This window comes from Lutjanus erythropterus, chromosome 1 (assembly GCF_056507025.1).
Source record: "Lutjanus erythropterus isolate fLutEry1 chromosome 1, fLutEry1.hap2, whole genome shotgun sequence".
Taxonomy (NCBI): Eukaryota; Metazoa; Chordata; class Actinopteri; order Lutjaniformes; family Lutjanidae; genus Lutjanus; species Lutjanus erythropterus.
The window spans coordinates 33,749,399-33,810,346 of NC_139317.1; the positions used below are offsets into that span (position 1 = coordinate 33,749,399).

General features: G+C 38.1%; 3 protein-coding genes and 1 pseudogene across 4 annotated transcripts; 2 read left to right on the forward strand and 2 right to left on the reverse strand.

Moving 5' to 3' along the window:
* The first annotated feature begins 119 nt into the window (after positions 1-119).
* Positions 120-2,861, forward strand: LOC146333174 (UDP-glucuronosyltransferase 2B17 pseudogene; annotated as a pseudogene).
* Positions 2,862-7,184: 4,323 nt separating this feature from the next.
* On the reverse strand, positions 7,185-9,817 carry LOC146333175 (calcium homeostasis modulator protein 6). The gene is made up of 2 exons (XM_084724764.1): positions 9,007-9,817; positions 7,185-8,295 (listed from the first exon to the last, which is right to left on the reverse strand). The coding sequence occupies exons 1-2, from the start codon at positions 9,469-9,471 to the stop codon at positions 8,143-8,145; spliced, it is 618 nt and encodes a 205-aa protein (XP_084580890.1). The 5' UTR covers positions 9,472-9,817; the 3' UTR covers positions 7,185-8,142.
* A 1,863-nt stretch (positions 9,818-11,680) lies between these two features.
* Positions 11,681-49,954, forward strand: LOC146333176 (neuroplastin-like). Of its 2 annotated transcripts, XM_084720414.1 has the most exons (9): positions 11,681-12,313; positions 28,157-28,504; positions 35,322-35,496; positions 37,119-37,213; positions 41,062-41,195; positions 41,356-41,629; positions 48,467-48,488; positions 48,603-48,676; positions 48,769-49,954. In XM_084720414.1, exons 1-8 carry the CDS (start codon positions 12,238-12,240, stop codon positions 48,661-48,663), a joined length of 1,185 nt encoding a protein of 394 aa, XP_084576540.1. In that variant the 5' UTR covers positions 11,681-12,237; the 3' UTR covers positions 48,664-48,676; positions 48,769-49,954. The 2 variants fall into 2 exon arrangements, with proteins under 2 accessions (XP_084576540.1, XP_084576548.1); XM_084720422.1 differs by lacking the exon at positions 28,157-28,504 and having other exon boundaries at positions 11,688-12,313.
* Positions 49,415-60,569, reverse strand: rec114 (REC114 meiotic recombination protein). Its single transcript, XM_084720432.1, has 6 exons — positions 60,262-60,569; positions 56,454-56,543; positions 52,309-52,392; positions 51,743-51,907; positions 50,596-50,664; positions 49,415-50,353 (listed from the first exon to the last, which is right to left on the reverse strand). The coding sequence occupies exons 1-6, from the start codon at positions 60,343-60,345 to the stop codon at positions 50,192-50,194; spliced, it is 654 nt and encodes a 217-aa protein (XP_084576558.1). The 5' UTR covers positions 60,346-60,569; the 3' UTR covers positions 49,415-50,191.
* Between the last annotated feature and the right edge of the window lie 379 nt (positions 60,570-60,948).

Consider the following 60,948-nt stretch of genomic DNA (forward strand, 5'->3'; position numbering starts at 1 on the left):
TTACTATATGCTCATTCTGAATTTTATGCCTGAAACACAGTTGCAAATTTGGGACGGACATGTTTATCACTGTGATACATCACCTTTTCTTCTAATAATAAGCAGTAAGTGTAAGTAAGTGTTTGGGAACTGAGCACACTAATAGTTGAAGTTTTGAAAGTGAAATTCTTTCCCATTAACAGGTCCTTCACAGACGTGCGTTAGTCATGTCATGGGCACTACACACCCCATAACATCACAGATGATGGCTTCTGAACTTTGTGTTTGTAACAATCTAGATGGTCCTTCTCCTCTTTAGCCAAGAGGACACAACATCCATGATTTCCAGAGACAGTCTGAAAGGTGAACTTGTCAGATCACAGCAAACTTTTCCATATATTGATCTTAAACTGCTGGACAGAGAAGTGAACCTCACCCCATCCTTGCTTGCGGACAACTTCCAACTCAGTTTTGATACTGTGTTACCACATAGCCTGTTTACCTGTCAAATGTTCCAAACAGGTGGGTTTTTTTTTTTTTTGAGCATTCCTCAACTTTCCCAGTCATTTGTTGCCCCTGCTCTGACTTTTCTGAAACGTGCTGCTTGCAACAAATTCAGAATGAGTGTATATTTGCAAAACAAAAAGAAAGTTAATCACTTTGAACATTAAATGTCTTGTGTTTACTTCATTCAATTGAATACGGTTCAAAAAGGATTTGCAAACCATTGCATTCTGTTTTTAATTACACAGTGACCCCACTTTTTTGGAATTGAGGTTTGTGATAACTACCTATGAAAGAAGAAGTCTAACAGAAATAACAGCAAGCAGACAATGTAGTGTGCAATTATTATACATTATAAGATTCTATCTGGCATATAATGGCATCTAGTGGATAGATATCCTCAGTAGGTGGATAACAAAATGGGCATATATTCTGGGACATATAGTTTATGGACACCACACTTGCATAACTCAACGCTGAATTGTATAGTGCAAATTTTTATTCTTTGCGAGCACTACACATAAAATGAGGTGCCGGGCCAGATTCGGTCCACAGTCCTTGTGCTTAACATACCTGAATTGAGTGATAATAAATTTAGCCATTTGATAATAAATAATATGCTTTCTTTCCAACTTTAGAATCAAAATGCATTGGCCCTGGGTTTGGATCACTCTCTGCTTGCTCTGTCCAACTTTGGTTTGTGGTGGGAAGGTCCTTGTTTTTCCTGTCGACGGGAGCCACTGGGTGAACATGAAGATCATTATCGAGGGACTACATTCAAGGGGGCACCAGGTGTCTGTTGTGCGATCACCAGACAGCTGGTACATCAAGGAAACCTCCCCATTCTATACTTCAATTACACTCGACATGGATTCTGGATTTGATGAAGAATTTATGACTAAGTTTGTGGCCGAGTTGTTAGAAATACAGAGGGGAGGGAATTCTGCCTGGAACCGTTTTAAACTGGAAATGGAACAAGCAGAAAAGGCTGCTGAGCTGCATGTGAGCACATGCAAAATGCTTGAGCAGCTTTTTGAAAACAAAGATCTGATACAATCGCTGCACGATGCCAAATATGACCTTGTCCTTACAGACCCTGCTATACCAGGGGGTGTTATACTTGCCCACTACCTCAGGTTGCCTCTTGTTTTCAATGTCAGGTGGACTAGTCAAGGTGAAGGCCATTTTTCAATTGCGCCTTCACCACTTTCTTATGTTCCATTAACAGGGACCGAGCTCTCAGATAAAATGAGCTTCCTTGAGAGACTTCTTAATGTAATGATTTTTGGCTTCACTGAATATCAAATAGCACAGTATATCTTACCACATTATGCTGGCTTAATTGAAAGATATTTAGGTCCAGATGTTGACTACTTCTCCCTGTTTCAAGCTGCTGACCTGTGGCTCATGAGAGTGGACTTTGTGTTTGAGTTTCCTCGCCCCACCATGCCTAATGTGGTCTACATGGGAGGGTTCCAGTGTAAACCTGCAAAACCTCTTCCTCAACACTTGGAGGACTTTGTGCAAAGTTCTGGAGAGCATGGAGTCATCATCATGTCTCTGGGGTCGATGATCGCAGATCTACCTCATGACCTAGCTGACGAAATCGCTGCGGCTTTTGCTAAGTTACCTCAGAAGGTCATCTGGAGATATAAAGGTGACAGACCAGCAACTCTGGGTAATAACACTTTACTGGTCGACTGGATGCCACAGAGTGACCTTTTAGGACATCCCAAGATAAAACTATTTGTGGCTCATGGAGGAACAAATGGTGTTCAAGAAGCAATCTATCACGGAGTTCCTATCCTAGGACTTCCACTGATATTTGATCAACGTGATAATCTGATGAGAATTGAAGTGAGAGGAGCAGGGAAGAATATTGATATTTTTACTATGAATGAAGACATCTTCTGTCAGGGAATTCAGGAAGTCCTGAATGAGCCGTCCTACAGAATGAACATGCAGAGACTGTCCAGGCTGCACAGAGATAAACCAATGAAGCCGCTGGACAGCGCCCTCTTCTGGATAGAGTTTGTCATGAGACACAAAGGTGCAGCTCACCTGAGGACAGAGTCCTACAGGCTGCCCTGGTATTCCTACCACTCTGTGGATGTGATGCTCCTCTTAGCTGGAGTCATGCTGATTATTCTTGGCACCTTTGCTGCCTTAATACGGTGTTTATGCACAGTGTGTCTGAGAACAAAAAGTAAACGTGATTAAAAATCAACGTAGCAATCAAAATGAAATCGAAACCACAAATATGCTTAGAATACACACTTGAAATATCTAAACAACAAATATTTTTTTTCTACAGAGTTAGTATCCAGGCTACCTAAAATTCTGAAGTTGGCTAAATCTGAAAATACAATTTGAGGTAATTTAGTCAAATACACTTAATGTTGATTCAGTTGTACATGAGACAACATGTTCAATAAGCTTAAGATATGAAGGTGAACCACTTCAGTCACACTGATGAACAAGTATGATTTTCTTTTACATTTTCTCAGTTTGAAGTCAGTTCTCCAGGAGCTTAGAAACTTTGAAACAAATCATGCTGAGAAGTCTGCTAACATGCTGATCATGTTTCTTTAGAAGTTCAATTTAATGAGTTAATTAAACTCTGTGCAGTGCATTCATTTAAATTGTCATTTCAGGTCAGAACACTTCAAGATGGAACACATCTTTATACATTCTGAAGTGTTCTGAAACTAAATGCATAAAGTCCAAGTTTAATTACTTGAACAAATACAACTTGTGAATTTAGTTTAAATTGATGAGAAAAGATTAGTTGATTCCTCTAAATTTGTGCATGATTTTACACAGTGTTAGATATTTGTATTTTAATTTGATGAGTTTGATGTGGATAATATATATAAAAAAAACATTTCCATGAGATGCAAAACTTGGTCTGATTCTATTAAATATGTCAACAAACCAAATCATTGTGTGTTTTGTAATTCTTCATTTTACCAACCAGGAAGAACACAAGCTCAAGGAGGATTGTGTTTGATTCATTTTTGATTCAAAAACTTCCAAATTATGTCCTCTGTAATTGGTCATAATTGGAAATAACATTTTCATATGTATTTGCCCTTTTCTGTCCCCTGATTTTCAAGACTTTTTGAATTCACCCCATACCCTGTAGAACCGTATACCTTAGTGTTACATTTTTAAATGACTACATTTTTTCCGTAATGTTGTATAGTATTGAGGATTCATGTCCTTATCTCATCCAAGCAAAGTGTAGGCTTATATGGATTCCAACATATCCAATTTCACACACAAAGATTAGAGTGACACATCAGGGCTATACTGAGCCCTTATATGCTTAAATCCTGCATTTCACCTGTAGGATTTTGTATGATGGACTAAAAAATAGTCCACTGCTCAGTCTTGTTTTTTATATACCTCACATAAAATTACATTAATTTCAGTGTTGATAAGAGGTTTCTCATTTTTGTTTGATCTGACTTTTCATTCTTGAAGTCAAAGCTGAAGATTCTAAGAATTACTTTTTTCAAATGGATATAAGCATTTTAAAAATGAAAATGTTCACATGGTTTTGAATACTGTTCTCTAATACATTATTCCTAATTTCTTGTAGCTGTGGTCTAAAATGGCATGCACACTTTAGAGGATGAATGTTCTACTTTTGGTCTATTTCTCATGCCTCTGTGTTTCCTCTCATGATCTATGAAAAAGATTTAGGCAATGATTTTCACAAGTGAGGATGTTGGCTGCAACTTTTCACAAGATATGCAAAATAGCTATAACACATTTAGAGACAACTTAATTAATAGCGTAAAGGACTGTAAGCATGCCGATCAATACTAAACCAGTACAGGGTGTAGGTATAATATAATATATAAAATAATGTAATATTCCTTTAGTATATTATGTCTGAGGAAATGCAGCCTTCCGTAACAAAGGAAGAACTGGCTCACATTTTGCACTAAACTTCTTAAAAATGCTCTTGTGAAAGCTTAGGCTGAGCTCTTTGCCAAACAGTTGCGTGTTATCTGTGATGAATACTTTGGACCAGGAGCCTTGTAATATCCAGTAGTATCTGTGGCTGAACAGAGTTGCCATTGTGTCTCACTGTTCCATAGTCACTAAAGATGTCCGTTCACACTTGGATGAGGATATGTCTCTGGAGACTTTTGTAAGCAAAATCCCTGCTAAAAAAATAGCAGCATTTGCCAAATTGCTTCTGAAAGGTCATTCAAGATCATACATTTCATTGTTCATGAAGAAAGGAAAAAAAGAAAGTGACCTTAATGACTCTCAGTAACACACTCACTCAGGTGACCAAAAGGTGGGTAGATGAGTCACATGCCTCTGTAAATGTCTTCAAGAACTCTATTAAGTCCAGTACAACAACCTTTTCTATGAACAAAGAACATTTTTCCTTCCCACTGTGCCTACAGTGCTTGCTCTTGGTGGGAACTCATTGGTATTGGTAAGTAATATTATAAAGTATGTGGCCTAGAACTGTTCTATATTAAACATGCCCTGAGATAACTTCTGTTATGATTTGGCACTATATAAATGAAACTGACTTGACTTACAATAGTTTTAAGATTCCTTTGAGTCCCAGCAGTGGGTCTGCATTTGTTTGGCGATGAATATGACACCCTGCTGAGTCTAAAAGTAGGGGGAGCTGAATGGATAAAGACAACAACTTCCTCAGGGCCATCCAGGAAGTCCTGAATAAGCACTCCCACAGGATGAACATGCAGGGTCTGCCCCAATTTCTACACTTAATGGGTTTAACTGGCAATCGGGCAATGCTGCGAATAACAAGAAATAGAAGTCAGAATCACAGTACTGCTGTCACAGTTTTGGCAGACCTGCAGAGACTCTCTAGACTGCAGAGATCCAGCTAATAAACTCATCAAACCGCAGTCTTCTCTGGATAAATGCTGTCCTAACACACAAAGGTGCAGCTCACCTGAAATTCTACAGATTACACAGAAAATCTACAGGCAGTTTGTACGTATTACATGAAGGGCGCCTGTTTCAGCTGTGTGGCATTTAACATAAGCCTGCCAAACCTTGAAAGAATGTTCCCAATGTCACCCTGTGTGGCTGTGACTGACAAAGCAGCAGTGTTTGTAATTCAGATGATTATGTTTGGTCCAGCATTATATTGGTATTTTTTTATTTACTTGCTACAGAGATGTTACGGTGAAACCTTGTCTTACAACTGAATTGATAACACATTAAGACAAAGTCCCAAGACTGTCAGTTTGTGAGGATCAAGAAAACGTGTTATTGTGACATGACTGTACAAAAACCCTGAGGGTTTTACTTCAATAAATAAATTATTTTATTACAAAACAATTTAAAAAAACATGCTGTAAATACTGTTATAGAATTTTTGTCTACATCCTACTATTGGCTGGTTGCAGCCATGATACAAAATATTACATACATGGGTTTACATCTCTAGCTGTCAAACAGGTAAGTCGTTAGGAATGTCAGTTCAGTCTGTATCTTTGTTGTAGGGAAGATTTGACATCACTGTGGTCAAATCCAACATAAGTCTGGAGACTTTTGTAACCCAGGTGAGGAAGTGAAATTTCACTTTGATGGAACATTTTCATTTTTAGCACACACAACTCAAACAATAAGTCAACTAATATTAGTCAGATCAATATTAGCTGCCTAGTGGATTCCACTTGAGTCAATATACATAGCTAATACAAAAGACAAAAAACTTCCAGGTTAAAAAATGGAATAATATTTTCAAAGTAAAAAAAAAATGAGAGCAAGTATGAGAGCAGTTCTGAGTTTCTTAGAGCTGCTGGCTGACAATTCATGTCCACTAAAAATTCATGAAATGTGCCAAGGTAACATCGCATTAAAGAAAGAGTATGACATTTTGAGAAATATGCTTATTTGCCTTCTTGCTGAGAGTTAGATGAGAAGATCAATACTACCCTCATGTCTCTCCAGTGAATATGAAGATGGAGTCAGCAGCCAGTTAGCTGAACTTAGCATGAAGAGTGGAGAAATGGGGACTGACCATTTTTTGGAGAGGTATGTGCCAAACGTTATACATATATACGTAGACACTTCATTGGACTTTGGATTGTACATCAATGTTGCCATCGTTTTGACTGCCCTGTAAACACATACAAGTAAATGTAGAAGCTGCATTTTTTTCCAGTTAAAAAATAATGAAAACATTTACATTTCTCAATTGATTTCTATTGGGTGCCTTTATATTCTTTTTTTTTTTTTGCCTTTATTATGTTAAGAATCACCTGAAGATTGACAGGGAAGCGAGCAGAGGGAGCAGGTATGACATGCTGCAAAAGGCTGCAGGCTGGAATCAAACCCAGGCCTCTGCAGAAGACTAATAGCCTCAGTCTACTACGTGAGCTACTGGGGTGCCCAGTAAGTAAGTTTCTTTCTTACTGCATGTAGATCATAGAACCTTGAATATAAATTAATATGACTCAATGAAATTCAGTTGAGAAATGTAAACATTGTACTGCTTTCCATCCAGAAAAACAGCAGGGTGGCAGTGACGTTGACGTATCACAACAATGGGCCAAAGTGGTCAATGTGGGGTCTATGCATTATATGTCTATGTGCCGGACTACCTCTGGTACTAATTTCCTGGAGTCTTTCCCAGTTGGCTCACTACTGCTCCCATATATAACATAGTCTGGCACATAACTGTCTTTAACACACTTAATATAATAGATGAACTAGCAACCTTCAGAGGTGGTGGTAAACTGATTTTGTTACCTTTGGTGAGAGACAGGCAAGCTGTTTCCAACTGTTTCAAGTCTTTATGCTAAGCTCAGCTACCTGGCTACTGGCTGTAGCTTCATATTTACCAAACAGACACAAAAGTCATAATCCAGGGCTGAGTATTGTTAAAAATCATGATACCAGTGCCAATACCAATACTTTAAGCATCCCTTAGAGAATCTAAATGTATTTTATTCATTTCTGCATGTAATATAGCCACACGTTTGAACATCGTGGTGGCATTTTGCTGAACAGCCAACTACGTCAACTCTTGTCGTCTTAGTTTGCTGCAATAGTGAGCCAATCACATGTTGCATTAAAATCTGAGAACACTTGTCATGATTTGTCGCAAACAAACCTATACAAATAGTCATTTTTCTAGATCTGGGTACAAAGAGGAACAAATGCAGTTATTGTTTGACTGAAGAAGTTTCAATCCTACTTGGTACTGGGTTATTTCTTTTGATGCGTAAAAAGTATTGAGTACTGATACTCAGCCCTAGTGACATTGATGCTGTCATCCAACTCCTGGCAAAAAGTGAATAAACATATTTCCCAAATATCAAACTATTTCTTTAAATATTGGTAAAAACTAATAAGTCGGTGCGCTTAAGTATAAGATGAACACAGGCACAGCACCGGTTACATATTCACTGATAATAATACAGAAAAAAGAAACAAACACTGTTAACACACATAATATCCATATTTGTGGAAACTTCATACGGCAGCATTATTGACCATTCAAGACCTACGTCCAAATCGTATGAGGGGAAAATACTTCCAAACGGCACTTCTTGACAATAGCTATGAAAACTCATAGTTAAGTCTGTTCAAGGTATTTACAAAGTGTCCATGCCAGCAGGGCAGGTGTGGTGGGCGGTGTAAGTCCTCTCATGATGTCCTGGTCCGTAGAGAGCTCATCCTGAGCACCGTGAGCTCAGCTACATCTGAATCCTGCATCTCCACCTCTTGTTGGCAACTTTCTCTGATGACATACACTACGAGACCCACACAGATGAAAATGAGGAGGACTATGCCTATAACCTGGGGTGCAAAAGAGTAAAGCAATACTTTGTTTAGTGAACATCCACAGATATGGTATGCCTTTTCTCACTTTATTTAACAGTGCACTAATTAGACATAACAAGGACACTGTTGTATACTTTATTAGATTTTATTAGACGGTAATGAGGGCCACATCGGTAAAGTGTATTAAATCCCACTGTTGTACCCTTATTAGACATTATTTGAGGGTAATACGGGACACATTACACGAGTACCATACTGTACTCTACTGTAAACTAAAGTAAATAATTTACTGCTACTTCCACATTTAAAAACATACGTGAACCACATCTACCAAGTAAAGGCCAAAATCATAAAGGTAAAGGAATATTTTGTCCATCAGTGACAGTGTGAAACAACACACTTTAGTTTACATTACAGTTCTGTTGTAATGTGTCCCTAATTACCCTCTAACAAAGGTGTCTAAATAGGGTATAACTACTATCTAATAAAGAACTTATATCTAGTTTTTGTCTGATTTAATACAAACCTACAGCTTGTTAAGTCTTGTTAGTGAACTGTAAAATAAAGTCCAACCACAAAGTTTATCAACAAGAGATATGTTAATAGTTTCTAGGGTACTGGCATTACATTATGGATATATTCTCTACAGTGCATGCTCTGAAGGGGAGGTGTTCCACTCCGATCATTCTACATAATCTTCTGTAAACTAGAAAATATTCAACTCACCTGAGAAAAAACAAACAGCTGCTGCGAGCGGAGCATTAGTTCTTGTGGGGTGACATCTCCCTCACTTATTGGCTCGCACCACTTCTGCGGAGCTGCCTTGTCAACTAGTACAAATCTACCCTCCCAGTCTGTCATAGCACAAGCAAAGTATTGGCCATCGAGGAACAACAAAATGAGCCACACGATAGCAGGAACGAAACTGGAGAGGGAAACAGTTTTCCTGCACCACGTATCACATCTGCATCCTTGAATGATCAGCATCAAGGTGAAGGCCATGACAGCAGGAATGATGAAGAATGCTGATGAAAACACTCCGTTCCATGTAGGATTGCAAGGACACTCAAACTCCAGCTCCACCAGCTTCTCTAGTCCCATGAGGATAAAGCCAAAAGCCACATTTGATACCAGAGGACTGTTGCTAAGTTCATTTTTCAGCCTGGTAAGCCATTGTTGTCTACTTTCCATACTAGATTGACCGAAAAATGAAGACAATCGTTGTAAAAAGCCCAAAAGAGGGTCCACCGTTGTGAACACATTGGCAACAGCTAAGTGATGCGTAATTAACGCATCCAGGGGTAAGTTTTCCCCTCGGGCAAAATGCCACACTTCCACTCTGATTGGTTTTGAACAAAGGAGGGTGTGCCGTCTGCTCTGACATCGCTCTAGCTGATTGGTCTGTGCAAGGTTTCAGGTGGGGTTACATTTTAAATGTGGTCTCCCATGGACAAACTGGAGGGAGGGCTGTAAAGTGGAGGGAAGTTTGTTCTGCAGTTGAGCAAAGGCTGGCCATTTGCAATTGTCCGGCAGAAACATGCATGGACCTGTAGGCATATACCAAAGGGCAAGGCTTTGCATTGAGGAATCAGGTTACAGGCTCATATTATCACTGAAACTAAACAGAAGAGAGAAACAAGGCTGCAGGAAATCATCATATTACATTAAAAAAACACATACTGCCATTACTTTGACAGACATTGCAATTGGAATATGATTCACATCTGGGGAACAAGATTTGTAGGTCAGAGAGCATTACAGCACTTCATCATAATGCAGTTGTTGTTTGTTTCCTTTACCAAAAAAATGCAGGTTCTGCAATTTGGATATTGCACTATTTTGTTAATATTTTTGATTAAGCCCTTGAGAGAAATGTTACGCTTAACTAAACAAATGTCATTTATTTTACCTCATAAAAGTAGAAGCCTAGTTAAATCTATCAAGTGATCAGGTGCTTTTGGTTACTTTGTTGTCATTAAAAAATGAGATGCATGCTCACTCTTTTGGCTTTTCCTCAACTGGCCACATGAGGGCGCCCACGCAGCAGGACAGATTACGGATACAGAGGATTACAGGAAGCCATGTTGAACTTTCAAGGGGGGGATGTGGTACATACAGCTTGAGAACACCCAGGCCACTGATGTGATGACATAATTTATAAATGACCTCAGTGAGCTCAAGAGCATCACCATAATCTCCTCACATTAAAACCTGACATGGGAAAGTATTTAGGCGCTGTGAAATAGGCTTGGAGAGATGTGACTGCTGAAAACTGCCCTCAGTTCATCTGCACATTATTAACCACTGCAATTTTTTTTAATGTAACTAGCCAAATCTGGCCTGTAGCAATATCTGTCATTCGTTATGCATGCATAGTTTGTGACTAATTTGACTTGACGACTGGTGATAAACGAGCTGACCATTTATATTTACATTAATATTGTAAGAGCTTTTGGAAAGAGTAGGGAAATCATACAGGCCAGGCTATTACTGTAATCAGTTAATACTGTATGAGCAGGAACAACAGCCTCAAAATGATCTAAAAAAAAATGAGCACCTGTCACCTCATTAGAGCTGCAATGATGAATCGATTAAGGGATTATTAAAGCTATGATGAGGAACTTTCATATTTTGTTGATTTTGGAGCCCCCCGTGGAAAAAAGCAGTAACTTTTCCACTGTGATAACAACAAATAATAACGTCAAAAATAAAATTATCTAAATAAAAATCTAATGATTTTTAACTGGCTGATGTACCATTCACTGTAATTTTGCCTGGGAAAATGAAAACACAGGCTCGTTTCATTGTATTTTAAACAAATCCAACTAAGAATAACTAAATAGCTAATTGTCTCACTGATGGTCTTGTTTGCTTGTGTAAGTTATATTGAGATATCAGTATTAAATCGAGACTGTTCCATTATCAGTTATAAACTCCATATAGTAGCTTTAAATTTATTGCCAACTATTTTGAGAAACAATCAATTGGTTTTCACAATTTTTAAAGAAAAAAAAGTCAAAATTCGATCAAAGCTTCTTAAATGTGTATATTTTCTGATTGCTTCACTCCTCAATGACAGTGAGCTGAATATTTTTTTGCCTGTGGGCAAAACAAGACTTTTGAGGATGTCGTCTTGGGATTTAGGAAACACTTAATATTTTTTTTTCTCCGTTTTCATTCATTTTATAGACCAAACAAGTAAATTGATTGCTTGAGAAAATGACTGACAAATTAACTGAACTTTTATTGCAGCCCTATGCCTCATAAAATAATAAATAAATGAATAAAATTAAAGCGTATCCACGGACAAGGAAATGAAGACTGAGGGCGCACATAACAAGAGCCTGAGCTCACAAACAACATCAGTTACATACGTGTAATGTGTGCGAGTGTGTGTGCGCGCGTGTGTTTATCCACGGTCGTGAGCGCATAGGGCAGGCGCAGCTTGTCGTTGCTGCCGTTGGTGTCCTACCAGCATCTGTCCCTCTTTTTGGAGCAGACTTATGTTTCGGCTACATCACTTCCCGTCGGGAATCGTTTGTGCGCTACTTTCATTTTAATCACCGAACCGTGACCGTGCGGCAGCGCAAATGCGCATCGCTCTGCGCATCTTTGAATCTTCAGAACTACACTGTGGACAATCTCCCTGACATCCAGAGACCTCTCCTCCGCAATCCGACGAGGCTTCTTCGCCGCCTATGGCCGCACATCGGCATCCGTGAGCCGCTGGCCTCGTCCCGGACCTTTCACCCATCGCTGTCCTCGGAACGTCTTTGACTCAGGGGAGACGTCTGCACACATTTTTTTTTTTTTTAAATCATCGTCGGCTGACTGTTTCTTTTTTAAAGCACCCGGTGCTATGCTGGGCCCATCTCTCTAGATCTTGTGATTAATACACGATCTCTCCTCCCACATTCGTCCGACCGAGACCCTGGTACTCTCATCGAGCCCCAGACGATGCATCCTAACGCAGTGATGCTGGCGGTGGTCCTTTTGGGGAACTTGATGTTGCCTTTCATCTCGGCTCAGAACGGTAAGAAAGACAGCAGATGTGATCATGGCATAACTGTAAACACATCGCATCGAGAGGGAAATTAGTGACTTGACTTGTGTGAAGACGCCCGAGCCAAATGTTTCTACAGAGGATTCTGAGAATGACTGCGATAAAGCTACTAGAGTACTATAGTTTCATCTCGACAACAAGGCCAGAGTTAGACACTAACATATCTGATTCAACAACTGACCACACGATGTAACCTCTACGGAACTCCTTAACTCAGAAAACTGACGCTGTTGTGACAATTTTGCAAGGTTATTTACTGTAAGTAGTGTAGGTGTGTCTGTGAGGGGAATTAACTGCCACTGTCAGATTTCTTTAGCTGAGGTTTATAGCTTAATGGAATCAGCTCTGAATATTTACACATAGATGTAGCCTATGGGTAACCTTCTGCTGTCAGTGTGCAGCTGGTTAACAGAGTGTGTCAAACAGGACTAACCTGCACTGGATGCTGATCTGACATATTATCAACACCAAACACAGGCTAAAGGCTCGCCCACTGCGTGCTGTAAATACTGTAAACACAAGGCCCTTTCTGGAGCACAGTTGCCGACCTTATGCATGCATCTACTGGACAAAACTATTCCACCTTTACAGCATATTTCCTGTCCAGTTTAACTCGATCTCCCTGTCTTGTGCAACTTGTGCATGCACTAAAAACATATGCATATTTCCTTTTCTGATTATGTTTGGAATGTGAGAGCGCCAGCAGTTTCCTCTCCCCAAATATGCAAAGGAACAAGACATTTGACTGTTAGGGAGCTGCCAGGAATGTTCATTTGTGAGTTGAACTTCAAAAGTTAACTGTGCGATAATCATAACAAAAGTGACGTGACTTGGTTAAAATAAATGTCACTACTGTTGGGTGTTTCAGGCTGTCCTCTGATACAGCGTGTCCTCACTTCAAATTCTGTTGAATCACAGCACCCAGAGGGCCACGCAAATAAGCAGCCATTCACAAAACAAAAGGATGGAATCTTTTGAATCTTTATTTTTCAGTTTTTAAATGTCCCTAAGCAGCTCTGACATGATTGTGAAGATTTTGGTGCTTTACTATACACATTTAATCAATCTATTTCCGTTGTTGTTAGCACTATAATCACTGCCTGTATTCATATCATCTAAGACACTTCCATACCCACACATCAGGACCCCTGTGTTGACAAATCAATATCGCTGACATGATCTAATCCCCTTTCAGAGAGAAATAAGGCGGAGATTTACTCTGCATACTTATAATTTTAATGCTTAGTGTCCACCTCGTCTTTTCTGTGGGATAATCGGACACCCACTGAGCAAGACTTAATAAGACATGTTTTTTGATGATGGGATGAGAAGGTTGTGTAAAAGCTCACTCTAGCACTGTCCTACCATTTAAGGATTTACTTTTGCAGATTATTTGAAATGGAAAATGTTCAACATTAAAGAATAAGTGTAATGTGTTGGAGCACTTTGTAATATTTTGTGTTATTCAAGTAAAGCACAATATGTAAAATCTAAATCATTTTACAAGAAAGCACAGAAGCAACCTACGTCTTCAGCTTGTGAGGAGACAAAAAAACTAAAATACCACAGCATTATGTAACAAAATGTTATCCCTTGAATTCATTTCTTTCTTCTTTGTTAATTTCTCGAAGGTGCTTGAAGTATGTGCGTGCACAGTGAGGCCTCCTCTGATCTCACTATCTGGAAAATCAAATATCCAATAAGCCCTCTATTGTTTGATAAAGCTCAAGCAAAGGCATTCCAAACACTTCCTGTGGTCTTTGCCCAGCATTAGTGCCCACGCACAGAGGCCTAGTTCACACCAGAGAAACGCACAGACACACACAGACACACACAGACACACACAGACACACACAGACACACATAGACATACAGCCAGGGGTCAGTGGGAGACAGACTAGTGGCACCCAGACACTAAATTTGTCTGTGCTTAATGTTTTATGTAGAAATCCTAATTTTATAGCTAATCTACAGACCCCCTACATTCATGACAGGTTTGATCCCCGTTGTAATAAGCTACAGTTAGTGTTTAACACCGCTGGTAATATTCGAATGTTTGCTCCCATCGCATGCATCCAAAAGCCATTTCATTTCTCCCTCACAGTTCAGATTAAGGGCAATCGGTGCACGGCTTCTTACGCAATCCTAGATTTTCCTCTGATATTACAGAGTTCAGACAGCGGCGTGGGGAGAATAATAATTATAAGTGCATGAAATGTAATCACTGTATCTGGGAAGCAGAGGGAATTCATGCCATTATTTCCTCACATTCAGGGAGAAGTAGACCTACTATAGGTGGCCGGTTTCAGCGACAGATATTCGGCGGACTGTAAATAGCATCCGTCCATTCTGCCTCGTTTCTATTTTTACCACCGAGACACAGCACTGAGAACCGTGGCTTTAAGGTCCTTTTGTGAAAGTGAATTCATTAACTCTTAATGGACGGCCTCCTTGTGCACAGCTGCACAGCCTTCTAAAGACTTGCTAGGTGGCTGTGAACTATTTAAGCTGAAGGATGATGTGATCTTTATGCAAAGAAAAGAAAGGCTGTTGAGAAGGTGGCTGGGGCTGACCTGAGGAAGTGCATTTGTGTCTTACATAATGTAGCCCTATGAAGCATGCAGCCTGCGCCTGCTGCCAACTTTGTTGTTGTATTATCACTGCCTTTGTAAATAGAAACATGCAGATCATCTCAAGACAACCTTTAGAATAATGAGCTGACAGAATTGCTGCCATGTTAAATATTTACTATTTATATTTGCTTTCTTGCATTTAAAGGTCCAGTGTGTTAGATTAACAGAGAATTATTGGCAGAAATGTAATGTAATATTAGAGATGTTTCAATATAATTTATTCCTTCCTGATACTGATTCCGATACCCGAACTTTGTGTATTGGCTGATACCAAGCACCAATCCAATACAGTTCAGTCCAATCCAGCTCATGATCACTAAAGATAGACGACTCAAATTGTTCAGTCCAGGTTTTACCACGGATCCCCACAATACCAAACCGGTCAGGAAAAAGAGACTGAAATAACAGCATCTGCATTTGCAGTTTATTAACACAGGTTAAGTACAGTATATACATTGGGTACTTAGGTACCAGTGGTCAGTCAGTCAATCAGTTGGCCATAGCTCCATGAAAACACCAGCAAGCCAGACCGGGAAATACTCAGTCCACTATGTTATTCATCCTCCTCATACCAGATACCTTATGCTCACCATGAGTGCAGGCTTTAAAATATGATCTGTTGCCAAGGTAAAGCTGGCATTTCTATCCTCCACTGACCATAAAATATAGCGTACAGAAAATTGTTTGCAGTAGTAGCCGGGTCCCATTTCAAGGCTAATACAGTATGTATTATTGGATCGATGTGTAGACCCATATACTCACCAATACCAACTGATACATTTTAGGCAGTATACCAGTATCACAATCCTATATAACGTTCATAAGTATGTTGTTTTTAGTGTATAATCACCTCAAATAAGACTTGTTGTGTTGTCATTACCTTAAAATGAGCCATATATCTACAGGGGACACGGGTCCTCTTCCACAGAGTCCGCCATATTGTACTGCCATGTTTCTACAGTAGCCCAGAATGGACAAACCAAACATTGGCTGTAGGTACAGCGTTCTGCATTTTGCTCAAGTTTTGCGGCTATTGTAGGTTCTCTTACACGCTTGGAAGGGGAGATTTGGACGAGGTGTTTGCAATGTACAAGCTCACCCCATCTGGCACTAAATCTTACACACTGGTCACACAACAGTAAAGACTGGTTCTTGTTATGGTTACACGATCACAGTATATAGACAGGATGTAGGGAACAATATGTCCACATGCATTGCAGGGGTGCATATTGGCAGGAATATGGCGATACAGTATGTGTTACGATACTGAAGTTACAATTCAATATGTTGTGATATCTTGCAATACTATAAACAAGGTCATATATTGCTATTTTTTAACCTAATTTCAGGAAATTTATCATAGAACACAAAACTATATGCACAAAATCTGAGTGGAAAAAGTCACTCTTTGTGCAATCATAACAGTTAAATATCATGATATAGTGATACAGTGTTTTTGAGAATAAATACAGTTTCAGAAAACATAATATCATGATACTCAAGTGAATCAATATTTTCTTACACTCTTAATGTATTGCAATACATACTGAAATTACAATATGAAGTGTTCTGGCCTTTGAATTCTTTTTTATATTGCCTCCGCCCTATCATCAACACAGGCCAACACTGCAGTTGAAGATAAGAATTTTACATCTACATATCACTGAATCAATAAACCTACTGTATATGATGCGGGACCTTGTCCATTATCATGTTTCTGTCCAGGCTCTGGACAAAAGTACATTTGTGAGTCTGGAAAATATGCTGTAGGACTGAAGCCAGCACTTACACTGAGTCATGCTTGCCCACTGTGAAATCTGATATGGATTGCACTGATTAGGAGCAGCATAGCATCACACAGTAAAAAACACACTGCAGCTATATACTGATACACCACTGTAATGTGAGCAGTGTGTTTTTTTTAATAGTGATTTGTCCAGGGAAGGTTTTTGCTGAGCATGCATGCAGTTTCTTCAGCACAGCTCTGCTTCACATTCATACTGTTACACACATTCACAGCTGGAAGTTCCCCAGTTCCCCTCAGTCATGTCCTACTGGCTGTTCTGCTGGAACAACTCATGTTAACTCCTGCACAAGGGCAGCTCAGAGACGGAATACTCAAAGAGGTTACTTTCATTTATACCTGGCCCGATTTTTCTCAGCGGCCCGGGAATTTTAACTAGTGACCTAGCAGGTACAAGATTGCTTTTATTACCTAAAGCCTCTCCAGCAGTCTGCATATTCAGAATACCAGAGTCATTTAAGTCGACAAATAATAATACTTTGAAGTATGTAGGAGGCTGGGGAATAGGATTCGTCACCCCGGCAGAAAACAATTACTAGTGGAAGAGACTCTCCTGGAGGTGTGGTTGTTCTAATTTTAGAATTATTGTGTTATTTGGATGATGAGAATCAGTGTCCCGTGACGCATCTGTCTCCATGCTTCTGTGGTTTTACATCAAATCATTTGAATTCCCTTGTTTTGACCTCTGAAAGAGAACTAGGAAGTGCTCTCTGCTTGTGATTAGAGGATGGGATTAGAGCATTTCTACCCAGACAGGGGTTATTGGGATTTAAATCTCATTAAACTGTTGCCTCTCTTCTGTGATCTGAATGACAGACTCAAGTATTACCAGTAAAATGTAAATGGTTGGCGCAACGCATCCTTTTTCTGGAGGTTCAGTGTTGCAAATACCGGCAAAATTTTGCTCAATTGCAGTAGCATGAAATAAGGTACATGACTAAGGTGATAAGGTCAGTGAGGAAAACCACATCCTCTCTGCCATCAGCATGTTTGGGGCCATACATCATCACAGCTTCACTGACACAAATTCAGCTTCACACTACATATCACACCAACAAAGTATATTCCAAGTGAATTGTTATTATATCAATACTTATTATTACTTATAAAATATTTAATGAATTTGACATTTTTCTTGGTAAATAAGCAGTTTTTCTTTTAAGTATGAGTATATGAGCAGATTTAGTATTATATCTAAACTATAAACATATTACATGACTTATACACACTGAATATCATTTTTGGTGTATGATATGCAATAATAATATCACTTCGTTTACAGGAACAGAAAATGGCCTTATAGGTCAAACACTGGGTGTTTTGCATTTATTATCCTCTTTTCCAAAAGTCATGTACTTCACATTTCTGCTGACCATTTAGCAAGAACTGTAATTATATAGAATTGCATACAATGCTAAAGGGAAAATTCAGCATTATTCATGTAGATGTCCAGTCAGTGTTGATGGTAAATGTAGTCAGTTGAAGCACTAAGTTCCTCACTGCATGCTGTATAGACCAAAAAAGCTGAGTTCTCCTGTTCGGGGACCTGTGGCAGCAGTGACTTCATGTACCAGGATGCATTGTGCATGAGCTTCCCACACCCACATCCATGTTGGCACGTTGTAGCAACACCCTAGCCTATAGCTATTTGTTAGCCTAAACAAAGTGTTAGTTGACAAAACTACTTATCTAGCATGCCCCCTGGCTACCTGGAGGCCAAGACTATAAATCCAAGCTGCAATACCTGTAGTTCTTCCTTAACACCTACTACATCACTGTGACATCACTGGCTGCAAGAAGAACAGATTTTGCAGCAGGAAAACTCAGCTGTCTCAGTTAATAAAGCACGCACAGAGGAATTTATTGCTCACTACAGTTACAATCAACACTGACTGGACATCCACATGAGAAGTGCTGAATTTTCCCTTTAACATTAATTTTAGAGGAACTCAGATAACTCAGTCCTGTGCAGCGGCTGTGGGTCTGATTCCAGCCTGCTGGTCGGTGCTGCACAGTTTACCCATCCTTTCAGAATAAAACACTCGTTTTAGCATACATGAATATCGGCTTGCAGGGAACTGAAACTTGGTTGACTCCTGTAATTCATCATAGTAAACATTTAGAACAGTTTATTTATTTATTTATTCATTTCTCAGCCAAGTGGTTTTGGCAATTCAGTTGCAATCAGTGTATGTTTCTGCTGCCAAACAGCAACCAATTAATATAAGTGTCTCCCAGACTCAGTGTACAGAAGTATCCTTTGGCTTCTGGGGTTTATTTTCCAAAAACAAAACTTGTGAATGCCATGTTTTTTCAACAGCCAACTCTTAAACCTGTTCTGTGTGTGTACAAACAAAAACAACTGTAAAAAGACTATAAAAACAGGAGCACAGTTGAGTTTATCTACTATGTCAAACTTGGTACAATTTAAAGAAATGGTTGGCAGTAATGTGAAGCGTGTTGCTTTTAGCTTTATAACATGCAAATCCATCAATATAACCATTTAAAGATCCAGTGTGTAAGATTCTGGGGGATCTATAGGCAGAATTAGGGCTGTTTATTGGAAAGAATCTGGCAATGTGATGTACCACGATGCAGGGGTTACAATTCAATACATTACAATACTATAAGCATGGTGACAGTAAAGATAGATAACAACACTGCTATCAGCCATCATTTTAAACACAACGCAGAATGATCACAGCAGTGTTTTTGAGAATTGTACACTACAAAACATAATAACATAAAAACATAATATTGTGTTATTTAGTATGTATGTATCAATGTACTTATACCCCTGGGCAGAATATGGCAGAACTGGAATACAATATCCATAAGTATATGTTTTAGTGTGAAATCACCTGCAAATAAGAATTGTTGTGTTTTTGTTACCTTGGAATAAGCAGTTTATATCTACAGAGGAAGTGGTTCCTCTTCCATGGAAGTAGCCATGTTACACCACCATGTTTCTACAGTAGCCCAGAATGGACAAACCAATCATTGGCTTCCTGTTGTGTTTTGCGCCCACTTTAGGTTCTTCTACACATTTAGAGGGGTAGTTTGAAGTGAGTTGGTTGCTAGATGCCACTAAATTCTACACAGTAATGTTTACATTTTGATGCATGCATTTGATGATTGAAAAATTAGGAGAAAGGTAAAGGGAAACAAGCAAAAATATCTACAAGGCTCTATATACACATAATGTAACACAATATCAAGATTTTGTGGCTGATCTATCTAGACACCCATAGTACACTCAGATGGGTGCGCTGCCTAATTTGACCTTTTCTCAGATCTGTGCAGATCTGCACAGACTGTGCTTCGCTGACAGCTCCCTCACTCACCCTATTTGTTTTGTTGTGACTGTAGGATCGGACTGTAAAAATAAAACCAACTTGTATCACTAGTTTTGTCATTTACTCACATGTAGTCACTTTGTGCTTTTGCTATTCTATGTGATCCTGTGCCTTAAGAATGAGACGTTTTTATTCTTAGAGAATGTGCAGGATCCTGCAGAGGAGGCCTCCCTAACGTTTAGCAGAAACAGATGTTTAATGTTGAGAAAAACGAGCCTATCTCATGAGTTTTGGACATGTGAGACTGACCATCATATGTGTCCAAAGGATGATGTCTTTGTAAAAACAAGAACAAGCTACTTACATGGCTATAGTAGTGTATGTATATACATATGATAGTTCTTTTCCCTACTAGTACTATACAAACTGATGTCTCTTGCTTTGTCTTTGAGACATTTTACTGACTACTTATGATAAGGGTTGTGTGTCTCCTATTGTAATTAATATATAGTAATTGTGGTGTCTGAAGTTCTACTTTATATGATTTGTTTTGATAAGAGGGAAGAGACCTTTAGTTCAACTCTCAATGGAATGTTAAAGAGTGTCGTATCTCTTGGTTTTTGTGAGGCCCTCTATACGTTTTGCAGTCTTCCCTATGTCATAACTTATGTGGGAGGCTCCCTTGAGGGATACCATATGTGTGGGGTTGTTTTGTGGAACAAAGGACACCCAAATGTATATAAGCCACGTTACATGTCTTGTGGGCAGAGATTCATATTGGCTTCGAATCCTTTTTCGAAAAGTTTTTTGTAATAAACGTCTTATTATATAATCAAGTCGGTGTCAGCAGATGTTTTGTTTTTTGTGCTTATTTCAATGTGAATGTTGAGTGTTTCCAGCACAGACAAGTTACATCTTTGTTATTCTTTTAGGTATTTGGTGACCTTGACACACTCCAAGATTAGGTAAAAAACAACTGGAATAAATGAAAACACCTGTATTGTCATATGGACAGATTTTAAATGTGCCCCAAACGGGGCGCCCCTATGGCTCAGTTGGCAGGGTGTGCGCCCCATGTACTGAGGCTGTTAGTCCTCTGTAGCAGCTTCGACTCCCGCCTGCGGCCCAGTTGCTGCGTGTCATCCCCTCTCTCTTCACCCCCCTTTCCTGTCATGTCTTCAGCTGTCACTATGATTAAAGGCAAAAGCCCAAAAAATAATCTTAAAAAAAAAAAAAAAAAAAAAATCCCCCGAACACTAAGTTAAATCCTACAGCTCGCCTGTTTGACTAAAACAAACAAAACTTTATTCAGAGCGACAAACATGAGTTTTCTTTTAACCATTTGATTTACAATACTGTATATAGCAGGGGTCTTCAATGTTTTTCAGGCCATACACACTTAGCTGATAGAGAGATGGAGCAGGGGTCCCCAACTGCATATATTGCTTTAAATATTTTGGGGTTTCCTCTTGTTTGCCCTTACTAGTGGCTGTTAATTTAGCAGCAGTTGTAGCATGGCTAAATTTAAGCGCTTTAGCCACACACTGTATTTTTGCTGGTGGTTTCTGATGGTGGTATGTCAGAGTCTGTTGTGTGTTTGGCTACAAAATGATCCATTGCATGGACAGTATTAATGGTGCACAAAGTACACTGGTATGAATTTGCCCTATAGTATGAATTCTTTCTGGACTGTTATACCATGCTTACTGGTAGAGCCCTCACTTTGCTTGACCAAAATACAGTGGTTACAAGTGGTGATAATACTTGAGAAAAGGTTTTGTATTTTTTGCCTATTTTTTTTTATTTTGCATATTAAATGTTCTTTAAATACCTCTGTACTATGTTCTAGGAATAAGAGTACAGTAGTAGCTGCCATGCAGTTTCCATACTAGTGTTTTACCCCTTCAGAAGCACTTTTATTGTATATTTTAATATATATTTAGATTTAACAGTATATACTTTTATATATATACCATTATCATCCATTATAAATTGTGGCTCACAAGAGTGTCTGTACACTTTGGATAATAATAAAACTAATTGGCCAATATGTCTTTAATAATATGTAGCTAGCTAATTTGCTGTAATGAATTGGTGGTGCACAGTGATTTAGTAGGTTAGCTAGGTCACATGACTGCATGAAGGATAACCTTTGATCAGTGCTGTGCAAATTAAATGTTGTGTTACGGGTTTTTGTTTAGAATAGCCTGATTTATCTTTGTAATAATATGTTGGATCCATGCTAATGTGTATTTTCAGACATATTTAAGTTGTTGAAAAAAGAAACTTATCAAACAATAATTTGCGATTTCTGCTACAATAAACCACAGTGACTGATATATATTGAAATATAAACAATCATCAAAACCAGGTATTGAGTCAATGACCAGTAAAGGCACTCATATCAGTCACAGTACCATGCAGGTACAACAAAGATGCAACCACAAACTCAAACACTCTCACACCGCCTAGCACATAACCAGTTCAGTGGCCCCAGGGGGTTTCCTACTCGCTGCTTTCTCTGTCTGTGTTGTGGGATGCGGATGGGGATCCAGGTTGTAGGAAGGCAGCTGACTCACTCTCAGGCTGCATGGTGGTGGTGTGTGGCTTGCTGTCAGTCCTCAGGGGAGCTCTCTTCTCTACCTCCATCAGTGGAGTATGTAGGCTGTAATGACTGCGACTCCCATGCAGCCTTAGACAGAGCTTGTCACAGAAAACTGCAGGTTATTTGGTGATACTATTGTTCACATGTCATATGGGAGGAAATTGAGCTAAAGCGTGTAAGCAAGATGTGGCACTGTGAAGGACATCATTATTTTATGCTGAATAATTTCTATTAAACCATTTACTCATAAACGTTTGACCTCCTTGGTTCGATTACATACATGCCACCATAGCAACAACACCTCTGCATGCATTCAATTATATATTTTAGCCTTTTTGTGAATTGAAATAGAGACAAACACTGTGTCTCTTGTTGCTGTGAAGCTCTCATTTGTTTCAAATGTCCTATAATATTCTTTTGAGAATACTGCTTTTAGTGATGAAACACCCCTCAATTTACTGTGAGACTAACTAGCAATAAACTCCGCAGCTGGGTCAACTCGGCTAACATTTTGGTTTGGATTCATTTGTGTTGGTACAAGCATTATGTTGGTCTTACAGATGTGCAAAGACATGTAAAATATCACATATAACATTACATTTACAGCCAGTCAATTTTTTTTTGGTCAGCCGATATTATCGACCTGATATTGGTGTAGTGCAGCTACATCGGTTGATATTGGTATTGTTGTTGTTGTTTTTTACAAAACACAATGGAGATTTTTTTTAAATTTATTTTTAAGTTTAGTTTTATGGCAGCAGTTTATGTATATTTGATCTTATTTATTCATTTATGTTGTTATGGTGGCCATGAAACTCAGGCACTGAGGTTTGTCTGTTCCAGGCAGCTGTAGAAATGGCTGAGTCTGTGGAGAAGGACCCATGCCCTCTGTAACAAATGTCTCATTCTAAGGTAACAAAAACACAATAATTCATAAATTCAGGTGATTATGCACTAATGGAAACATATCATATTCCAATTCCAAATTCCATTTCTGCACTTCTGCCGTATTCTACTCATAAATCCCTGTAAAACCTGGACACACTAGACCTTTAAGGTGACGCAGGATATACAAGGCAGCCATGATGCAAACATGTAGTTAAAAGCATGTATATCTTCAGCCTTTTTGTCGGCTGCAGCCTTAAAAGCCTTTTGCTGATGTCCACATACAGTAAATGGACAGCAAGATGCCTGCAATTCATATGAATACACCATTCAATAGTAGAATTGTTAAAATCATAGCATCAGATGACAACATGCCTAAAGATGAACAGAGCTCGTCTTTCTTCTGTCATCAAGTTGCAGAGATCTGTCCACCATCCACTGCTCCTCTCTTTGTCACTTCTTGTCTCCCAGCATGCCTTTGAAATGAATCAGTACCGGCTGGCTGCTTTGTGTTTTGTTTTCACTGCCAGTATAAGCTCCTTGTTTAAACAACACAAAAATTGGTCTGCTCATTGGCCGAGTGTTGTCTGAAGTTTGTTCTGTGCGTATTTCTCCACAGAGCCACACTGAGCCTGAATTTAAATGAAGTCATCTGTTCCTTTTTCTGATTTAATTTGCCATCACCTTGGAGGACATTCATTATGTTTTTTTTTAAAGCAGATACTATACTGTGATTATGAGTACTTATGCATGGCTGACAATACTTATCTCTGCCATGTGCTAAGCCAATTTACTGTCATTCCCATAATCATAGTAAAGAATGCCATAGTAAATGTTCTGTCAAATTGAAATATTGCTTTAACAGTGTAGGCGGTTAGGCTTGGATTCACCCTCTGGGATTATGTGGTGAGCTTGATGGGCCCAGATGTTTCCAGAGAAAAGAAACAAATGCTAATTACTCTGCATATCTCTAGGCATCGCACAAAGAGACACAAGTTGTAAGCACCACATATCCTCAGACACATCTCCCCTTGCACGAAAACTTCCATTTTTATTTATTTATTTGCTAAACTCTCTTCACAGTTTCTCCTTGCCATCATCTAATTTATTTTCAAATATAGTTGTGAGTCATAAACTGGTGTTGAACAACACTTGTTACCATGGTACTAACTAAAATTCATGTATTGTTACATATGTAAATATTTTGGCCGTACTTTGACAGCCTGTTTGAGTCCAGTGCACAGAGAATAATGTTCTCAAGCTTTGCAAACACTGTGGCATGTATTATAGCGTTACAGAGAAAAGACTCTGTAAATCATGTAAACCTTGTGAATGGTATTTATTTACACCTAGCAGTTAAACTTTCAATACAATTATATGCAACGGGCTTCATTGTGGGGGAGAGCTGAATACTGTAGTTGTTTACACTCCTTCCTCAGGCTTCCACAGGCTTATCTGTTCATGTGCGTATGATACATTACTTTGAACAGGGCAGACAGATCTGGGAGGGCCTGTAAGCTGTTGTATTTAGACACAACACACAGTCTAACACTCAAGAGACCACAGGCTCTTTGTTCCCATTTCCTCTGCAACAATTCAGGGCAGAGTTAAGGCAGTGTTTTTTTTTGTTTTTTTTTCAGATTTATTCAAGCACATGTGGTTTACAGCTGACAGGCTGCAGGGGCGGCAGAGAACAGCGTCTGTGGTCCAGGTGATTTGTCATTAGATGGGGTTCATTAAGGCTGGCAGTGTATTGTTGGACTAACTACTGATGTGAAACAGGGTCATGAATCAGGTGGTACACTCACATCGTGGCAATAATGTGTATGGATCCCATTTTATTATGAATTCCTCTGCATTTCAGGTTTGGAATGTGTTTCCTATTCCACATGGCAGTAAGGTAGTTAGAAAAAATGGGTGCTGTTAGTCCAACTCCCTAAGATCAAAAGAGAAATCTGTAATATATTTACTGTAATAAATTGTAAAAGGGCCGTGATATGTCATGAGAGATTAAGTAAATGTGCCTAGTTGAAATACTCGCGTCTCTGACAACAATGCTAGAGCCGTGATGTCCTTTGAAATTGCTATTCCAGCTCATAACTTGTGTTTTTGTTTGCCCATTTCATGTTAATTAGAGTTCAAATTAAGGACAGATGTTCCAGGAATGATTTAGTGTCTGTTCATGAGTTGTAAGCAGTCATTAGATTTAGAAGGCGTAGATGTTCATATCTTTTAAATTGAGCTATATATTAATTGAAGGCAAAAGAGAGGCAGTCACTTAACTCAGTGGGCTTTTGTTTTCAGGATAACAGGCTTAACTAACATTGACAGACAACTGACAGCTATAAACAACTGATCAACTTACAGTGTAGGACTTGTCGTTGCTCGTTATTATCAAATTACAGTGTCTTGTACTCCTGCAGTTTTCCTGAAGCCTGCCTGAGGTATCTTGGGTCTCAGGAGCAGGGGGTGGAGCGAAACAATTTGCTTCAACCATAGACTGTATGTCAAATAGGATCTCAACCTATTTAATACACAGTCAATTGTTTCAACTTGCTGTTTGGACTGTAGTACTCATTTTTGGATGATCACAATTGCTACATATTGCTCCTTTAAATGCTGGTGGCAGGATGTATTGGGGATATGGGTGCATATTCAGGTTCCACATGTTACTTTAAATAAGTTCATTTTGCTTTAAAAGCATAAATCAGCTGTATGTGATTCCAAAATGTCAGTCATTCAGAGTTTAAGTCGCAGCAGTTTGAACTATCTTATTGCACTGCGGCCACATGCAAATTTTGAAAACCTGCTCTTAAAGTCCAGCTTATCCAAAATGAAAGCTGGCTGACCTAATTTCTGGCGTTACCAGCAGAAGCTGATATGGATGAAGAGATTAGGTTTATACATACATCCATACAGTTACATCTACTTGTGGCGACTTCCATGAATTGCTTTTAATAGGCTTTTCAAGCTTTGAGAAAAACGATAAATCATGACAACTGACATCACTTTTAAAAACATATTATTACTGTGCAAGTAAAATATTTATACGATGCAAACAAAGAATACAGATTTTTAAAACTCTCAGCATTTTCAGTTGGAATGATGAGGGTTATTTAACATGCTAGAATATCACCTATAGGAATCACAGAGAGATGGTAGCACCAGAAGGCCGCATGTTTTATATTTGTGTCTGCGTGGGTTTCCGCCAAGATCTCTGGTTTCCTCCCACAGTCCAATGACATGCAGGTTATGTGAACCGGTGACTCTAAATTGCCCGTAGGTGTGAATGTGAGTGTGAATTTGTTCATCCATCTGCATATGTTAGTTTTGTGACAGACTGGCGACATGTCCAGGGCGTGCCCGACCTCTTAACTCGTGTGCTGGGATAGGCTCCAGCATCCTGTGATCCTGAGCAGGATAAGCGGGTTTAGGAAATGGATTGATGGATAGTAGGAAACTGGTGTAGTATATCTGAAACTCAATGGCAAACCCATACAACTCAACTTCATATACAGTCCGGTAATGAACACAACATTTTAAAAACGTCTGCAAAGCTCTGCAAAAAAAGCGCTATTACTTTACATATGAAAACATTATAGCACTGTCAATACCAAAAACAAATTATTTGTTCCTTTGCCTGTGTCACAGCTTTCAAGCAGTTCTATTGATCACTCATTCTTCTAACTATCTATCAGTCTTCTAATATCTTTGGTGGTGGTAATGCCCTAATTGTACCCTGAAAGTTTTACAACTGACAACACTCACTATACCTGAACATTCACATTATTGTGCCTGTCTCTGAGACTAATGCTCAAGTGGAACATTTCCAAGCCAGTGAGTTTGACAAATTGCATGATTTTCAATGCAGTGTTCTTATTCAGGACTGACAAATGCATGCTACACTTTAAAGAAGTTTTCAGTTTTGCCAGTGGGGTCAAGAAGGAGTGGTGCCATGTTGTGACATGGTGCCATGTTGCGACACAGTGAGTGTAGAAACGGCATGTTTGATTGTTAACCTTCTTGGCAAGACTGGGCTGTGATAAACAAACCTTTATGGAGACCAGTGAAACTATAATGTAATTAGTTATAGTATTTAGTCATAGTGATTCCTTTTATTCTATTTTTAGCATTTTGTAACATTTTATGGTAAGGTTTGCTTTACATGTACTGCATTCAATATACTGTAACTAATGTGTGCACAAAAATCCCATTGCACTCAATCTTATAAGGTTAAATGTGAGGAAGAAACAGACATGAGAAAAACTACATTAGATACCAGCACTACTTGCTGGAATGGACTTGGGACTGTTGACTGTGACTTTGACAGTTGTATGGCCTTGGTGGGCCAGGGAACCCTGATGTTGACCAGACTGGATTTAGACAATCATTAACCTTTTTTCCCACCTATCAATGATTTGGTGCTTGCTTCATTTTCATTTGGCTTTAATCATCCTCTTTTTTCTTTGTATGTAATCTGATCCTATTTAATTTTCTTCTCCATCCCTTAACCTTTCCACACCTTCCTGCTGCTCTAACCCTCTTCTACCCTTTCCTTCCCTGCCATCCTGATACGCTTTTCCTCTCCAGCTGGGTTTGTGAAGTCGCCAATGTCTGAGACTAAGCTTACGGGGGACACCTTTGAGCTGTACTGCGATGTGGTCGGCAACCCCACTCCGGAGATCCAGTGGTGGTATGCCGAGGTCAACCGAGCTGACTCCTTCAAGCAGCTGTGGGACGGAGCCCGCAAGCGGCGGGTATCCATCAACACGGCCTACGGCACCAATGGGGTCAGTGTGCTCGGCATCACACGCCTCACACTGGAGGACTCTGGGACCTATGAGTGCCGGGCGAGCAACGACCCCCGGCGCAATGACCTCCGACAAAACCCTGCCATCACGTGGATCCGCGCCCAAGCCACCATTTCGGTGCTACAGAGTGAGTGGTCTATGTCCCGTAGTACCTAGATGGTGAACGAACCACCAATCCCCCTGTCCCAACCACTCCAACCCGTAAAAACCTCTCAAGAGCCCATCCTCACCACAGCGCTCACTGGCCAGGCAAACATAAAACCAACCAATTCTGTTATGTATTCATTGCATCTTTTAAAAGTTATTTTTAGTATTCATGGAAAAATATTCTAATTGTCTTTATGCCAGTGGTTGCATTTTGTTTTGTTTCTTAATTTGGTTTGAATATTTATGTTCTCTCCTACTGAACTCGGTAAACTCCCTGTCTCTTCCAAAATCCCTTGAGCATCTTGTTGTAAATGACCACAAACCCAGGAACTTTACCCAGTCTCTATCTACATTTCACTCTTTCCTGCCACACCAAACTTTTGTTCTTACTGTCGCATGTGTCCTTTTACAATATTCTGATCATTAGCTTTTTTCTCTGTATCCTGATTTCACCCATTTCCTATTCCTGGGTTTATTTGTGATACTTATTCCCTTAACATTTATGTTGTGTCCCTTGCGTTGCGTGGATTGTTTTATTTACTTCAAAGTCCTGCCTGCTAAATGCAGCAGAAAACCTAGTGGTGCTTTGAAGTAATGGTGCTTTTGATTCGGCTTTCTCACTCTGGGCACAGTGTAAATGGGACTGTAAGAAGACACAAGGAGGGATCCGATAAGGTGCAAAAGAGTGATTCCTGCTGTCAACTCTTTTCCTGATAAAAGCAAACATTTTCTGCTTTCAAATTCGTGTGTGGTAATCCAATAAAGGATGAGACCACGTGAGGGCCTTGAGTGTCTCATTTCTCGTGCAGATGAGACACAGATTTCACTTCTACAAAACAGTCTCTCTGGACTTGCCTGCGCACTGCGTAACCTTGTGCCTTCTCAGCCATTAAGCGTGTGAGTGTGAATCAGTAATGACATTATATCCTTTAACCCTCTGCTCTATGCACACAAACATTCAAACAAACTGAATTTCAACTGGACCTTTCTAATCTGTGCATGCTTCAGTGCTCTGACCACTGGAGCACGGGGAGATGTGGAATGTTGTTAGTCATAGTGAAGCTCTCGGAGGAGCGTAAAGGAGTTTGATCCTTGTCGGCTCTTGTGATTGGACTGACAAATTTTGATTTCTGTATGAGCACTATTTGATTAGGTGCAGGGCTGATGCACTTTAAACAATTACAAGAAGTGCAAAGGACAGCAGCAGTTTACTTCTCACATTTTACTTCTTTCCTACTTACCTGCCATAATGTATCAAATGTGCAATTCAAGTCCTAACTAAATATATTCTGTCATTACTGAGGAGTAAATGTTCTTTGAATATACATGTAATATCCATGGTATTACATGTATATAACAGGCTATACATAATAGCCAATTGATATGAATGTATAGTTTGTAGCTGGGGAGACATGCTGAAGTCTGATTGCCTTGTTTTGGCCTTTTGCTTAATTTAGTTTGTGAATGTGAATAGCTCTGAATCAATATACCCAGAGTCAGTATATTTACAGTATGTAGTAATTTATTCCCATTGGCATTTGGATTTTCAAGTATGCAATTTTAATGAGGATTACACCCATGCATGCATGCATAAAATCTACTGGAGATCTATCTTTTTAACATGTACTTTCTACATGTGCTATATTTGATACTCTGTCCAAATCTTTGAGTATGAAACTCTCCAAAACATTTTTGTTTTCTTATTAAAGGAAGAGTTTGACATTTTAAGAAATGTGCTCATTTGCTTTGCTTTTTTTAAAAAAAATGGGAACATCAATACCACTCTCATGTCTTTACGGGAAATATGAAGCTACTAGTGATGCACAGATGGACTTTGAGTTCATCTGAATCCACATGTATACATAAATTGTCCAGCCACCCACACAACAGTTCCTGTAGGTTTTATTGACCTTTAAATGATGTCAAGCAGCACAAGACTTCTAGGTGATTTCTTCATTATTTGCTGTGTTGATGTCAGAGTGTTTTCTTTAACATTTTACTTTAATGATTAGAGAGCCTTCTTTCAGTAATGTTAATTGTTTCCATGAGTGCAGTAATGTCCCTGCAGCAAATATCATGGGACATTTAAGCAGCAAAAAAAAAGCTGTTATAAAGTTGGCAGGACAGAGAAAATTCTCCAGAGGAAACTGAAGAAATAATCTATTAAGTTACACTGCTGTGCCTCATGTGTAAATGTGCACACAGCACCTCTCTTGATGGAGAAATGCAGCCTCTTTCCCGCCTGCAGTCCACCCACTGTTGATAAGAATTTTAATTTTTTATGACCCGGCCTGCCTGATCCACAGATTACCCACAGTGCCTGTGGTTGTACTGCAGCCCATGCATCACTAGAAGCTGTGACCTCTAAAGCTATTTAATCAACGTACTATGTCTTGTTTGTTAAATCCATACAAAAAAGTGTAAAAATACATGTTGTGGTTTTATTAGGGATTATGTGCCAGACTATGTCTTGGCTTGGACAAGTAACTTCCTAAAGCCAGGTTAGCTGTTTCCCTCTGTTTCGAGTCTTCATGCTAAGGTAAGCTGCTAGGCTGCTGGCTGTAGCTTCATATTTAGTGTACAGAAATAAGAGTGGTATTGATCTACTTTATCTCACTCCCAGCAAGAAAGTAAATAAGCATATTAACCAAAATGTCACACTTTTGCTTTGACAAAGAACAGCAGCTGTGGTTACTTTTAATTCATCTCAATTACAAGTGATTGCAGTGGTGACAAAATGTCTGTAGAAACTACCCTAACCACTCCTGCATCATTGCTGTTACACAATAATATGGCTAAATAAAGTGCTTCTGCTTTGTGCTTCCTTTTTACCACCCTGAAATTTTGATGTTTCCATGAAAGTAGTTTATTTAACTGTATTTTGGTGACATGTCTTTGGAATGTAACTGAACAAACAAATGGACATCTGAGAAGTGGATAATGTTGCAGGAGTGGTTTGCAGGACATCTGTGGATGATTTTTCTTTTTTTTTCCCCAACATGAAAAACTTTTCACCTTTGGAATTCATTGCAGCTCACATGAGTTCAAACTGAGCACAATTGGCTTCTCTGTAAAAAAGTAAAACCACAAAACTTTTTCAAGCCTTCAAGGGGTGTCTCATACTCAAATACATGCACATAGATTTTGCATGTAGTATCACTAGAACTAATTACATAGATCTCAATAGATTTTGAGCACTGGCAAACTGTACATGTATGTAAAGTATGCACTTTTGGTGATACTTGTGCTTTTTAAAACAGCCATTATGGTATGTGAAGTTCTACTGTTTGTGTTGCAAAGTCTCATGAATGTGTGTCGTTCTAAATTAGACATTACAAATGTTTTTAAAATGGCATATTCTTCTCAAGAATGAGTGGTCCAAATCATTTAGCTTAAGCACGTGCTCAGGAGGCCCACTATTTTCTCTGTGCCAGCACAGTTACTGGGACACCTCTCTGGCAGTGCACTTTTTCTATTGTAATGTACTAAAACATTGTGATTTGAGGCCTGCCTTGGCTTTTATGATGATAAAATGCTCCCCTAAATATAGCTCTTGACAAGTTAGTTACTGTGTCTCAGCTATTTAGTTGAACTGATTTAATACATCTTGGCAAAATATAACAGAATGCAGCTCTAATTGAGAGTCAGTCACAGCAGTGGTACTTTAATAAGTACCAGATTATGTAAAGAAGAAAACATATTTTATGCTGATAGTGCAGTAATGTTAAAAAAGTGTAAGTTAACTGGATACAGTATAAATCTAAATACAGCACTATATTAGAATACCAAAAAGAAGGAAGGGGAATCAGGCTTCACTGCATCTGGACTCATTTAGAGCAAAATTTTATATCTGATTACATTCTGAAATGGTGATACATTATCCACCAGATTTTAAGTTGTGACAAGGTGTCCTACAAACAACCTTCTAGTTAAATTGCCCGTGGACCACTGTGCCGTGTTTGCTAAATGTTAATTTATGTACCTCATGTTGTGTGTGTATGCATGTCTTGAAGATACTATTAATAGTACATGTGGTTCTGTGTGGTGGGGGTGAGAGAGATGTCAGGGGGGAGGGGAGAGATATCCCTTTAGTTATTGAGTATACAGAATTGTGAGAAGAGGGTGCCGTGAATGATAATAGATGTCACTCGCCAGTCTCAGTAGCCCTCCTTTCCCCTCTCCTCCTTTTTGCTTTCCTAGTGGCCTTGTAGCAGCAGCCAGTAGTAGGATTATGATGCTTCTCCTCTCTGCTCCTCCCCCCGGGGGCTCCATCGTTGCCATGGTTGGCCCGCCCTGGAGGAGGAGGAGGAGGAGGAGGAGGAGGAGGAGGAGGAGGAGGAGGAGGAGGAAGAGGAGGAGGAGGGGGGAAGGGCGGAGGAGGCTTCCTGCTCACTACTCAAGGCAGAGCAAAGGGCGCCTCGCTCTCAGATGACACCTCCTGCTTCCCTGAACGTCCTTGAGAAATGGACCCTGGTATTGTGTAGTAACCAGCGTGCTTAGCAATTTAGAGGTTGAAGTACTAGGTAGTCATTCAGCTGTAATGTAAAATGTCAAAAGACTGTTCAGTGTAAAGCCTCAGCCTAGAGCCCTAGTACATGGCTTTTTTTTACTTTTATATTGTGATGACATTTACATGTAACCTTGCAAAGTGTAGGTCATTTTTGAGAGCCCATCCGGTTTCCTCTGGAGCAAAGAAACATTAAAATGACTTCAGTTGTCAGCTACAGTATATCTTCTATCTGTAAAATATCCTCCTGGAGATTGTGTGACTGTACATTAAAGGGATAGTTTGGATTATCTGAAGTGGGACTATATGAGGTACTTATATATAGTCAGTGTATTACCTACAGTAGATGGTGGTCAGTACACAGCCAGTTTGGAGAAGCAGCAGAAACACTGGTGTAGAAAGCTAAGCAATGTTCTGCTGGGAACAGGGTCAGCAGGAAAACATATTTTAGCAACTTTAAGAAAGACCCATATAAAAAATCATCATCAGTCTAAGTGCACGCTATATTTAGAATACTGTCACTGCTTTACCTTGTCATTGGACAAACCACTGTTATATAAGCCAAATATCGCTCTCTCCAAATCAACCAGACTCCTTTGGCAAAAATAGTCATTGTACCTTGCAGAACACAGGAGTTGCTTGTCTACCACTGCCATGATTGGTTAGTTAGTTTGTGTTATTGTGTGACTTTGGTGTTTTAATTTGTTAGATTGAATTCGCCAAATCATACAATAACAAACAGAGGCAGTAGTAGAACAGCAAGTCCCTGAAAGGTAAAATTACTGTTTTTGCCAAAGGAGTCTGGTGACCGTGGAGAGAGCAATATTTTTTTCATATAATGGTGGTTTCCCATCAGAAAGTCTGATGGCAAGGTAAAGTGGTGAAAATACACTCCACAAAAATATAAACACTATCATAAAATAACACTTTTGTTTTTGGTCCCATTTATCACAAGTTGAAATAAAAGATCTAAGACTTACTTGCACACAAAAGATTTATTTCTTTTGAATTTTGACAGCAAATTTGTTGAACAGCAAAACTTAAGTACACTTGTAGATAGATAAGTGCGTGACAAAAGAATTGACAATAAAAAAAAAAAAGCAAAAAGTCTCCTGTAGACGGTCTTCTGCACTTGCAAATTTAAGATTTTATTAATAACATTTTGATGTGATGACCTTCATCAGGTTAATTTTAGATGAACCATAATTTTAAATTAACCTGATGAATCTTAAAAAAAGACATCCATGTGACAGATATGGCTTGTGAAGATGCTGATTAAACAACATGATTAATATACAGCTGTGCCCCTATAAAATGTGTAACTTTATCTTTAAATAAAGACATTTATGAGGCACTGAACTATAGCTAGTTCACATGGAGCTATAGATACATTTTTTTCCTCAGGAGGTCAAAGTCATGACCTGCCCTACTCTGTCAGTGAATGGTTCACCCTGATATTCTCACCCTAACCCTTACTAACTATTTAGACCAAAGCTGGTGTATAGACTGTATGGATTATCTTGGAGAAGTGCTCACTAACATGAATCCTGACAAATTTGTCAACAACATTTGAGAGACATAAACCTTTTTAAAATAAGAAGGAGAGGTAGAAGAAATCTAGGAACTTTTACTTCAAACTCGTGAAAAACCGAAGCAACAACAAAAGTGTTACATTTTTGTTGAGTGTAAATATAGCGTACACTTAAATTGATATTGTTTTTTTAGGGTAACCTTTTTTTTAAGTGGCTAAAATAAATTTTGTTGCTGCCCATGTTCATAAGAGGACTTTGTTTACCTTCCTACACTGGTACTCCTGCTGTGTCTCCAAACTGGAAGCATGTCCATTGCCATCTACTGTAGGTAATACACTGACTATGGATAAGCAACCCCGCTTCAACTAATCTGAACTATCCCATTAAGAGTATTCAAAAATCATTCATAAATGCATTGCTTTGATTATAATCAATCAATTTGATATTTGATTAATATGCTTCTCTTAATATTAGAGAGATGTTTGTAAGCAGTTTCTCTTACACTCTTGCATTTAAGGGCATTACTGCATTCAAAAATTACTACTTTTTTACTCTAAAGACAAATGGTTGATATGAGGCACTCCAGCTGTTTCAAGTTTTGTTTATGTTATGTGCACTCTTGTCTTCACTTAGGCCCCCTCCTACACAGATCATATAAAAACAGCATACAGCCTACAGCTACTACAGCTTGGGAAGAAACATTAACACAGCGTTGAGCCCCAGTTCTGTGATAAGGTTTGACTGTCTTTGTGTTCCAGAACCAAAGATCAATGCCTCTGATCAGATCATCCTGTCCGCGGACAGCGCTAGCAAACCAGTTACCCTGCAGTGTAACCTCACCACTGCTCAAACTCCCCACACGGACAGCTTCTGGATGAAGAATGGACAGGAGATCTCCAATACACGGACAGAGCAGAGGAACACAGCATACAGGTGACTAAATAGCTTCCCCTCTATGTAGTAAGTAGGACATATTTTGGGAGGGAGGACAATGCGGACTGTGAGTGCTCCTGGCAATGGAAAGTGAAAGAGAATTCATCTAGAATTTATCTAAATGTTTCATGTAAAAATGGAAGTGGCTACGCGAGCAAAAAAAACAACTCTGAGGTAATCGTGCATTTTGAATAGCAAGACCTGATGGAGACAAAAGCAGTAAATTGTAAATGGGTCAGACCACAGACCACAGTGTTGCAGAAATTTTCTGTTCAACAATAAGTAGTCACGCAGACAACAGCTCATCAAAGCTAGACTAGAAGTATATCGTCAAGCAGTTACAGAGGCAATCACTAAAAAAGCTTTAATTTAGAAGTAGAAGTGTATGATTTGTAGCTTTTTTGCTTTAAGTAATCAGTGATATTTCACCACTTTACTTTGCCATCAAACAGTCTTTTCTGATGGAAAAGTTATAAAAGCCAAATATTGTTGTCTCCAAACCAACCAAACTCCATAGGTTAAATCTGTAATTTTATGTCGTGTCGTCACCAGTCTACTGCTGCCTCAATGTGTTGGTTTGTTTGTGTTATTGTGTGACATCAGTGTTTTAAAGGGATAGTTCAAATTCATCAAAGTCACACAATAACACAAACAAATTAACAGATTGAGGCAGAGGTAGAGGTCTCTTTGTATCTCCCAGCTGGGTGTGTGCTGACCACCATCTACTGTAGCTAACACACTGACTATCGATAAGTACTTCATACAACCTCACATGAAATAATCTGAGCTATCCCTTTCATGAGGTATGATCTGATGACTTATGGCTGTGAATATCACTTATTGCTTAAAGCAAAAAAAGCTACAAAGTATACTCTTGTGAGTTATACTGCCTTGCTATTGATTGCTTCAGTAACTGCTTGAAGATGATAGCCTAGCTTTGACTACAGAACAAAATAATCCAAACTGCTCCTTTAAAGTAATCAGTGATATACTGAAATAATGCTAAGTGATGCAGACCTTGCTAAGAACACTACTGAATACAATACCCTATTTGTTTTGATATCTCCAGGCCGTCATTGATTGAGATCAATGCTGAGGTAATTTCTGGTAATTCCTGGCTTTCCATTTGATTTTCTTATGCCACATTAATTATGTGTTAATCCAAATATTGTACTATACCAATGCATCTAACTAGAGAAAAAACATCATAGCCTAAAGTACCAACTAGTTGTTAGTTCCTGCTGTCACACAGTATAACCACTGGAGCACAAAACTACTGTCGCCCCCGTAGACATACCACAGACTCTCCCTAGCCACAAGATAAGACCAATTGGTCACTTCCTTGTCACATTACATCAGTGATACTCAGAAGATTACAGCTAAAATGCCCGTGGTCCCCTTCCCGGCAGAATCCAGAGCTGCTGTTCCGTAATATAACAGCATAATGCCAGCATTTTGTCTCCCGTGGACTTGTAGGCCCCTCAAGCTTTCACTGTTTTAATCCAAACTAATTAGTAGAGTTAGAGAAATTAGTCAACTTTATTAACTTGCCTACTTACAGTGTAAGTGACTGGTAAATTAAAATTGAAGTTGAATGTGTGTGTTTTGTATTTTTGTTGCAGAATTGTTAAACCACGGGCAGATGATTCTGGAGAATACATGTGTGTTTACACATTTGATATGGCACCAAATGCAAATGCAACAATTGAAGTAAAAGGTAAGATAAATTAAAATTTTCTTAAAATAACATTTTGTTAAATGAATGACACAAAAAGTGTCTGGTAACTGATTCCCTCTGTGATATATTATATTGAAAAAGCAGTGGCTTAAATTTGAGCTTTTTAACCAGGTCATGTGTGGTTATTCCACTGAGGGATGAAGAGCTAAACGTGTCCTAGAAAAGTTAACCACCTAAAGCTGTGTGAAAGAGTGAGAGTCCTTGTTGACAAAGATGTTTGAATTCATCCAGTGCACTGGTAATGACAGGGGAGAATCCGGAGGCTGTTGTCACTCTTGGCTTTCACTGAGATGACGGTCTAGACACATGGACAGGCACTGCACATACTCACCAAAACTGGCAAACGAAGCCCACTAGGAGGCATCCTTAAGAGCAGATATATGCTTTTAAAAACTGAATTAAACTGATGATTGAACATTTGTATATTGCTTTAATATTTCATAGAATTAATAATGGTTTCAGTTAACAAGGACAGTCTAAGTATTAGCTCGAAAACCTAACCAAAAAACTACTGTGTGGGTTTCATTCAAGCTGACAGCGAAGCCATCAACTTGAATAAGGAATCTTCTCTGAGAAAGGGCAAGTGAAACCCTGTTCAAGAGAAGCTTGCCTGTGTGTAGTTCTTAAGCCAATTTGCTGTGGCATGGCTATGGTGCATACTGAGCATGCCCTGCCTCCTATTCCGCGGCTGTCTTAAAGCGCTGCCTGATTGCGTAACATGGGTGATGACCGTGTGTTCTGCTTTCACTGGATTGTGAGATGATGGGACTCATCGCCATTCAAACTGAAGTGTCCTAGCCATCGCTAGACTGCAGGCCTGTGACTGTTGAGGCTTGCTATCTGTCCCCTGGAGAAAGAGTCAGTCTTTTAACTAAACTGATGATGCATGATTTTGCCCTTTAAATAGGCCTACATCCTGTGCCTAAAAATTATTAAAATGACAGGATGTTACGATATTAAGTGTAGGTACAATTGCTGGATCTAAACTAAACATTTTCATCAGGTCTTAAATGCTCTTGTGATTTTCTAGAGGTGTTTGAGATCTTTTGTGACCCAGGTAGCAAGCCCACTGTTATGCTAGCCAGCTTTGCACTGCGCTTCTGGCAGCAGTTCACTGAGATCCCTCGCCTACAGTGTCCTTGGCACACTCATCCTTGCAGGACTCGGCTCAGAGGCAACAGATGGAGGGTTCTGTGATGTTGTAGGATTAAGGCTCTGAATCCGGTCCCAGCCATCTCTGTGGCAGGAGTGGAGTTTATTGTCTGTGATACTAAGCTTACCACAGATACATATTTGGTACCTCATATTTCTCCAGTCTTAGTAAATGATAAGCACAATTCTTAAGAAATTGTTTTAACTTGCATACTGATAATCTTATTTTCCACAAGATAAAAAGTCCCAAATGTGCACATTTTTTCAGAAATTCTCTAAATTAAAACATGTAGCCACAGTAACATAAAATATAGGAAGCAACTAATGAAGGATTTAATGTAATGTCATCTTAATCAGCTTTTTTCCTATTCTTTCTGACAGCTTTGACCTTGCTCCTCCTCGCACATCCCCCTTGCACTCATGTGTCACTTTACCTCTGTCTAGCACACACAGATTAATAGTCACGGTAATCGCAGTCAGGAGTGTGAAATGGGAGTTTCTGCCTGCTTTAGCACCACTCTGGGGGCCGTCTCTGCGCTGTCAGTCACTGACATAATACAGTCAGGATAAGGCACAAATGAGCTTGGCCACTCCCCTGCTCAGGGAGCACGTGTGCACCATAATTAGAGTGGGGTGATGTCACCAAAGAGCTCAGACCCCTCCTGCTCCATTATCCATGCGCAGCTGAAAAATGCTCACTCCAGGCCTCTCCCTTATCCTGCTTAATTGCATGGAAGGAATTATTGTAATTTTGAGGATTAGTGGAAAAGCAGGAACAGTTATCTTCCTGATTCTGTGCAGAGTCTGTGTCTCACCTTTGGGAAAGACTCTGTTCTATTGATCAGTCTGACTTGGCATCTGTTGCAGCGCTTTATGACATATGCCTGAATTTATTAAATTCATGGCATTTGTGTTGCATTTTTTGTTATCAGTTTATTCATTAATCAGGGCCAATTCACACCATTTTTCCTTTGGCTCAAAATCTCTTTTGTGGAATTCACTGTGGAATTATTTTGAATGGGAACATCTGGCTCTCATATCACACTGATCCCTCGTCTTCCATGACCTCATTATGAATTGTATTGAAATGCTATTATCTCTTACAGAGTGATATTCCACATTGCCAGGGTTTGGTGGTGGGGGTGTGCGTGCTCACAAAAAAACGCATACCCAAAACAGTACTTTTTATTGAGAGCAGTAGTCCACCCTTCTCCCGTGCTAGCCTTCTTTCTAACAGACTTTGTTACACAATATAGTTTTACATGTAGTCCCTCTTTCAGCTGTCTTTGTGATCTGCTCACACTAGTCTATATGTTCAGCTAAACAGGTATCTACTGCAAAGAAACTACTAGTATCTATTCCTAAAAATAAGAGAGAAAATTTAAGAGAATATCTCTTTAATTTAGCCAAGTCATGCCAAAGTTATCTTGTAAGCATTCAACAAATACAACCCCCATGAGCCAGGGCACAACAGTAACAGCTGCCTGGTTGGTATTGGCAACCACTTGGCCTTTGATTGTCATTAGTGGCAACCACTTTTTAACAAATAAAAATAGGGACAGTAAATAGTGAAATGTGCACCACAAAATAAAGCATATAAATATATACATATGTATTTGTTGCATCAATGATATTTAAATATTTAACATGTACTGAGTTGGTGCATTACTTGCATGTACACAGGTATCTGTTTTAGAGACAGCAAAGAAAATTAAATAGTTTGAGTTTGGCATGAAAAGTTCAACTAACAAACAAATGTGCAAACTGATATAAGTGACAAAGAATGAGACTGCCCTGAAATTAAAAACAATAAGAAAATGTATGGTGTTTTAGGCGAAGTATCTCAGCACCTTTGAGCTGGACAGAAAATTATATTGCAAAGCATGCAATGCATACATCTCAATAAGTGACACACCATTAATATTAGTATCTTTATTACTCAAAATATAAGGTGAATGAGAATGTCAGCCACATTTATTTTCAGGTTTGTCAACCAAAAGCTGATGCCTGGTTGCCAGCAGATAGTCATAGGTTAGTGTAGAGTCCTGTGATGAGGCACATTGGAGCTTTAATTTTTTTTTTTTTATAAATAGTAAGTGCTATGTGTTACAATGATTTGGTGTTAAAACTATATTAACAAGCACAGTAGTGGATACTCCTTTAAGATCAGTACCCCTGTATCAGGTTTAAGCTATTTGTAGAAAGAATAATAAAAAAAAGAAACCCAAACCCTACAAGCAGACTATGGAGTCAAGTGGAAAAGATGCTAGAAATGTAGGAAACATGATACGACACAAATTCAGTAGCCTCTGTTTGAGATACTGAATGAAATTCTGGCATGACATAAACTGATGGTGCAAAGTGAGGCATATGATTTTTGAAAATATCTTTAAAGAGCCAACTAGGCTTCTTCTTGACTCCAACTGCTTGAGATTACAAAAAATTCAAAAGAAACTGAGCAGCTTCAGTGAATCAACCCTGCTATACAGACTCTTAATTACACTCCTCTCTCTTACACAGACATCGGAATTACACATATTATTACCATAGCCAGAACAGCCAATCACGCTCTCCTTCTTCATGCCATCTGGTAGGAGTTAAAACGCTCCTTTGAATGTGTTACCTCTGCCAACACAGCTAATGATCAACTTTATTTATTTATTTTACCTTTCCAGCAAAACCTGATATCACTGGCCACAAGCGAAGTGAAAATAAAAATGAGGGGGAAAATGCAATGCTTTACTGCAAGTCTGTTGGCTACCCACATCCCACCTGGACATGGCGTAAAGTGGATGGAACATCTTACACGGTATATGTGCATATATATATATACACACACACATATATATATATATATATATATATACACAGTATGCATATATATGAAATACAGGCAGATGACACTTTATCCACAGCAAATCTAGCCTATTTAACTTGTTTTCAATGTAATTAACTTCATTGTGTTTCAGGACATTGACAACTCCACTGGACGTTTCTTCATAACCAACAGAGACAACTACACAGAGCTCAACATAGTCAACCTGGATATAAATACAGATCCTGGAAGATATGAATGCAACGCCACTAACGTGATTGGAAACACTGCTGAGACCACTATACTACGGGTGCGCAGCCACCTTGCACCGCTTTGGCCTTTCCTGGGTGTGCTCGCAGAAATTATAATCCTAGTAGTCATCATCGTCGTGTATGAGAAACGCAAGACGCCAGACGACATTATTGATGGTAAGAAAACTTTTTCTCTGTTCCTCGCAGTAGACACTAATAAATAATAAACTACAAAGTAGATATAACATAATTTATGTTGAAAGTAAAACAATGCAATGCAAATGTAAAGCAATGCAATTTGTCTGTTGGTGTCTGATCTTTGCCACTAAAGGTATTGCATTATTTTAAAAAACACACTACCTACGTACTGTTGGGGATGGGAATTGATATGATTTAACTGATACAAATGCCATTATTGATTCTGCTTATTGGTCTGATTCTTTATGGATTCCCTTATTGATTCCTGAGCTGTAAGTTAGCAACAGTCTGTCCACGATCAATTAAAATGGATGAAATAAGACAATATTTGTGCAGCATTCATTTCATGCAGGCTTGTTTAGGCAAAGAAAAATTCTGCTAAGTTTGCCTCTGTGGTGACAATATTATTCTAACATGATATTTGCCTTTGTTAATGCTGTTCAGATGGGAAGCAGTGGCACTTGTGTAGCGTCAACACATGGCACTGATGAAATTCAAGCACATGTTGCATAGACAGATGTTCCAGCAAAGGGCTGGTGTTTTCATCCGGTCTTAAAGTAATAATTTTACAGACATTAAACCATCGCTTTTGTCATCTTTCTTAGTGAAATGGAGCTATGTTTTAGAGTTTTTTTCCTGAGTTTTTATATCATTGACTTGCAATGTGCAACTGTCAGAAAAACAAGCCAGCATTGAACTGTTAAGTTCAGAGGCATATGATTCCAATGGATCAGACAATTTGGAACCGGCTCTCAACTGGAACCGATTCTTGATTTCCTTTCCTACATAGTGTACATATTGGCCTGAAACCAAAAGATACAGCTTTAAATATAGTAAATCAGTAAAGGTTTTCCTTTGAACTGTCAGATAAGATATTTCAGTAAGTACAAAAATCACAAAGAAACTCAGTTTTTTAAAAGGGCAATAACTGTAAGGTCAAATGTCATTAACAGAAGAGCGTTTTCAGATGCAAGTAAACTACTAAACCACAAGGTTGCATCTGATCTTAGAGGAGATTTGTAGTGGCCAACTTCCTATCAAAGGTCTTGCTTCATTGCCTCTTGACTGGTGTGGCAAAAGGAGGAAGAAAGGACATTGTCACATATAAGATGCATGCAAATACAGTATGACCTTTCTACATGGACATTAGGTGAACAGCAGAGGGCCCACAGCTAACCTTTCCAAGAGCTGGCTATTTGTGTGCTGTGCTGATGGCAATGGTAGCAGCACATTTGTTTCCCATGTTGACAGCAGAAAAACAGTGTTCATAAACATGTGGGCTTATCAGCCTGCAGCTATATAACTTAATTGGTTACTATTTTTTTCCCTTCCCCCTTCTTTCCTAATGGCAACATAATCTTAATGGTTGGTAAGTGAGAGATCCTGCATGGTTTCGGAGATTTTTTTTTTTTCTTTCTGTCAATTTATATGTTTTACGAGCCTACAGTCCATCCACAAACATTATGGCCTTTGCTGAGATATTCACACAGTAAACTAAGTTTATATTTTAAGTCAAATGAAAACTTGTCTCCATTCATTTCCTTTTCCATTAGGTTGAACCCATAACGTCAGATATGTTTCCAAAGGTGATAAATACTTTGATGAAGGATTAAATTGCATATGTGTACAAAAAAGTTTCATGAATAAACTTTGAGTGTGTTTCTCAACTGATCTTAATTAAAAATGCACACCTGTACCAGTCTGTTAGCAGTCCTAACCTAATCATGTGAGTGAAATAAGTGAGAAAACACTTTTGAAGCCCAAACCATTTCAAACCATAGACATATATATGTAGATGCTGCATTGAGCACTTTGGTTCTGATATATTGACATCATCGCCATATTGGACCAGGTAAGACTGGCCTGTGAGCAAATACATTCAAACAGAGGAGCTGCTGTTTTTCTGGCTATAACGCACTATAACATCTACATTTCTCAACTAATGTCAATGAGTCATGTTATATTCAAGGGTTTATGATTTACATGGAGTAGGAAGGTACTTTATTTGTCTAACAAAGCCTTCTAATGAAACCTGGAATATAAAAACGACTCAATCAGATCAGCTGAGAAAGGTAAACTTTAAATTGCTTTTTATCCAGAAACAAGACCCCCTCACTTACTTGTATCTGTATACAGGCCGGTCTTGCCTGGACTAATGTGGCAGCAACACTGACGTACAATCCAAAAGCTAATGCGTTGTCTACAAATTAAACTTTGTGGCTTGGAAGTAGCTGCTTACGATGATCTATTTTGACTATATTAGCAATATAATTAGCACACACAGATGACACACATGACTGAGGAACAATCAATGTTCATATCTAAAGCACCAGCATGCCTCGATCCAGTTCCAAAATTATTAGAATTTAGTGTGGCCCCTACTTGCTGAATACACCCTTTTCTGTTTTTCGTATATTAACTGACACAATTTTAAATACAAATTCTAATACTGTCAAATTATATGTGATATTCTTTTTTTTAAATATTAAAAAAAGTGATAGATAAATGTGAAAGTTAATAGAAAAAATATGAAAATGGTCATGAGAAGAAAATCATGTAAGTCATATAAAATCATTATTTGGGGTCACTGAATCATAGTTTTCTCAAACTGTAATATAGATATAAACTAGAATATTCTATGATCACTTGTGTGCATAGCTGTAACATGCCATGGCACTGTGGAGCTAATTGTTTACTGTGCCGCCTACACTGGCCAGGACACAAAACAAGACATTGTTTGGTGTACTCAGCATTGACTCCCTCGGCAGATACAAGTGGTACGATAAACATCTTCAGGCATTTCATGTTACTGCCTCAAACAAACTGTGCTCACTGGACACTTTTAGGACTGAGTCACTCAAGCAGATGGGCAGGTAGACACATCCATTCTAGCACTATTAAGGCTGTAAACCACACATATCACTTTATTATATTATTGGGACCACTTGGACTGAAACACACTGGTACTTGCTCCATTCAGTAAGAAAATCTACTGTTATGAATGCTTAAATGTCTAATTCTCTCATACCTTTGTTTTTCAATGTAATTTACAGAATTAAAATCACTGTAGTCTATTCAAGCCAATACAGTTGTGGTATTAGAGAGATACTTGACTGTTACAAGTACAAAAAAAAACTTCAAGGGCCTCTACTCTGGTAGCCAATTGAGGATACACGTAAGCATCTGCAGTCTGGGTCTGAACGTCATGCCAAAAATATCAAAAGCGTGTCTATTGTGGTCAAAGAAAGGCAAAGTAAACACAGGAATGAAAAAAACAATACAGGGATGAAGGAACATAGAACAGGGAAATAAATTAAGTACTCATTTCTTTAATTCTGATTCAATTTAAATATTCCAAGATGAGTTTTTCCATTTCACAAATAAATGGCCTGTGCTTTCAGAGGTAGTCGAAATCACACGATAAGAATGTGACAAGACCAAATGTCTAGAAAGTCCACAGGTATTTCCAACCACCAAAGGTTCTGTGTGACCTCTACTCATGTGACTTTGTTTTCTTTTCATTTTGGAATAAAACATGAACACACAACCGCAACAGTCACTAATATGAATCATTCAAAGTGGGCAATGGTTGTACACCACACACTATTACAGACTAAACAAATACACCTTCAGGGTGCATCCTGTTTTTCATTTACTCACAAACAAAATAGTATTTACTCAGTCAAATGGGTTGGGAATATTAACTAGATAAACCTGTTTTAGGCTTAAATCTCATAAAGTGTTCATCAGATGTGGTGCCGTTTTGGTCCATTTTCTTCCTCTTAACTCACACATATACACTTTAAACACTAAAAATGTATTAATCATTTAATGATGCCCAAAATAGTGTTTATTGTTGCTTGACACTTGACTTTTAGTTTACTAAGAACTATAGACATCAGTTTATAATAAATACCAGAAGATATGTTTTAAGATGTAAAATATGTTATTAGTTCCTAACCATGATTTAATGCAGAATTTATTTCTTTACAGAAATAATAACATACTATAGTTGTAAACAGCATCTATAAACATCTGTTATCTCTATTTATCTATAATCAATAATTGACTATATAAATTATAGTTTCTTAATAGAGTTTTGCCAATATTGGACTTTGGGGCTGATGCAGAAAATTTAATACTAACTTTCCACAGTATTGCTACTCTAGAACCAGCTGCACTTTCTCACTCCATCTTCTCTCCAACAGTGAGTTGACACACACCACTGCTGTGCCCACATAGTCCGGCCTCCTGTCACTTACTTAGAGTGCTGTCTTCTTCCCGTCACTCGTTTCCCGCGGTTGTATATCTGTTAGAGCCTTGCTATATTTATCTTTTAATAAAAATCTAAAATTAGATCTACTCTATGTTGAGTCATTTTTTTCCTTGTGGTATTAAAAATGGTATTAAATATAAAAATTATTTTAAGGTGTCATATCAAATCTGATACCTTTGCGATGTTGGTCGTTATCTATATATCAGCCAGTAACACAAAGATCCTTCACACGTGGTTATAAAACACAGGTGACAAAATATTTAATGGAGGCAGGATATTTTACAGTTTAATATAAAACTTTTTTGTCCAAAAATGATATCTGGGCACTGGAACAGTCAACTTTCACTAATAATAATAATTTAAAAAAAATGTAATGTATATATTAAGCTTAAATTTAGAAAAAAAGGTAAGAAATATATAAAAGTTTTCATATTGGCGCATGAGGACCAACACATACAATGATACTGATATATACACTGTGATAGGCCAGTATCAGGCCAAAAATATCAGCTGACAGATATATTGATCTGGCTCTATTTTTTAATAATTTAAATGATTAGTTATTAATATCACATTATTTGTGGCCTGTTTAAATACAAAAAAAAGATGCTTCACTGCAAAATTTGCTTAAAATCCATGCACACGCACACACATATATCCATAAACCACACAGCTCAAGTAAGCTCTGTGCATGGCCTCTAGTTTGGTTTCATCTACCGGAAAAATGAAGCGATTAAGGTGGATTATATTTGCCATGTTTATGCCATTCAAATCAGGAACGAGGACTCCCTGCTCACGATGCACAGCCTCTCTAAAATCTCCTTTTAGCATCCAGTATTCCCGGAGGTTTTGGCCCCTGTCTGTGTGCATTATGAATTCTGGTCTCTTGATGGCTTAGCTGTGTTTGAACACTTTTATACTTCACAGGCAAGGGCTCTGAGGCAGAGGCTGACATTTCTATCCTGTGTTTCAAAACCAGCTGCTAAAATTACAGATTTTGCTGTGTGATGATTTGCTAAATAACAGTTCAGTTTATGTAATATGATGCATTTTAAGTTTAAAAAAAAAAAAACAACTTGTGCCCACGTACTGTATTTCTTGATGTTACATAAAAATCTAGCTATAACAAATGCAATCAGACTTGATGCACTACAGTGATTATTATTAACGCTCAACTATCAATCTCACACAGAAAACATCTGTTATTTTTTCTGTGCTTGCAAAGCCATTATAGTAAACATAGCTTTTGTGGTGTACACATACAAGGTGTGAAAACGGTGGGATGTGCTGACAGATGTTCCTCCTCCTCCAAATGATCACAGAACCATGTTTTTTTGTATAACATTAAAACTGTCATAATCTGCTCCATATTAATGCCATGGAATGCTGCTAATGCTGCTTATCTCTGACTTAAAGCTGCATGGAATATATCTCACTGTGACTGGTTACTTACCTGTTGACACATTTTCATCTGTATGCCAAACACCAACCACCATGTCAACCCAAAGGCTGTGGGTTTTGGAACTAACTTGTCACTCAGTGCAACAGTATCCACTATTACTCACCAGTCCCTCTTCCTGCAGTGTTTCTAACTGTCACATTGTAATGTATGTTATGTCTTTTATATGTTGGAGAAAATGATTACTCATAAATGTGTATTTCTATTCTTCTTATGTCAATCTGCGTGGTATTAACATTGAATAAAGAGATACTAACCACTGTATGGGGGGTTGATATAACCTCTAGATGCAGAGCAAAAGCTTTGAAGATATTCATGTTTTTATGTCAAGTCAGTCACAATATCACCCTTGTGTACACAGCTCTTTTAAAATCACTATGAAATTGCTGAGTGTAATTAAAAGATGCTTTAAGTGAGCCATCTGTAACCCTCCTACACATATGCTGAGTCTGAAACTAACAGGAACCCCATGAGATTCAGATGGCATGTGAGGTTAAGTTTACAATTCTTGGCATTAAAAGATGTTGTGGTGAGACCCTACTACAGTTTGTTTTCATACTGCAGCCCTTCTCCTATAAATGTCACTATTGACCATTTTTTTACAAAGATACAGCTGTTTTTTCTCTGAATTGGGTTTTACCACTTTCCAAGGAGTCTTTAGTAGTCTTTACTGTCCAAAAACCTTTATCAGGTTAATGCAAGAAGCTCCTAAATTCACGTTACTGTGAGTGTGTTTATCAGATACAAAGCTTGTGCACACAAAGCTGTTTGGCAGCTCACTCTCATGTCTGTGATGTCAGAGCTTCCCACCAGTGCACGACTCTGCCACACCAGCATTCAAAGCAATCTGTGCTTTCAGCTGCATCATCACACAATATTAACGTTCACTGAAGGATTCGGTAACATAGTTATCTGATAAGTAAACGTAAGACTGAGGAGTGTGAAAACTGTGAGCAAAGTAAAGTGCATATAATTTGTAGTAAATGTGCTGAAACATGCAACACAGGTATTTTCCTTTCATCTTTATCTTATATTTAACTTCTGTGTTCTTTTTTTGTTCTCTTCTCTTCTCATGCTAAAGATGATGAACCAGTTGGGCCAATGTAAGTATACAATTATTCTTTTTGCTACACATAATTCAAACAGAAATACTGGGTGTTGGTGATTTGAATTGCAATTACCTTTAGGTCACTAAATCATAACTGCTTCTTCCTTAGGAAAACAAATTCAACAAACAACCACAAGGACAAAAACATTCGCCAGAGGAATACGAAATAAGCAATTTACTCAAGTAAGACACTGTTGTAGGGGAATGGGGCTAAATATAGAACTCACTGTGAGGATTATCCATAGTCACGCCTTCTCTTGATTTTCTCTTCACAGACGAGATGGCTAAACTGCGTTTTTTTTTGACTACATGAAGGTGTCAGAGGTGGATGGAGCTCCAGGCAGTTTTGAAAAAAGCATATCTTGTCTCATTTTATGAGAAACAATATCAGCATAACACTGGCAACAAAAAGAACATAATGGCTGTCTTAAGCATGCCTTATTCAGTCTTAACGTGGAGATTTCAGGATGACGAATAATGACTAAAACCACCACAAAGGTGTACACATTTTTAATGTGCTGTTGGTGTCTCCTTTATTAATTTTATCATATCCTCAAATGAGGTGATCCCTTTTGTATTACATATCATGTACAATGCATGCAAGATAATTACGCAATAGGATACTCAGAATAGACATTTTCTGTTGTTATCCCTCGTGTGGCTTTTTTTTTGCATCTAAAATGACCTATGTTTTCTATGGAGTCATCCTTATTTTATTTATACGTATATATATATATATATATATATATATATATATATACATACACATATATATATATATATATATATATATATATATATATATATATATATATATATATACATAGTTAGTTTTATTCTTAAAAATTTGTACAGCATATCATTGTCATTTAACTATGTTTGATTTTGTGACAAGAAGTCCACTTTTAACAGAACTTTTATTGTGAAGCAAGGGCTTCAATGACAGGCAGTATTTAAATTTAACTGAGAGTGATTACAGAAAATGACTACTGTGTGTTTAACTATCTAAACAAAATGATATGTGTATTACTTTATTTTCTTTCCAGAGTAACTTAGGTGTCTTGTATATGTTGAAGTATGAGTGTTCAAATGATAGGAAATCTGTAAAAAAAAAATATTTTTTTTATATTTCCCAATTTCATTTATTGATTTTTTATTTTTCTCTCTTTAACTGTATAGCATGGCTATAATCCTATGCAATATGTATTCTTAAATAGATATATGGAGGGCAGTTTGTTTTACTCAGTGAAGCTTTAATATTGTGGGATCACTTGGAAGCTGGCATAGCAAAATTCACTGCTGTAGCTGCATGACTCCTGTTTCAATACAATGTATCCATGTGTGTTGCGGTGGAAATGGACCTGCATTAAGGTGAGAACTGAGGGACCAGAGTATATAGCCACGATCAAACATATGAGTGAGACCAATATTTTTTTTCTGAATAAAAAAATTGAAAATGAATGCAGATTTCTTTGTTTCTTCCTCTAACCACTTAAATTCAATACAATTCAAAACATCCTCTTCGGGCCATATACCATAACAACCAATGTATAACAACATTTCAAAACAACATTGGCAGCACAGAAACACTCCACCACCATCAGCGGCAGCAGCAGGCACTGCCTACACAAACTGTATAAGAAAAACACATTGCACTGACTTGACCTTTCTGCCTTCAGCTGTTGTTGAGATTCTTCACTATTCAAGCAGCTTCCTCAGCTCTCCCTCCACCATCTCCACAAATGCATGAAAGCTGGGATCCAGCAGACAAATACGCAGGATGGGCTCCAAGTCACCTTGTGCCAAAGAAGCGTGGCAATATACTTGAGGCAGAGTCACAGCAGTCTCTCCCAAGAAGTGCTGTGGAAGGTCCAAAAAATATTTTTTTCAAATTAAAATGAAAAATAAGAAAAACATTAATGGAGTAGCCCATGTTAGCCCTCATAATTTTAGTAAGTTAATTAAATGAGCACCTACACCTCATGAAAATCAGTAAAAACCTTGTGCTTCTTAGTTAAAATATAACACAAACTTACAGTGAGTATGTTGCACATTGGATGTTATTTAGTTAGTTGTTTGCTCTCTCTTTTAAAGATAAATACCTGAGCGAGACACTTGATGGACAGTGATCCTTGGACAGCCTCAGGCTCAGCTCCCACAGCCTTTCTCTGCTCAAACAGGGTTACATGCAAAAGAAGAAAAAAGACTTGACGAACACGGCATGACACCACAGGGTTAAGAGGCCAATCAATGGCTTCATTACTAATTGAACGATATCCACCCCTCAAAGCCCTTTCATCTTCACTGTGAACTCTTTCAGTGGGCCTGTTTGCTAAAGGTCACATTCAAACCCATGGCAGACCCCGTCCCTTTCTCAGTCCTTTGTGTTAACTGTTGTAAGCCAGATGGCTGTAAGTTTTACACAGAATCCAATTTCTAATTAACCATACGCTCTGAAAGAGTTCAAGTTTTCAAGTAAATAAAAGGTCACGACTGAAACGAAGCAGAATATAATGAAAGAGAAACAACAATCTCATCCCTACAGTGTGTTACTTGTAGACTTGTTAAATGCTTTGATGGTATGTTATATAAATTTTGCTGGTTTGTAGCTTTTGAATATAAACATTAATTTTCAGTTGTCTGTCTGTCAAAGGCTTAAAGGGTATGCCACATTCATGGTTGTATTCATAAATTAATGATATTTTTGTTCAACTTTGTTGTGCATGTGTGTGGGGTAGGACATACTGTTTTCTATCTATGCCATATGTTGTGTTGTGATTGGTTAATGACTCATGTGCAGTATATATTCTATTTCCGTCCACCTACTGTAGCTGCAGTGTCACCTCTAACAATAAGACAGTAATGTAAATAGCACCATCTAGTGTGTATAATGTGGCCACTGTTCATGAAGCTGACCACAGCATTGTGACGGTACTGTTAATTAATAATGAGTAATGACTACATGACAACTGCAATTATCGTGATTTACATTAGAGTGGTATACTTTTTTAAATTTACAAAATACTGTGCAATGAATGGTGACACAGGAGGTCAGTGTCTCATTTCTACCAAACAGAGACTATGCCAGGAGGTAAAAAAACAGCCACAAACAAGGCTCTCAGCTTCAAGATACAGCTTATTTCATTGGCCAATTTAGGGTATTTCTGTGGACAACATATTTTAAACTTACAAACATCTGATCTGTGCACAGTATAGAAATTTTATTTCCCTGATTGTAAAGTGGCCAACCTCTACAGAGACCTCAGCGGGGGACTGATTAGGGGGTGGCGGGGCGTCATCCTGAGTGGTGACAGGCATGTACTCCTTCAGTTTTTCCACAGCCCTTGAACACTCCTCTACAGCCTCTGCCCTGGTACTTCCATCAAACTGCATCCTTATCATGCGTCCCTCTCCCTGCAGAAATCCACAAATACACTCAATCTGTGTCTGTCAATCTAAACTGTGCCAATGAAAACAAATTCTGTGTTTTTTTGTTCAGAGCTTTTGTGAAATCAGGCTGGCAGGCAGTCAAAAAAAAGGTTTGGCATATAAGGAGAAATTGATGTTCAGGCAAGTAATGTCTGATCAATCAAACAGTAACTTATTTATACAATACTTTAAGCATAAGGAGACTGTTCATCATAGAACCCAAATAAACTGTATAAAAATACAAATCCAAACCTAATTACGATTAGTTTCCCCTTATAATTTGTTGTAGTGTAATATATATAATGATCTTACTCTTGAAAGGGAATTAGAACAGCCCTTGAGAAAATATTACCAATTGTGTGATTGCAATGCATCTCACGACTCACCTTCACAGTTAATCGAAACATCAGGTTATCAGATTTCTGCTGCACATTGAGAGAGTCAGAGGCACAGTGCAAAGGGATGACATCCTGAGAAAAGACGAGAGAATAAACATCTTCAGCAGCCAGGACAGGAAACTGTTTTATCCGCGGGTTACATTAACTAATGGATAACATAAAAAAAAAAAAAAAAGACAAGTCTTGGTCAACTACACAAATGTAAAATTTTGTACTATGCCAAATAAAAGCCACTTGATTTCCACTCATTCATTCATTTCATTCATGAATGTACAACAGAGAGTCTTATAGTTTTATCAAGCTGACTGTAAAAAAAAGAGTTACCTTTCACTGTCTGCAGGGGTCTCTGTTTACTCAGTAACCTCCACTTTGAGGCTTATGATAAGCTTTGATGCACACAGAATCATAGAAGCAGATGGATACAGCAATAACTTCATGTTGTGATCAGCTACTTTATCAAATGTAATTTAAACACATTTGTTTTGACTCTGAAAATAATAATGAAGGTATATCAAAAGGGTTTTCCTGAGAACAATGGCACTATCTACACCACAATTAGGTGATCTGCTGTACTAGAGGGCCATCAATCCACATTCAGTGTTATTACTATACATTTCTTGAGATTGGCAGCACTGTCATATTCAGTAATTTATAACAGTGTCATACCCAAGTGTCTTGGGTTGCAGTAATTGTGGAATTAAAAAGGTAGCAAAAGTAAATTCATAAATCAGTCAGGCTTGTGATTTTGGTGTACTTCTGTTCTATGAGGGATATTCAAACGTTTTATAACCAATTAAAGAAACATATTGGAAAGGCTGTTAATTCTCATTCAGGTACCATGCTGTTTGCAATTAGTTAAAGGAATAACCTAAATAAATGTGTGCAGTAATGTAGTAAAAACAGATGTTTCCACACAGGTCAATCACCAAATGGAGAATGAGAATTATGTGAATTATATTATATTGCCTTTCCAATCCACATTAAGACACATCTGCAATTTTGGACTACCATCATGAAAATGCCAAACCAGGGAATCTATTTTGGAAGAATGGTGTTTAATGCCTCCAGTAGTGTTCCAAAAAATTGAAGAATCTAAGCCAAGGGCACTGGGACTCCTCTGGTGACTCGTACTGGGTCACCAGTTTACTAAAACATTTTATGTTGCCATGTCATTTAAACAGTCACCATCTGTTGCATATTCAGTGTGAATTAATGCCAAATAGGCCTATATATGCATAAAGATGAGTGATTTTACTTGGTGGGTGATGCCAGTTAAGTCAGGAGTGTCTTCATTTTAAGGAGAGCACTGGAGCTGGAGGCCATGATACAGGAAATTTCTGTTTTGTACAAAAATAATTCCCAAAGTTTCCTTCAGACCTTATCATGTAGCCTTTGGCCTAAGTCCTCTGTATTGCAAGTTCCTGAGCATTCACTGCGCCAAACCTATAATAGACCAGTCTATCATCCTCGGTGAAAGCTCTCTGCAGTCTGACCTGAATATCTGTCTGGCTCGGCACCCTGGCGCAGCAAGATAGCCGTGTCACCTGCCAGAACTCCATTAATGAGACACAGAGTAGTCCCTCAAATTTCTGTTGTCTGCAGGGAAGGAAGTTCATTTTTTTGTCTGAAGGACACAATAACTAAAGTCCTGAATTTTTTCATTCATGTTCTACTTTTACCACTTTACATGCTTAACCAGACTTCTGCAGTGTGACACAGCTATAGATAAGGGTTACCTATTGAAAAAGTGATTCAACACACAGGTGACCTCAGTAATTCCTTGTCCAGATTGTCCACAACTGGTACTGGCCTACTTGTGAAATTAAGATGTACATGTCACTCTGCTGTGCCAAGGTTAGCAACAAACCAACACACAAACTGGATAACAAATGTCAAGTCCATGTTCTATGAGGCATATAAAATAAAAAGTGAATCAAAGCATGCAAATTCACACCTAATTTGGCTACTGTGTAAAATATTCTTATCAAAATCTGAGCCAAGCCTATAGTGAGTTTACGTTTTATGTAAGTCTGAACTTAAATTCTCCCCAGTACTATTCTTAAACTGATTTTCAACCTGTACCCACAAAGTTCTGAGGGCTTGACCCAACCAAAACAGTCCAGTCAAATCCCATCTAATTTGAGCAGAAATGTCAAGCTCTTCAGCAGAATATTTCACACAGCCTTCATCGAAGACTTTTATCTGGAAAGCAGATTTCCACAACAGATTTGCCTCACAGAAGAACTGCTAAGAGAGTGATGGACTTTTTCTTTAGCCATTTTATTTGTGGAGGACTGGAAAAATCCTACAGTGCTCCTGCACATTTCAAAATTCTATGCTTCTCCAAACTAAAATTTCCAAACATCAACTTTCAGTGCATTTTTTACATCAAGTTTTCTTTTCCATTGCAAATTCTTAGCCCACCAGGCTGTATATTTGGGATTGTCAAGCCAGTCCTTTGGAAACTTGCATTTACAAAGACAGATGGATGATGTTCCAGTTTCAAACATCTCTGCTTGAAGAGAAAGTAAACTAACCACTGCTACCTATACTCATATTGTTTTCCCTTAAGATATTGAATAAATAATATTATTGTTCCCTTCAGGTGTTTTAGTCTCTTTTATAAATAAGAACCAACAATGAGTTGAAAAGTTAAATATTTTAATTTTCACAGTGTCTGTGGCTGTGTAGCGTTGTTTATCAACTGTGTCCATGGCAATGACAACAAATGCAGCTCTGGTTTTGGTGGTTTCCTAATGCAGAAAAGATAGTCTGTTTACTTTTTTCTTAACTACAGGAAAGCTTAATATTTGGTTATTTCTGATGCTATGTACTGTGCATATGCAATTCAAAGACATAAGATATCTATATATTTTTTAATCTTTCTAAATTTGGTCACAGATCTGGATTTGGTACAGTTATAAGGCACTCAGGGGAGAGTGGTTTTGCAGGCTGTGACGTACAGGTCTGCGTAGGAGTGTGCATTCAGTCATACATCATACTTCTTGCCTTGCTTTTGATGACTTCCTCTGGCCTGCACTCTCTCACACAGTGTTTAACATTCTATTTGTGTTGGCTGCCTGCCACAAACAACATGAAAAACACTCTGCTTGTATGCTCAATTCAGTTTTAGAAATTCTGAAAGAGAAACTAGATTAGGGGCAATAGTCTGGAGACAAATATTTTTCCATACTTTTCTTTTTTCTAGACCTGGAAATGAATAAAATCTAATTCCATATTTTTTCACATGTTCCATACTAGGCAGGAACCCTGACATTACTACATACTATTCATAGGGTCTTATTATAATATAGATTCTTGTTAATTTATGTATATTTGCATAGAATGATGGTAAAAACAAAGTATAATAAAAAAAAATAAACACAAAAGCTACAATCTAGTGCTATATGACACATGTACACTCTTTGAAGAGGGTGGCAAAACAGTTAATTAGAATTATTAGAGTGCACATTCAATGCTCCCTTCATATGGGGGAGGACAACTAGTAATAACAACTGTGGTGTACTACAGATTGCCAGTGTTGGAGCATGACAAATGCAGCTGCAGCCTTAAATGATTTCAAGCACTTCCCCTATAGCCACAATCTATTTTTGAATTGCAGACCTTCAAGTACAGGTACACTGCAACAGCTTTGCAACACAATGTTTCTTGCACTGTCTGGAGTTGAAATGTCAAGGTCTCCTGAACTAGAAGTCTGCGTACAAGTATCAGAACAAAGTGATGCACACAACAAAACTGCGCACCCAGCTTTAAACTGATTATTTATCTGTATTCATGACACTATAGTCTATCATGAAGGATACTATATTTTTTATTTTTGTTAACATTTGGATAACCAAATGATGATGATATTGATATTGTGAACCAAAAGCTTTTAATATTTCAATCTATAATTACTAATCTTTTAGAATACATATCACAAGGAAACCTACAACTGAGGTATTTTTACATGCTTGATTCATTTTAATATGAAACAAAATCATGGTATTAAATCACAGAAGTTTCAGTCTGATAAAGAAATAAGTTTTGTAAAAAAAAAAAAAAAAAAAAAATAGACCTCACCCAAAACATCTAAACATACAGGATCTGTTGTAGCTACATAGTCTTCTTACCAGGCTTTTCGGTCCTTGTAACACCAGCAAATGTCCAGATTCCACAATTGTAAGGACTATTCCTGGTTTATTACCTTTTGCCTCAAATACCTGATGAAGAGAAGGAAATGTTAGCGACAGCAAGTTATAGTGTGTAATTTATTTTAGTAATCAACTGGTGATGCATCTATCTATAAATGCCAACATATTAAGCACTGTGTACTTGATATAATGTTCTTAAAATGTTTAAATGTATTATTAAAACAGTTGCACTGTCCCATGTAGATCATGACTGACGCTCACATATTGCCTTGATCTGTACAGTGTATTACAATGTGCAATGTGGCAGAGTTCAACGATGGAGCCTAGCTGCAGCTAAATTCAGTTTAAACGCATAATTTTATGCCTATTACTGTAGTTCTATTCTCAGAGCTGTCTCACAGTATGCTGTATAATGTGGGGAGATTTTGGTTTCACAGACAGTCATCCCTGTCCTCACACTAAACATACAGCTCCAGCTTGCCATCTAGAGTCTGAGGCAGTTAATGAAAGACAAAACCACAACTCTTAAAGCAACATTATAGAACAGCATCCCGAAATCTCAGCCCTCCCAGCTCATGAGTCATGATTGATGATTTGAAACTCATGGAAGATAGATGACAAGTTGAAGATGAATAACGAAGTGAGAGGACATCTGATTACGGCATGTGTATGTATTACCTCTACAAGTCTTCCTCTCATCAAAATATTATTTTGTCAATAAAACAAACTACTAGTCACCGTGGCCATAGTTTTAGCATATACTTGTTTATTCTGACATTTTATTTCTGATTTATTACTTCATGTGAAGGTGATTTTACTTGAAACATCTGAAACTTTACACGCGTCTTTGATCAAGAGGAGAAACTGCACTTCAATAATGAATGCAACCAAAAAAGAAATCATTAAGAATAAATGATCAAACGGTCTAAAATATTATAAATAATGACCTGATCCAGGTCAACAGACAACTGCTGTCTTTCATCGAAGACATTTTGACTTGACAGGCGAAGGTGTAAATCATACATGTAATGATGGCTGAATTCCATTTAACTACTTCAGGTTTTCAGAGTCCTGGTTTTGTGCATGCTCACTCAGTATCACACTATCATGGCTTGAAAAGAACACACTTGAATAGAACTGAGCCTTTGTTAGTGTCACTAGTAACACGTCTGTTTCCTACTATGACAGGTAAGTGTCGGCTAGCAATAAAGACTACCACTGATATGCTAGATATTTTTACCCAAATTTTTACCCCAATCTCCATAGTCAGTGTAGCACAGATGTGTATACAGTATATTATTAAACTGACCATTTCCTGCACTGTGGAGACCAATTGGGATTTACATTTTGCCCAGTACTTTTATTATAGCCATTTTCTTTCACTTTCATCCCCAACGATTCTCAAAGCACATACAGATTGATATAAAAGGTCTTGCATTCATTTTCTTCTTACATGTCTAATATATGACCTGCAGCAATATTATTAATTATTATTATTATTCTTAATAATAATACATTGTATGGCCATTTATCCCTTTTGTATTATTTTGATTAATTTAGAGTTGAATTTTCTGTCTATTTCTGGAGATCTGTTTTTGTGTCTTGAAGTGCACGAGTATTTTGTTTTCATTTCAGCCGCCATGTGAGCACCAAAACTGAATTTAAATCAGGGCTGGGAATCACTGCAGAACTGTTTTACTTGAGAGTAAAGCTTCAAACAAAGGTCTTATCAGTCAACATGAATTCTCTCCAACATAAACTGAAAAGGCACTAAATTCTTTTTTTACAGCCTCCCAAATGAATGCTGTATGCAGTCAAAGCTCCTTTTCTAATTTCAATATCATAGTTAACTGAACAAAGTTTCTGACTGTTGCTCCGACATAATAAGTTCATTAAGTCAGCAATTTGAGCTCTAGTAACACAATGGGTTTTCTTATTTTTGACATTACATATGCTTAAGCATTAATTGATTACCAAAGAACTAAAAAGAACTATTACTAGCAACATCGTAACACATATCTTTACTATTTTTAATTTTACATGTATTTTGACATCTACAATACACCTTTTTCACAGCAGCCATTAGGACATTAAATAGTAGGATGAACACAGGTGTTACCAGTGATACTAATCAGACACTAAACAGAGTCAGAGTGCTGCCATTGTGCAGGTTGGCTCACTGGAAAGGCTCTGCTACACTAAATGGAACGGGGCCTTAATCACTATCATTGGTATCACCTGTGTTAACCTGGTGCTGTTTTTGTCTTTGCCATTTTGTTATACTGTGTTTATTAATAGAATATCTTTAGCGATATAAAGCACTTAATGATTTTGCATCTGTGAAAACTGCCATACAAATAAACTCTGCTTAGTAATGTAGTCTATTATAACTTCTTTTTAATGGACGCAGCCTCACTGTTGTTGTGTTTACAGTAGATGTATTGATTTCTACTGATAAAATGTATTTATCAATCGACTTAAATTGACATCATTAAAAGTAAATTAAGTAGAATATAATTTACCAATTGTTTTATATCCTGGTTGTCCCAGTTTGTGCCAGTTTAAAGTATCACTGCATCATTACACTAATGGGAAAAAATATTAGTCAATGCACACATAATAATACCACTTATGTTTTTTATGCATTGTACTAGTGTTATCACAATACTAGAATTTCTATTTTCTATAATTTGCCTTGAAAAATATTGTTACTCAATATTTTTGATACCACTGGGAAAAAAAACTCAATCAATATTAAAGGCATAAAATGTTTAGTTTTTTATTTTAAGAGAAATATAACAAGGCAATAACATGACAACAGATACACCAATGACACAAGTGATAGAGAAAGACAGCACTATGGGTAACGGAGAGGAAGTAGAAATTATGTAGGTCCTGCATCGGTGTGTGTCAGCTCATTGTTTTAAGAGAAAACAGCACGAGAAAGTGCATCTGGTACTGGAGTACCGAAACTGTGAAAAAGAGTGTAAGTATTTCAAATATTCAGAACTGATATTTATCAATATATTGATATTTTAACACAAGTCACAGCACAGAGAAGTTTTACAACAGCCATTCAAGACACAGAAGAGTTTTATAACACCCAATCAAAGCAAAGGTGGTTTGAAAAACAACCAGTCACAACATCAGATGGTTTTTACAGCCAATCACAGCACAATGAGGTTTTATAACAGCCAATCCCAACACAAGGAAATATTACAACAGCCAATCACAGCACAGGGGGTTTGTACAACAGCCAATCACAACACCGAGGGATTTAACAACAGCCAGTCGCAGCACAGGCGGCTCTTTCAACAGACAACCAACAGAATATGTCCTTTAAGGCGGACATAACACACTCTCGTTGTCTGTGGGAATACCTATAAAACAGCGGTTAGTACTGTAAAACAATGGCCTGAGGTGTGCCATGACACTATAGGTTCATTTTCAAAGAAAGAAAGACAGACAACAACTCAGCTCTATGACGGGTTTCAAGACCTGATTTACAGAGGCACAAACTGTTTGCTTACGGGCAGGTAGCCTAGATAAGTCCCAAACATTAATCTTTTAACAGTTTGTTGATAATAACAATAATTGTGTTTGTGCACATAATAAATGTACTGTGTGCTAATACACAGTTTACCTGCCACCGTGTTTACTTGCCAAATTAAGGTTAATCAGGACAAAGGGCGGATCATTTCAGACTATGCTAGCTAAAACGCTGCTAGCATTAGTTTGGTTAACGTTAGTTTGGTTTGCGATTTTTTATACGTTAAACGTCAGTTACCTTCCAAGGCTTCCCGTCCGTTTTTCTAGAGCCTGGGACGAAACGCCCATAGCGTTTTAACCTCCATGTCCAACTGGTGGCCATTTTTAAAAGCCAAGCTCTCAATCGTTGATATTTTATTGGGAAACCAGCGAATGCTAACCCGAAGCTCAGTTCCAGTGTGAGTGAGCTATGCGCTGCGGTCAACACTCTTGTGTCAGACTCGTCTTAACTGCCTTTCTGTAACGCTGTGGTCTACTTCTGGCTCGTTTTATGGCATCTGCACGTGCATCTGTGGCGTCACCCACAGATGAAGTAATGGATGAAGTACCTTAAGGACCTAGTGAATATATGTAAGTATTATCAGCAAAGTTTGCTTAAGTTTTAAAAGTAGAAGTAGTCATTAAGCAGCACTGTCCATGTTTTACATGTTATTATTGTTATTATTGTTGTTGTTGTTGTTATTGATGAATATTGCTACTTTAATGCGTTGCATTTTGTGTTAATTCTAACTACTTTATACTGTTAAAGTGTAGTTTAATCTATAGCAGTATATTGTATCATTCTATAAAAATCATTATCATAGATGTAGCATCGCTGTCCTGTGTGATCCATGTATCTCTAAAAAGTCATCTTGTCATGAGCTCAGAAAAACAACCCTCTTTTCAGCTCTGTGACAATGCATTTTCCAGCTAATCCAACAAGGGT

What these genes read in the sequence shown, in the direction of transcription:
- LOC146333175 (XM_084724764.1), bottom strand. Translation starts at nt 9,471, where the DNA reads ATGGAAAGTAGACAACAATGGCTTACCAGGCTGAAAAATGAACTTAGC. An exon ending in AGCTGTTTGTTTTTTCTCAG is followed by an intron (nt 8,296 to 9,006) that starts GTGAGTTGAATA and finishes TTTGCACCCCAG; the next exon opens with GTTATAGGCATAGTCCTCCT.
- LOC146333176 (XM_084720414.1), top strand. Translation starts at nt 12,238, where the DNA reads ATGCATCCTAACGCAGTGATGCTGGCGGTGGTCCTTTTGGGGAACTTG. An exon ending in CACCATTTCGGTGCTACAGA is followed by an intron (nt 28,505 to 35,321) that starts GTGAGTGGTCTA and finishes TTTGTGTTCCAG; the next exon opens with AACCAAAGATCAATGCCTCT. An exon ending in GCCAGACGACATTATTGATG is followed by an intron (nt 41,630 to 48,466) that starts GTAAGAAAACTT and finishes CTCATGCTAAAG; the next exon opens with ATGATGAACCAGTTGGGCCA.
- rec114 (XM_084720432.1), bottom strand. Translation starts at nt 60,345, where the DNA reads ATGGCCACCAGTTGGACATGGAGGTTAAAACGCTATGGGCGTTTCGTC. An exon ending in CGGACGGGAAGCCTTGGAAG is followed by an intron (nt 56,544 to 60,261) that starts GTAACTGACGTT and finishes TCTCTTCATCAG; the next exon opens with GTATTTGAGGCAAAAGGTAA. An exon ending in TACAAGGACCGAAAAGCCTG is followed by an intron (nt 52,393 to 56,453) that starts GTAAGAAGACTA and finishes GTCTTTTCTCAG; the next exon opens with GATGTCATCCCTTTGCACTG.